General features: G+C 45.9%; 2 long non-coding RNA genes across 2 annotated transcripts; both read right to left on the reverse strand.

The window, feature by feature from the left end:
• Positions 1–22,564: 22,564 nt before the first annotated feature.
• Positions 22,565–30,151, reverse strand: LOC121838285. The gene is made up of 4 exons (XR_006078437.1): positions 30,001–30,151; positions 29,760–29,861; positions 27,075–27,145; positions 22,565–22,620 (listed from the first exon to the last, which is right to left on the reverse strand). It is a non-coding gene; the product is annotated as an uncharacterized LOC121838285 (long non-coding RNA).
• Positions 30,152–52,640: 22,489 nt separating this feature from the next.
• LOC121838286 lies at positions 52,641–60,222 on the reverse strand. Its single transcript, XR_006078438.1, has 5 exons — positions 60,074–60,222; positions 58,312–58,482; positions 56,482–56,603; positions 54,035–54,153; positions 52,641–52,710 (listed from the first exon to the last, which is right to left on the reverse strand). It is a non-coding gene; the product is annotated as an uncharacterized LOC121838286 (long non-coding RNA).
• Positions 60,223–72,089: the final 11,867 nt, after the last annotated feature.

Genomic DNA, 72,089 nt, shown 5'->3' on the forward strand with positions numbered 1-72,089 from the left:
CGTCCACCTCTGTGCATTCAGTTTGTATTTTTTTCCACCTCGTAGCATTTTTACGCAATTTATTATTAGTGAAATTGGTAACAATGGTTATGTGCGCGCCCCTTTTATGGCAAACGCGTTAGCGTCAATGTGGTCATATTTCCGTCTTCATAACATCGAAACCAAACAAATATTCAATTACGTTTGTGCAGATTCTGTGAGTACATGTTATAACGTTAATTCCGGAGAGTTTAAAAGTTTTTTAAGGGTGGCCTTTTGCTTTTAAGTGATTTTCGAAATAATGCATAATTAGTTAAAGAATCCTGTGTGAGCTATTCTTGTAAATTTTTACCGTTTTTCCCAGGACAACATCATTCGATGCACAGATGATCTATATAGAAGGAAACATACCGGCAAAGCTGGAAAAAGTGAGCTTTTATAGATACGGAAAAAAAAAATCTATAATCTAGAGCGGATTGCGCAATATGATGTATTATCGATTTTCTTTCTAAAACTGACGACCCTAATACTCGGTGATCAATACTTTTTTGTGAATCCATCCTGTGCCTAATTTGTCAGTAAATATTTCCAGGCTCGTAGCCAGAACAGTTTTTGTGGTGAAGCCGCCCGAAATTGCCAACTTCGTACGATACGTGAAACGTGCACGCGACAAAGAGGCTGCGTACATTGTTTTGTTTTTTTCAAAAAACAAATTTTTTATAGCAACGATTGGTTTTATTTTTCTGGTCTTGGAGCCAGCAGAGTGTTTTTTTTTTATTAAAATTAAAAATGGTCGCTGAACGTGGCTGTTTGATCTTATTTGAAAACGCCCTACGGAAACTTTAAGCGCTAAAAATCTCTGACATCTTGACTGACTTAATTATCTTTTATATAAGAGCCGAATTCCTTGCGTGTAATTTGGTATTTACACCTTCGTCACTCTTCAAGTCTCGTCGGGAGTGCCTCTGGGGCCGGTTTTGATTTCAATATACAGTCTTTTTCCGCTTACTCTCGCCTCCGACCGCCATGTAGGCATATCCGGTACGGGCGACGAAAATATATTAAAACGTTTCAACCAGCGATTATTAAAAAAATAAAGGGGAGACCAAACGAGAATGTGTGACGGTTACGCTTATATCCTAAATGCATTCTATTGGCGTGGCGACGGCGAAGCAATGTTTTCGCCCATACTGGAAGGGACGACATTTCAAAATGGCAGAGCCCTTGTGAAAAAGGTTATATGAACAAAACGTTAGGCCGCAAACATGCTGGTGAAGGTTTAACAGTTTCGAGAAAAAAAACGCGACTCGGGGGAAAAACGTTCAACACAACACGAAGTCTGTGTGTTGTGCAGTCCTTTTTCCCCCAGTCTCGGGGTTTTGTCTCAAATATTATCTAGTTGGTTTATCTCAACTCAGGCACGAATTGGGGTTGAATTTTTACTTTTGACGAAAAAAATATATGTTTTGCGGAAACCCCTTCTGTGAGAGGGAGTGCAAACCGCAAGTTCGGGCGATTTTTCGTTGTCGAGTTATGGACATTTTAAGCAGCCGAGGTTCAAACTGACCTTTCTTTCGCCTGTCGGAGGTGTCATGTTTCGACCCTTTCTACTTTTTGCCTTTTTTTTTGGGTAGTGAAATGTAAAATTTTTCGGCCAATTTCAGAATAAGGGTTACTTACGGTCAATATTTGATTTCGATTATTTATCTTTACTTTTGTTTTAAACATTGTCAAATCGTGTCCATTTCACTATATTTGTAGAAGCTTGTCCAGCTCTTCCTCGTGACTTATTTGAGATATAGTAACATATTTCATAACTTCGAAAACCTGAGAGTATACCCTTTCCACTGAAAACAAATTTAATGTTGAGTGTAAAAGAAAAAAGGCAGTGTATTTTCGTAAAACAAGAACTTTTTCAAAATATTTGATAATTGGAGGTTGATTTTCTAAAAAAAAGCACCTTTTATTTCGCTAATTTTTTTCTATAGCTAGCCATTGGAGTGCTTTATGAGCTAATATAAAAAGAAAATGTAATATTTTGTTTGTATGGTAGATATCAAAGCTTGAAATATATTTTGTTTGACAGTTCTGTGAGTTTACTAGTCAAAACACAAAAAAAAATTCGAAACTGGCTCCCTTTTTTTTTGTAGATACCTATGAACACAATTACTCTCTGATAAATAATTTTAACGCGATAATTTATATGAAATATAATTTATAAAATTGGCCAGTATAACGTTTTTGGACGATATTCGTCAAAGTTTGCCAACTCTTTCGCTTGACCTATATGATGTATCTTAACTTATTTAGCGTTTTCAGAAAGGTTATTCTATACTCCTTTATATGATAGCAAATTTAATGCTGTGTATAAAAGTGAAAGGGCACTATTTTATCGTAAAGTAAGGACTATTTTTAAAAAAATGTGCAAATTGGAAGTAGATTTTCTGAAGAACCTACCTTTTATTTGGCTAATTGGTTTTCTCTAGCTTTCTATTGCAGTGCCTTATGCAGTAAAACAAAGAGGAAATGTAATATTTTGTTCGTATGGCGCCTCTCAAAGCTTACATCATGGTTTTGGTTCACTTGTTGCCCAATAATACAAGTGATCACAAAAAATACACTAACTCATATTTAACGCCTCTGAATTTTTAGTAGCTACCTGAATATTCGTTTAGTAAAAGAGGATGCAAACCATGAAATATGCTGATAAAGCGTCTAAGTCATAATATCTTTAATGTGTTTTTTATTTTTTAATTGCGTCTCTGCAACAAATTTTGACAAAGTTCAGCAAGCTGCGCTGTGTGACGTAATCAATATACGTTTATGATGTTTACATCACCGTAACGCTCCATTTAAGCTCTTTCTGTTGAGTATAACTTGATTGTTTTGCATTAAACATGACGCGGTACATTTGCCTAAAAAGAAATATTTAGAAAAACTTGCAAGTTTGAGGTCGGTTTCCTAAACGAACCCACCTTTTATTTCTTTCGTATTTCATTCAGAGTTTGGTAATACAGTACTCTATCAGGAACTACCAACAGAAATTGTAATGTGGTGTTTGTATGGCCGCTATTAGGGCTCGAATCTCTTGATATGAGAGTTTTGAAAGGTACTTCGCATAGACTCTCAGCTGAGTGGAAGTTTGAGCTATGTGAGGTTTTGTATTAAATGTTAGTACTTACCTCTGTATCTGAGCGTAAAAACCAGTGAAGCAACAATAATATTCCTAAGAATATTTATTTACTTGGAACTGGGGTGATATGCAAGGCGTGTGAGCTTCGCCCTATGTATTGACGGAGAAGATACTTAACATCTAGACTCCCGGACAAACTTAAGTCAAGTGCAAAAAGTCTAAGTAACCCGGCATGAATCACTCAAAACAGAAATGAAACCTAAATACACGACTAAAACATTCGAAGCCTTACACGCTACTGAATGCTCGTTATTTTACGAAAAAGTTCGTATGTGCACAAAACAAACTGCAATCACTAAGCGCCATATACAAAATCGTACATATGTATATGCACTGCATATCTGTTTGACATAAGAAAATATGACTATTACATATAGAGTTCGGTATTTCAATCTCATGACGAAAGCAAAAGGCCCCAGCGGGATTAGCTAACGATCCGCATCCGCCCGAATCGGGAGAAAGTAAGCGCAGTCCCCGCACTTGTGGATACGGACTTCTTAGTAACTTTTTTTTTAAGTGCACTACTCAGAATTTTAATAATGCATATGGTTGGATTTTGAGGTAACTGCTAACAATAAATAAAAAAAACTTACATAAGCCAAAAGTCTGCTCAGCAGAGCGCCTGCGCGAAGTCCCGTTCAAAAAGCTCATAGCACAAGTTTCGAGTCTTAATAATGGCCACACAAATAATATATTACAATTTATGTTGGTAGTTCCCGATAGACTTCTATATTACCTTACGGTGAATAAAAAGTAAAAGAAATACAAGGTGTTTTTTTACATCGACTCCAAAATTGCTAGTTTTTCGATGTATTCGTTTTTCAGGCAGATCTTGCGCATTATATATTTAGTGCAAAACATTGAAACTATACTCAAAAGAAAGCGATTAATTGAAGCTTTACGGTGACGTAAACATGATAAAAATATGTTCATAATGACACACGCCCAGCTTGCTGAACTTCGTCAAATATCATCGCAGAGTGGAACACTTGGCATTAAATATTGGTCTCACCATGACTGTCTGCAAACATCCACATAATAATTTCCATAAACATATGTATTTCAAGAAGATATTTGGTGCGAGCTGTTTAAAACACCAGAACACTTTTTAACACTAATAGAGTGCCTGTAGTGGGCCACAACTTACACAGTTTTTACTTCATTATGAAGGGCAGTTACACATACGTGAACATTAAAACTAGGCCTGCACTGAACTGCTTTCTTAAGTTGAACGTGCTATGCTCGGTTCACTATATAATCTTTGCAGAGCTGACAATGTGCAAGTTCCTGTTTTTTTTATATTTCACGTCTCCCGACTGCTGGCTGGGGTAGGTACATAAGATTGATGACACCAACGTAACACAATGATTATTTTAAGAATTGGTTTGGGTATAGCACTAGCGAAGCCATCTGCCGGCAGTTATTTCTGTGACTCCGTCGAACCTACATCCGCGGGCTTTAAGTTCCCGTGCTAATCATGTCTGCAGACTCCTTTTTGTAGTTGGAACTCCTTCCAACCCAAGATTTGAATATGTTTTTTGCATTTTAGGCTTAGTAGTGCTTTTGCCGTTCTATTAATAGAAAAGAAGAATGTTTATTTCAAGTGGCATACCTAACACCTAGTGACACGAGGACTCCCCTGTCGTGACGCCGATCGAAAGTCACAGGCAGGGAGATACTGTGATGCTCTTGTTGCTGGGATTACCTCCCCCATGGTCCTGGCTGGGCCACAGAAGAAGATTGAGTCGAAGCTTGTGGCAACTAGGATCTCCAGATCTTCAGGCACCCAAGTAACTGAAAATAAAAACAAATCACAATCAAGTACTTGGCAGAGCTACAATAGAATGGCTAACATATTCTTTCGAGATCAGCACATAGATCCTTTTGTTTTTATACTTTGTACTTGTTCCTATTAAAAAACTGCTCCTTCACAGCCACAGTCATAGTCACACCCTAGGACAAGGCCACACAGGCCTTGAAACGAAGGGTACCGAATTAAGGCGTTTGAGCAAATGCATTCTTTTAACCCTCTTTCACCCCTACCCGAGAGATTTCTGTCAAATATTCACATTTAACTCAAAAGACTATAAAAAAAACTACTACAGCTATGCAGAGCCGTATAGTGGGAGAGTTTAGCCAGTGGGTGTGGTGACGAAGGCGCCGGAGAGGAGGAAAGGAAGGAGAGCGCCGAAGGAGGGAGAGAGAAGGCAGCAAAGAGGAGACGACCGCCATTTTGACGCAACGCTGTCGGCGGGGAGCGCTGTTGAGGCTACGCGTCATCTGCTACTGGCTTATCTATTTTTTTTCTGAATAAAAGTTTCCGTTCAAACATGTAGAAACCTCTTTCTTTAGGTTTTTCAACTAACGAGGAATAACACTGTATCATTATATTGCCAGAGCCTGCCAAATAAAAGGAAAGGCCAGGTGTCTGGACAGAAAGAGTTTAGTTGGCGCACCAAGAGGCTAACTAATAAAAATGGGTACTACTCTGCCCAAAATGCCTAAAAAGCGTGGATCTCGACTTGACACTAACAGCGGCACACAGTATCTATTTTACTGACTAAAGGGTACTAAATCATTATTTTCAGCTAGCTAATCAAACTAAATATTCTTCCTAACTTGCTTTTTACGAAAATCTCTAAATTTACAAGAACTATTAAGACAACGGCTAAGAAAAACCAATGGCAAAACCAACCTGCTCTCGAGTAGCACAACATCTCTAGCAGGCAGACCTGCAGAATGAGCAAGCAGTCTAAGAAACAAGGTACTATGTAATATGTATAGGGTGATTTCAGATAAGATCGACCAAAGGATGGCTAGTCGACATTTTCAAATCAACTGATGTTTTTATATGTTATTGTCTAGTGTCTGGTATGAACGAATCCAAACTTAGTTTTGACTAGAAAAAATACTTGGGGACAGGAAAAATCGTAATGCATGAGGTGGTGGACAGTTGCATTAACGCGCACTGATGGAGGGGGCCCGTTCGAGAGTGAATAACTAAAGCGATAACATTAGGAGAACTCTAATACTTTTTAGGCGCAAACTATAGGTATAGCTTGCTTGTAATATAAAGTAATCATATTTATTTAAAATATATTTATTTTTCTAAAAAATGACAAACATGCCCGCTCGAACGACAAATGGCAAAATTTGGAGGTCTGTATCTCATGAAATAATTTAATCATTATGATATAATTTGCAGATATTATTCTACTAATATATAGCTAATATTTAAAAAATAACTAAGGTATCTGTGTGATAAAATAGTTAGGATATATTTAGCCAAACATGGAAAAAAATCAAACAAAGAAAAATTCCGATGCGAATAAAAAAAAACACCACCCTCGATTTTTCTTACATTTAGGTAACCTGTTATACTCTATTTCGGCATTCATTTCCATTAAAAACATGTCGCATCATTTTATTGAGAAAGAAGATACAACTCCCCAAAGTAGGGTCCTTTTTCAAAGCCTACACTTAGCAGTGTTTTATACAAGAACTGACTCTGAGTTCCAGTTTCATGAAACCAACACACATCTTTTATATATTTTTATTCAGATGAGGCCAATGATTACTAAAGAAATCGTTCACACACTTAAATTAAGGAGAAACTACAGTGTACAAAGAGGTATCATATTACGGACTAGTGATCCGAGGAAAGATCATGCAGCCATCGGCCACTAGGAACTTTGTTTACTTTATTCTCCTGCTACACTATATGCTATTCCCTCTTCCGCTCTACCTTCATCTCTCTCTCTCTCTCTCTATCATATATCCCTGATATATATCCAGAACAAAAACATGTTCAAGCATTCCCTTTCTGCGTGGTAGTGTTCTGTGGCTAGCAAAAATCATTTCCTCGCTAAGCTCACGATTATGGCAAAATAGTTGCCGGAAACCGCAGACGACACTCGTTGCTAGTTCTGGCAAAACGGCCGATACAATCTTTTTTTCGCATTTCCCCGCTCGCTGTCAAGGACATGGGGGTTCGCTTCAACCAGCAAAACCTTGCCGCCGACGCCTGTTTACTGAGCAGTCATGCCTGTCGCCATCTCACTCGCTGGCGTCACGGGCGATAATATCAGGCACAAAGGGGCACACCAACCGGCAGCATTATCCCCAAATACTCGAGCCTCGGCGTAAATACATAGAGTGTAAACGCTGTCGCCATGTTATCGTAGTAAGACCCCCCCCCCCCCCCCCAACGGTTGACTGCAGTACGCGACGGCGTACTAACACAACGGCGACGATATCGACATCGCGCGCTCCGAATTTTCCCATAGTTCTACTCCACGGGCATTTCTCGAAACGCTTGATATTGGGTACGCCCGCCTGGAAGGATTTCAGGCGCGTAGTTAAGATAAGGCGGTTCTCCGCGGCAAAAGAAAGCAATTTCACAAAAGCTTAAAAGCGGCGGCGACGCGTGTGCGGTGAACGCTTGTAGTTTTGGTGTAGACAGGGTATGTGTGTTCTCGTTGTTGACACCAGCCGGCGATAAGGCACTGCAGGCGGTAGCTCAGTACAGCAAGGGCTAATCCGAGTGACCATCAACGTAACCCCACCGCCAACCCCTCGCGAACCGGTCGCCGACATGGCTCAGGCTGTGTCATGAACCACGTGGTAGAAGCTCGTGTGCTTTCATATCAGCGCGTGGAGGGACGACAGTGCGATTCCGGAAAGTCTTTTAGAGCGCAGCTCTTAGGGGCCCGTTCCCGGCTTGAGCGGCGTCGGCGTCGCCGTTGGCGTCGCCGTCGCCGTCGGCGTAACCAAGGTCACCCCAAGGTCACGTGTCCCCTCCCCCAGGGTCACGTGACCCCCCCCGAGGTCACGTGACCACCCCCCAGGGTCACGTGACCTCCCCGATGACATCGTCACTGATGACGTCACCGGCATCCGCATCATCATCGTCATCATCACTGATGACGATGATCCGTGATGATGACGATGACGTCACCGGCATCCGCATCGTCATCGTCATCATCACGGATGACGTCATCAGTGACGTCACTGATGACGTAATCCGTGATGATGACGATGACGATGCGGATGCCGGTGACGTCATCAGTGATGATGACGATGACGATGCGGATGCCGGTGAGGTCATCAGTGACGTCACTGATGACGTCATCAGTGACGATGACGATGCAAACTCCGATGACGTCATCAGCGATGATGACGATGACGATGTGGATGTCGGTGACGTCATCAGTGACGTTATGACATCACTGGCATCGTCACGTGAACCCCCCCCCTCCAGGTCACTTCACCCCCCAGTACCCTTCCCTCCTCCTCCTCAAGAGCTGTGCTCTAATTCGGTGTCACAGGGAGTTGTAAACGGCTTTCACTTTTTTCGAAGGCCGCTGACCACAATTTTTTGTCTGGAGACTTTCCCTCTTTCTTCCTTTGACGTGGATCAAGCTTTGCCGACAGCCTCAGTTGTGACCTCTCTTTTCAAATGTACGTTTGCAGTGAGTGAGCTCCTCAGCCTCGGACTTGTGACTTGTGCACCCAGTAGTTCTTTCACTTGGCAATTATATCCCATCAGTTGGGGTTTAATTTCTATTATTTATGTATACATTATGAAGACGTCCTGGAGCTCCGAACGAGTGTTTTGTGCAGATTCCTTTTGCAAACACAAAAAGACTATACCAAAGCAGCGGAATTTTCGAAGTGTTGGCGAGTTGGACCTAAATCGTTGAAGCAAATTCTTCCGCCTGACTGTTCCACCAAAGTGAGTGCGACGGACTACCTGTGCTACCATTGCTTCATGCACATCACTAAGGAGATCTCGATGCGAAGCTCAGAGCAGTGCCCTGACATATTTGTGCCAGCTGAAGAAGCAATTGAAGATCTAAATTGCAGCATACTACCTACAGATGTGTCGCCGCTGAGACAACCAAGCGGCGTAAGAAGTCGGGACAGGCCTGCCTATGTCAAGAGAAAGCAGACAGAACTGGAGCAGGTTGCTGTCAAGAATATACGCTCAAGGCTACGTATTGCGTACGGCAGGGACGCACCATCGGGGTCGTCCGAACCAACATGCTCCACATGCACTGAGTGGGTGGACAACTTTCGACAGGCCTTTGAAACCGCCACCTCTCTCCGGGAACGTTGTCAACTGCTTACACTCCTGCCGTCAACACTAACGAAGAATGAGGTTCAAAAGATGATTCCACAGGCCTCAATGTACCTCATCAGTAAATCCCGAAAACTCAAGGGAAAGCGTGGCGTGTGGTATGAGCCGGATCCTTACACGAGGTGCAAGGTGAGCCCTGAGAACCTGTCTGCTGCCCTAGAGTACTTCACGGAAGACGAGCTACAATGTTCGCGCCAAAGTCCCAACCAGAAGGACGTCATCTCTGTCATGCTCAACGGAGAGAAAACGTTCGTGCCAAAGCGCTTCATGACACGCTCAATACGAGAGGCCTTCCGTATATACAAAGACAAGCATCCCGATTCCAGCGTTGGGCTAACGAAATTTTATTCGTTGCGCCCTAGATGGGTCCAATGTATTCCACACCAGGTAGTGTGCGTTTGTGTGCGCTGCGCCAATTATTATCTTTGTATTTCCGCTCTAGAGAACGTTACAGGCTCAACATTCAACACTGGTGAAATGAACTCGGCATTTCTGTGCGACCCAGCAACAGAACTGTGTCTTCAAGGAGACTGTGATCACTGCCCAAAAGGTTAGTTTCTTACACTCCAGGAACTTGATATCCCGGAGGATGAAGAGATTGTGCTTGCAACATGGGAGTCCGGCGACCTTGTGAAAAAAACTTTGGAACCTGAGACTTTCCTAAAAGTCATCCAAGTGACGGTTGGAAGTTGGTTACTTCACAACCATATCCGGCAAACGCAAGGTAAAGCGATCTACGATGAAAAACAGTGCATGCAACGCGGGAGCATTGTCTTTCATTTTGACTTTGCTGAAAACTGGACCATCGTGCTTCCTGACGAAGTGCAAGCATATCACTGGAAAAAAAAAACAAGTTTCGATATTTACATGTGTAGTGACGACAAGAAAATCTACAAACAGCTTTGCCATCATCAGTGAGGACCTGTGTCACGACGCCGCTCACGCTTGCTTGGCTCTAGAAAAAGTGAAGGAGTGGGTTGAAGACAACGTTGCGGTATACTCGTACGTGACGTACGTAAGTGACGGCGCCGCTAGTCATTTCAACAATCGCTACCAGCTTCACCAACTTGCAAAGGACGATTGCCCACAAGCCCAGTGGTTATTTTCTGCATCTGGACATGGGAAAAATGCAAGTGACGGAGTTGGCGGACTCGTGAAGCACCAGACCACGCTGAACAACCTGAGAGAACGTTCAGTAAGCGCAATTCAGACGGCCAGGACAATGGTGAGCGTTCTATCAAAGAAACTGAAAGGCGTGCATCTTGTATATCTGGACGAAAATGAGGTTGTTCGGTATCGTGAACAAAAAAAAGAAGAGTGGCTGACGGTGCGCGCCTTCCCTGGCATTCAGTCTTGGCACGCGTGGCGGCTCAGCAAGTCATCAACAGAAGGGACCTGTGACGTATATGTAGCACGGACAGTCGGATCTGCTTGGAAGCAACTTTATTAAATGGGTACAGCGAGGAAAACCTTAGCGTAAAGTGCCGAATTTGATTTCCCAAGCACTGCTCATTTTGAATGCAGGGACATCTTATTTATCACATTTTTCTTCACGGGGTATTTAACCTACTGTTTTTGTTGGTGGTTACTAATAATTTTTATCTGATCACTATAAAAAAAATCCCAAAATGTTATCCTCGAGCAGGATAAAATATATCGGCTTGCCACGATTCATTCATACACCGAGAGCATCGAAGCTGCTCCAGTTAGGCACTATGGCATCCGTCACCTGAAATTGTTTGTAATCGTAAATACACAGCCAACCTAAATATCTTACTATTATATCTTTCTTTTTGTGTGTGGAAGTAAAGTTATTTATTTTACTCTAGATGTAAAATATACCGGAAGGTACAACTTCACACTGCATCATCTTTTCTCAAATCATTAGTCTCTAATATGATACCACTTTGTACGCTTATGTAAAATGCTGTATATAGTTTCTCCTCCCTTTTACTGTGTGACCGATCGCTCTTTTTATCAATGACCTCATCTAAATAAATGTATATAAAAGATTTGTGCAAGTTTCATGAAACTGGAACTCAGAGTCACTTCTTGTATAGGACACTGCTAAGTGTAGGCTTTGAAAAAGGACCCTACTTTGGGGAGTTGTTTCTTCTTTCACAGTGCAATGATGCAACATGTTTTTAATAGAAATGAATGCAGAAATAGAGTATAACAGGGTACCCAAATTTAAAAAAAATCGAAGGTGGTGTTTTTTTTTATTCGCATTGGAATTTTTCTTTGTTTGATTTTTTCCCCATGTTTGCCTAAATATATTGTAACTATTGTGTCACTCAGATACCTTATTTATTTTTTCAATAATAGCCACATATTAGTAAAATAATGTCTGCAAGTTAGGTAATAATGATTAAATGATTTCATGAGATACAGATTTCCAAAGTTTGCCATTTGTCGTTCGAGCAGGCATGTTTGGCAATTTTTAGAAAACTAAATAAATTTTTAATAAATATTATTACTTTATATTACAAGCAAGTTGTACCCGTAGGTTGTTTGTAAAAAGTTTTAAAATTCTCCTAATTTTATTGTTTTAACTATTCACTTTCAAACTTGCCCCCTCCATCAGTGCGCGTTATTGCAACTGTCCACCTCTCCCTGCCTTACGATTTTTCTTGTCTCCAAATTTTTTTCTGGTCAAAAATAAGTGTGGATTCGTTTATACCAGACACTTGACAATGTCATATAAAAACATCAGTTGATTTAAAAATGTCGACCAGCCACCCTTTGGTCGATCTTATCTGAAATCACCCTATAATTTTTTTCATGCTGCAAAGCAAGCGCTGGATAGGTTTCACGACATTAACAAAATTTCGTGCAATCAGTTGAAAACAAGTTAGAGCAGTGAACTTGTCTTTGCCCCTGGCATAACGTTTTAGTGTTGCCCATGGAAACTCAAATAATTTTGTAAATAAAAACAAAAAAGACTAACCTTCATAACAAAATCTAACTTTCGCAAAGAAAAGTTAACTTGAACAACATATGTGGGATACAGTTGTACAGCGTCCATTTGTGTGCTGAACCAATTTTGAGGCAAATCTGCGACAATGAAAAAAAAACGCCCGAGTGCAATTAAGGGAAAGACAGACATGATACATACCTACAACAAAAAAATTTAGAACGACCACGGGCAGGAAACTCTGGTGAGGCTCTCGGAGTGACTCCCTGCAATGGGCCTGCGCAGACCAGAGAACAAGATCGGTCAGAGCTTGCAGCCATAAGGTGCTTCGTACCATGAAGTTCCAAAAGTAGCTGCAAGTGGAAGCAAAGTGCATTTTATTTCTCTGCAGAACGGAGAGTTTAGTAGCTAGAATGCATTCATAAGGTGATACAGTCATGAATGCAGACTTTTCAATGCGGCACTATATCACCAAATTGTTAACCGTGCCGGGCAGCACTAAAAACCGAGAGCCTTATTCCAAACTATCTCTGCTTAAAGTCAACCACGGCAGAAGCTGCTAGCCATGTGACATTCTAGTTGGATGCCATGGTACGTCGAGCTTATAATCGTGTCACACTGCTTTTGCTGCAATGGCTTGTAGTGTCAAAAGTGGCCCAGCGTAAAGAGATGCAAAGTATAGATGTTTATGTGTGGGGCCCTGGCCTAGTCTTCAGCTACATAGCGAGGTAGGACGTTCCAACCGGCACGTTTGCTGCCTGTAACCACACGGCCAGCTTCTGCACAGCGATTGTTCGAGCCGAGCACATGTCCTCGACAGTGCCGTTATTTGACAAGCAGTTTTATGAATGTTAAACATGACTGACTTACAGAGAGACTGCATCACAACGATTAATGACTTGGGATACCTAACTGAATACTGATATATTAACTAAATGCAAAACAATTACCTGGCAGATATTAAATATTTCAACAGCGTGGTTCGACTCTGAAGGAGTCGTTGCCTAATAGGACAATACAAACAAAAATATGCCTTAGAATTCCTTTTGCACCCCCAAAATGGTGTGTCTTTGAAGGTAAGATACACAATGTTCTTGATTCAGAAAGTGCCTCAGCTGTACAAACGCATATGCAGTAAGGGCACTCGCCAAGCCTATTCTCCTCAGCTCTGTCCAGGTTCAGCCGAGTTAGAGTGTTGTAGCACACGCTTACTGAATGAATGAGAAAGGCAGGGAGAAGTCTCGGCTGTTTCGTCACCAGCCCCTCTGCTACCTTCGATGACGTTTCAGCGTCTCATGAGCTTCGAGCGAGCACATCCGTCCACAGCGGGGTGAAAAGCATAAACACGTGCTGGAGGACGCCCAGCCATTCTGTTTTTGTCATCGGCTGTACTACATATTTTTAGTATGACATTTTTTTTAGTAAATGTATTGCAAATATGCAGTCCACCTTTGACCATAATACACAATTCTGATAAGGATAACAACAGTCTATGCGTATAGCCATCGAACATTTTCCAAATGAGTGCTCCCGCCTATCGGAACATTTAGAGATTGATGCGTGAGTGGGTTCAGGACTGAGAGGCTAGAAAACAAAGCGCTCGCAAGGCTTGTCTGGCCCTTTGAACCATGCGGGTACATTTGTCGCGAATCCCTGATTTCTAGCTGAAATTTTTTAGTATGAGAAAATCTTGTCCACGCCCGAGGTAGACCACTGAATCGTAATTCCCCCATATCGTGCGAATCCTCCTTTAAACTGCGGTACAACCTGCAAATGAACTCTGTTGTGCTGCGGCACGCGTCCATGCTGCCTGCTTCAGAGGAAAACCACTGTTTGTGTTGAAGACGACATCCCACAACATCCAGGATACAACGTTGAACGAACCACGATAAAATTTATCTAATTCAATAGACACAGATAGGCTCACAAAGGGACGACACCATGATTGTTGTTTTTTGTTTTACTCTTGCATACAAGCAAAGGTGCTTGGACTGGGGCCAGCTGAACTTAGAGGAGAGATGAAGCGTGAGAAACAGGGACAGAAAAAGACATAGACACTCCGCTGGTGTCTATGTCTTTTTCTGTCCATGTTTCTCACGCTTCATCTCTCCTCTAAGTTCAGCTGGCCCCAGTCCAAGTAACATGCACCAACTGGCTCAACTGAAACCCGTAATTAAGCAAAGGTGACCTGCTCGTTTCGCCAATGAACAGCAAACCGCTTATCTTTGTGGCCCCTATTTGTTCTGAAATCGGTCACAAAGGACATAATCGCGGCAACTGAATTTCTCAAAATTAAAGGCCCGAAAAATTAAAGGGCTCGCCAACATTAAAGGGTTTGCAGTACTTTCGTATGTCACATGATCTTAACATTTCAAGAAGGCAAAAGGTATTGGTTTTTCAAAAAAATTGGCCTATGCAAAAAAAAAAAAAAAACGCCCTTCTGCAGGTTAGGCACGCGAGGTTCTTTTGCACTGCTTATAAGGTGGCAGATTTGTTTCGGCAGAGCTTTTGGTAAAACGCAGTCTTAAAACTAGATATACTTGGCGTCAACTACTTTGTGGTGCATTGTAAAGGCTAAAGTAGCTTCTACAGTGCTTCAGCTCAGCACTTTTGCGAGAACATCTGGTTTAGTGTTGCATTTCATTTGCATAGTCTAGAGACACTAGAGCTGGCAGAGTTGGGAGCATTCCGGAAAAACAAAACGTCAACTACAGAAGCATTGAGAGGTGCGCACATGCGAACTGTGCATTTTTTAAAAGTGGATTCGAGCAAAGGTAAAAACAATATGTGTACTTACGGCGGCCTTACTTGCCATACTTGCCTTCCTTAAACATGATCACTTGTCCCTCGGTAGCACTATCCAGTAAGAAGCACCAGCAACACGCCCATGAGACACCCCCGACTCCTGGATTGAATGACGACCCGCCTCAGGTTTTGGATGGTGATCCGAAATACTCCTTTATGGCAGGTGTACCTGGCGGGGCAGGGGCCAAAAATAGAAATTAACAAATTTATCTGAAGTGATACATTCCTATTGCATAAACTCTAGGAAAGCAGGACTTTTTTAAGTGAGTGATGTATTTTAATTAAACACAGAAACGGTTGGTTTATATGATCAACCAGCAGTCCCCGTTTGCATAACTTACGTCCGATGGAACCCGAAAAAAAAATTTAAGTTACGCCCAACGTAACCTTACGTCAAGCATCCGAGTTACGTCCGACGTAACCCAAAATAAAAATTAAAGTTAGCGCATTTACTCGAAAATAGTTCGGCCTCGAAAGTAGTCGTCCCTATTTACTAAACCCTCAGAAGAGAAAAAAAAAATTCAAATATAGGTCGACCCTTTCTTTTTTTTAGGAACAGTGGAGAGTTAGGGCAAAAGAAAGAAACAAACATTTATTACAGCACTCTCAGCTAAATCACGGGGCGATGCCCAAAGCTTAATCACCGTCAGAACTTCTGAATACGTCATTGTCCTCTAAAGCTTCGTCAGCTTGGTAGACATCCTCGCAAATGGGCAACAATACCTCACTGACACCGTTTTAAAATGACGACAAGAATAAACGGAAGAAGGTGGAGACGGGCCAAGCGACGGAAGACCAAATACAAAGACGCAAGCAACGCCGCGAGTCGATTCGCCATGAGCAACACGCGAGCCGAGCCGCCTCAAGCAACAAACCAAAATAAACAATTTTTTTTTTGAGCGTGTTTGCGAGGATGGAGGGCAAAGTGCATGGCGGATTACGTTCCTCTCCCTCCCCTTCCTCGTTGCCCAGCGGGGGGAACGCTACAGGCGCGATGGCGGAACCCGACGCCCGAGGCCCGGGATGCGCGCGAAATGCGCGGTTACCGCGGGCGGGACCTCGGCTGTGGCTGTTTTCGTGCACCAAAAGCTTTTTGAAAACGGGAAGCGCCGCAGCTCTACGGCAACGCATGCTGACTCGATAGCTCCACGCCCCCGGTAGGGTCGCAAAACTTGGTCGCGAATGGAGGTCGAAATTCTTTGCTCACGATTTCCGAGAAGAAGAAAGAAAAAAAAATGGTCGACTTATATTTGAATAACTACGGTAGTCAGCAGTGCGGCGAGACACACATTGTGAAAGCGATGAGTGCAAGCGACCAAGGCGATGAGTGACGTTTTCTGGAAACCCAAAAACCGAGGGACGCAAACAGTGACAGTGAGAAATCTTCGTCGCTCGTCGCGGGCACTCGTAGCTTCTCGCCGTCGCTCGTCTCGTTGATCGCTATATTGCTTACACGCAGTTCAGAAAGGCGCTCTAAGTGGTTACCATTGCATTGGGAGCAGCCTCGCATCCAACCGTAACCAGTCTTCTTTCTTTTTTTTAAGCCGCCCATGTATAAGTTAACATCGCAGAGACATTGTTTTCAAGCATGGCTTCTCGTTCATCGGCTCGATTTACATTTTTCGTAAATGGCAAACCGTGATGAAGCACAATTATTCTAGCTCAAAATTGTCACGAACACTTGGCACGCATGCTTACACTGAAGCGCACCTTACTTAATTTAAAAGTAGATCGAAAAGGGGACGAGATTCGCTTACACACTTAAAATTTTAACACCCTTATTCGTGTAAATGGCTCGTCCTCTGGCTAACGCTTTTATTCATGTAAGGGTGTTAGCCGCCGGAGGTGAAGAAAATCGTGTAACTGCTAACACCCTAAAAACAATATGGCGGCCAGTATGCGACAGGCGATACGATTAAAAGGCTTGGCGAGCCGTACGCGGATTCTCGCCGGAGCAAGAGCACACGGCTCGCAGGCTCGTTTGGTGTCATCTGTAGGCGCAAAAAACTTACCAAACATCTCTATGTCCAAGCGCCAACACCGCAAGTAATACGAGTAAGGCCGAAACCGCTGGAGACTCAACAGCCGAGATTGCCGCCGAAGTCTCGCTCGTCCTGCTCAATGCCGGTAGCATTTTTATAGCATCAGAAGCGTTTATAAAGAAGGGATAGCTTTACAAAACACTGACAGGCTGGCTTTATTGAACGCAACGCCCACTTTCCGTGGACGACAAGTTGACAACGAGTCGCTCCGACACCCTCTGTCGACAGCGGCTAGGAGGTATCGCACTCGCGCTCCGTGTGGCTCGCGATTAACTATTGCCCGTGCTCACCTCCGTTACGTGCGTTCTCCACTCATGAACGTTTGTGCGTGAGCAGCGGCATTCAGGACCTAGAACACGCGCAGGGAAGCCGCCTAACCTCCTTTTGTTGCAATCAGGCAGCATAACACGGCGACACAGCTACCAGCGGGAATAACCGAATAACTCGGAGCGATCAACACGACGGATGGACTAATGGCATCCAGCCCTCTAATAGTTATAGATCACCAACCACCACACTTTTCAAATTGGGCGGCGACAACCCCCATCTAGCGACAAAAAAAAAAGGGATAAATATTGGAAAAAAAGAAAAGAGCAGTTTTTTCTGCTGCCCGTCGCGCGGCCACATTCACTCATGAGATGGACATGCGTAAAACACTGTACAGTGTGCTCAACTGCTAAACATAACGCGGGAGCGGCGGCCGAAACTGATACCAGAGCTGTCTAGCGATTAAATGGATGATGCGGCAGAGAATAAGCGGGCTATTCCTGGGAGTGTCGCCACTCCCCGATACAATTATGGCACGATCTCCTCGTTCCTTTCTTTATCACCCACGTTTTAAATTTGTGCTTTTTTTTCAGTTTGTTTAGTCACATCTACGCATTTACCATTCCGGGCTACCATAGCTCGATGATCTTGCAGTCTCTCTAATAACGGCCACCTTCTTTAAACAAAAAAAAAAACAAAAAAAAATCAAAAAGCGATTTTTTTTTATCGCCGAGTCACGCATCGGTGATTGCTCCGGAGCTGGGAGTGTAACTCCAGAAAACAGCAGCCGCATAAGCTTCCAGTAGATGGCGAATGCAACTGTTAAACCACCGCTCCCGCGTTATGTTTGACAGTTGAGCACACTGTACAGTCGGGGACAAAAGTCTCCAGGACACGCGAGCTGCAACTGAAACGCATTGCTCTGCCATCTGCCGGCGAGTCGCCTGGTTTCGGGATCACAGAAAAGCGCATGCGCGTCCTATTGCGCCTGCCAACATATGCGTTTTCCCGCTCTTCTGCGGCGCGGCGCCTAACTCGGAATAGGGCGCGTGGTACCGCCTCAGAGGTAGCGCTTACTGACATGGCACCTATAGCTCAACTGAGCGATAAGCTGAACTGGTTTAAAGCGTGGTGCACTGACGCGGCGAAATGCGGCGCAATGACCCAGGCGGTATCTCCAGTTTCGGAATGTGTAGCAGACGCTCGTCAGCCGCCAGCGCTACCTCCGAGGCGGTACCAAGCGCACGATTCCGAGTTAGGCGCTGTGCCACAGAAGAGCGGGAAAACGCACATGACTGCTGGCAGAGTAGGACGCGCATGCGCTTTTGTGTGATCTCGAAACCAGGTGACCCGGCGGCAGATGGCAGAGCAATGTGTTTCAGCCGCAGCTCGCACGTCCCGGGGACTTTTGTCCTTGACTGTACATGCACACACACACGGATACAAGCACTGAACAATTACACAACCCACAAAAAATAGTACAAACATCCTACTTATATAAACCGACAAGTGCCTCGAGCGGTATATATGCCCTCCTATTTCGCGCATCTGTTAGCCCAGTGACCACGCTAGTCTTAATCGAGATATGAAAAGATTACGCCAATTTTATTTTTCAATCATATTTTTCCTGCATTTGTCTTAGGTAGGTACACATATCCCTTAATAACCTATAACAGCATAACCCTACTAAAAAAAAACATATGAATTTTCCATACGGGTCTTCATATAGCGTTATGGGATACGGGTCATACGGTTGGTACGGGTCATATGGTTCGTATGGGTCATATGGTTCATACGGTTGGTACGGGTCATATGGTTCGTACGGGTCATGTGGTTCATACGGTTGGTACGGGTCATATGGTTGATACGGGTTGGTACGGTTTCTATGGTCCATGTGGTTTGTATGGCCTATGGTTGTTATGGACGATATTGTTAATGCAGTTTAAATCGTTGATATGATCTATAGGCCAACGCACTATTTACCAACAAGCTTTCACGGAGTGTGAACAAATTCAGTTTCTACACGAGGTGCAAGCACTGCGTGTGCGCAAGAACGACATTCACGTGACGTTAAGCGTCTGCACATACGCCCTAACAGTAGCAGCGCCACCGTAGCAACGTGACGTCAGAGCCGCGTATTGGTGTATATCGATCGTATTAGCCACATGGTTCACTCATCAGTGAAACATGAAGTTCAGCAGGGAAACACTTTCCTTTTAAAGCCTATGCAAGATAGCAGAAAGTGCATGCACAGAGAAATGCTCGAACTTCGAGAAATTGTGAACATGCATTCCACCCGCAGGCTCGTTTATTTGTCCTCCAGTCTCAGGCTTTGAAGTAGCTCGTGCATGCTAATAAGGCAATTCTTTAAGGTGAGCTGCATCTGCTTTCCCAGTTGGTCACAGGCTGACGCACCTCCGACGGGCATCTGAAAGTAATGTAACCAAAACCGACAGTCACATTACATGTTCTCGTAAAATAGTTTGTACAATATCTATCTAGTCAGTAAACCCTTTTCAAAAGTCTATCAAGCAACAATGGCTGTCATTACTGCTTGCTCACGAAGTGCGTGACTGGATCTGAGTTCTCGCTGAACGCTGACGCAGGGCTCGCTTTCAGTATATGCTCAGAGCATGGAGAATAGAAGGGTAGGAGAGGGCATGACGTCGGCCGCGTAGCCTCCGCAAGCCATGCTCCCTTGACGCCTCGCCTCTTTCTCATTTTCCTCCTTACTCTCCTCACTTACCTTGCCAACGTGACCACATCACGTGACCGTAGCTCGCCTTCGTCTTGCTATGGGGTACTAGAATACACCACAGTCTAGACTTCGATCTGATAAAGCCTACCGGACGGAGCGCGCGCAAGCCTGCGAGGAGTCCTTCTACAATCAACCATCCATCTCACACGTGACATGTCACGCGCACCAATCGCCAGAGAGATCTGTGGTCACACTGGGCACAAAATCGTTTAAACTTTTTATGACTAGGCTTCACCAATATTGCAACGTGCCCCCTCCTAGTACTTCTAACCTCCTTGGCTCAGAGTATGAGAGCAAGCAATGGCGGACAGGCGTTCGCACTGACGTTGGAAAAGGGTCTATTGACTTAAATTTTATGACTGACCTAATATTTAAAATCATCTACCTTCTGCAACTTTCACATTTTGAAAACAATCACAAACATTTATCAAGGCAATACATCACCGCATGACGGAAAATACATAACATACAACTTTCGTCAACTTACATAGCATACAACTTTCGTCACCACGGGACGTCTCTGCAGTCTCCCGGGACGCGGACCTCCGACGTGGTCACACCCCGGTCCAAGCATCCCTCTCGTCCCGTTTCCCAGAGGCAGCTGTCCCGATCATACGCCGAGACCCAAACGTCTCCACTTGTCTCCATCGTTCGTTAGCACCCGGTCCGAAGGCCGAGGAAGCGGGCCTCTGTTTCTCAGCGGGGTGTCAGGGGGGTCAGCTCCCGCTGTGCCAGGTGGCCCGCTCGGCGTCACTCGGAAGCTGCACCCCACCCACGCCGCGTCAGTCAGCATGTTCGGCGGCGCCAGAATGCCGAGCCCGAGACTCTGGTCAGTCGATGGGAGGTCGATGGCGCTGCCAGGAAGCCGAACCTGCTCTCTGGGTGGCCGATCATAACAGAATGCATCCACCCGGTGCACATTGAAAGTCGTTTATTTAGCTTTAAAATTAGTTTTCTTGTGCTTTTCAACGGAAGACTGGTGATTTTGAGGTTAGAGTGCAACATGCAACACATTAAAGCTAGAAAAAAGAGCGCTGAAATTTCGTTTCCCTACACCTTTAATGGAAGTGTAGCCACATAATCTTAGTATAGTATAATTAATAAATTATTCTATGCATGAACAGGAACTTTTAGTTAAGTAAATCATCCCTGCAGTCCATTAAGCACAAAATTTTAGTTTAGACTAGACAAATCTAAGCCAGAAACACTCAAATCCTGGACTTCATAAGGAAATAACTATATTTGTGCTTACTGCAGACTTATTTTTCGCGGGCTCCATATTTCGCAATTAAGGTCGAAGCTGAAGTTTTGAAATAATTCGCGGGTTCTAATTTTCGCGATGCAGTGGGATCTCCATATAGATTCCAATGTGTTTACACTTTACCGGAATTGTTTACGGGACCTACTTTTTCAGCAATTGTAGGCGATTCGTAAAAACGATTAGACAGCAATCTCAACCAAGCGATTCGACAGCGAACTCAACCATGGGGTTGCTGTCACGTGCCTTGCTTCGACGCTCTTATTGGGTCGGGAAGGCCACAGCCTCCACAGCTCGTCAAGTTATCGTGAAACACAGAGTATAGTTGCTGCACTCGGAGTAAGGGTAAAGGATCGCAAACTCAACATGCCCAGCACCTGGAAGAAGGCATAGGACATACATCTCGAGGTTAAAGGGATACTGAACTGAAATTTTGAACTCACAAAACAAGGCTGGACAGATAGGCGGGACGGTGCAAAACCCGAAAACATCACTCATACAGCGATATCTCTAACGGATCGCCATATTTTTAGAAAAGAAGTGCCCGGCCGACGAGGCCGACGAGACAAGGCACGTCACGATTCTTATTCCCTCTCCTCCTCGCTACGTCCCGTGTCAAGCTGGTGAACCGAAGCGAGGAGGAGAGAAGCGAGGCCGCTTCCCCTCATTCTCAAATTCTCCCGGAGGACAGTGATGTCAAAGACCTCACTTGATCGTGCCCTTCTTTTCCAAAAGTGCAGCGATCTGTTTGAGATATTGATGTACGAGTAATGTTTTGGAGTTCGTAGAGTCCTGTTCAACGCTTCTAGAGCCTTATTTCGCGAAATTCAAATTTCGGTTCAGTATCCCTTTAACAAGCCACACGCCAGATAAGGTGCTCCATCTGTGTTTAATGGTTCCAGAAATCTATCGATGCCCTTGCACCAGCGGAGTTGAATCGTTCATTATGAAAAGCAAACCAACAAAACTGCAAGATGTTTGGCAAAAATAGGTTACAGCCCGTGCTTTTGATTTGGAACTTCAGAAAGATGAGCTCAATTCTCTGGAAATTATAAACTATGTATATTCTGAAAGAATTACTGTTCTGCATTTCAAGGTTGTCTCGTTAAAATAAAAAAAATAAATACCAGAAAAAAGTACTAATATGCACCTATGAAGTCTTGTTTTGGCTAGCAGTGACCGGCCCTGGTTAGCAATGACTCCATGTCCCCAGGATTGAAATGATGGTTAAGTAACGTCCACCCCTTATGCACTTTTTGGTAAAACTGGAAGAGACAAAACATCTTGTTAAAAATTACCAATCCTTTTCAATGTGCGAATTTTGCAGTTTCAATGGAAACTGCAAAATTTCCATTGAAATTTTGGAGTTTTTCAGTCATTCAAATTTTTCAGTTTTTCAGTTTTTCAGACAGTTTTTCAGTCAAATTTTGCAATTTTCAGTCATTTCCCACAATAGTGTTAAATTAGAACAATGAGAGCAAAGTTGTTTCAGTAAAGGGCCCCAGAAAAGAAAAACAAATGTTTTTTTTTTTTTTAAATAGACTTGTTGGGACACACGTGTCAAATAATTAATTTTACGCGAAAAAAAAAAATTGGTCAGAGCAATATTGACGGCGCGAGACGCAATTTAGTCGGTAGTCACCTCCTTTCCACCTGTTTCCTCTGGGCACTTCGAGCGAGTAGAGGAGAGGGAGATCAGCTTCGCCTTCGTGTTGAGGTGGCGAGAGCGAATGACCATTCCGGGACGTCATGGACTTTGCGCGCAGAATTTAAAATAAATCTCTTGCCGTGAATATTGCTCTAAAAATTAATTATTTTCGCATAAAATTTATTTTTTTGGCACGAGTGTCCTTATCAGACTGTTCAAAAAACTTTTTTTTTTTCCAGGGCCCTTTAAGAGGTGTTTGCCTGATATGCATCAGTGGAATCAGGTATTGACTAGCAATGACTTACTGCCCCCAGGACTGAAGTGCTCTTTCAGTAAAGTGCCGTTCACACTCTTGTGACCGAGTAAGACCGAGAGAGACCAGACCGGTTTTTAAGCCTTTTGCGAGTTCTTAGGACGGGATGCGCCAGAACGCAGCTGGTCCTAAGGGATTGCAAGTGGCTTGAAAACCGGTCTCGTCTCTCACGGTCGTACTCGGTTGCAAGAGTGTGAACGGGCCTTAATGCTTCCTGCACAAAAAATTCAAATGTAAGAACACAAGCCCCAAAATGTTTGTGCCATTCTCCTCCCCCTACTTTTCTGTGCATTTTTTTTTTATCCCTTGGCAAATCCTAAAGAATTCAAAATGCTTATCCTACATCCTTCCGTTAGACTGAGCGGGTAACCCGGAGAATTCATTGTTTGTGAGAACACTTTTCCATTCACCCCATGCTGTTCTTGAAAGCAGAAACTCCTCTCTCTTAACCACAGTCATTAAGCACTTTTCATAGACCATGCACACAAGGTTGGCAATGCCAGCACAAGCTCATGTCTTCACTTTGAGCATGGATTAAGCATATATAACTAAATCTGAGACACCGGAAGAGGGAAAAAGGAGGACACAAAAAGGAGGACGACACACATAATGTCTCGAACACAGCTGCAGGTTCATACTAAAAGCACACCATTTTATAGGGGTACACCGCAGTCAATGCCAAGAACCCTCACACTAAGTCACACCCCCAGATTGTCAGCAAGGTGGAAAAAGAACTGCCCTCAACGTTCCCACACTTGCCAAAGTCAACCCACCGACTAAGAAGTAAAAAACAAAAATGCAGCTGTGGTTGAGACGTGTTGTGTTTGTCGTTCTCTGTTTCGCGTCCTTCTTTCGGTGTCTCAGGTTTAGTTATGTATGCAATTCACCAGCCTTGCCTGTACTTTTACTCTTCCCTCAATTAAGCATACGCCCGCAATTCGTAATATCTGATCTATGGAAAGTCTTTGTTCCACCAAGCCTTTTCCATTATGAGCAGGCATCATTTATAAAAACCTCCTTTCATTACATTGTTTCAGAGAACAATTGTTCTTTCTTAATTAGGATCAACTGATCATATTAGGATAATTGCCAAATAATGGCAAATTCACACGATACATTGAAATGCAATTTTCATCCGTGCACCATTTGTCAAGTTACCATCATGTAGGCTATTCCTGAGATTTGTCCCTCGTCCGCGGACACCCATACTGAAAGGGCAGGGTGCCTTCTTAATCGCAGATTTTTGGCAAGTGAGTAACTCGAAAAGCGTTTTTATGGTAGAGTAGCAACAGCTCACGAATATTTTTGTTTTCGAATCAAACAAACAAAGAGAGTGGATCATTGCTTTGTCGCGCCACTCTTAAATCTCCACGCGTGAAAGAGGCTGCAAGAACTTTGCCCGGCTGACACGCCACAGGTCCTGGTACTCCTCCGGGTTGGTGTGAAGAAGCTTGTCAAAACTCGCCTAGCATGCTGCAATCTGTCCTGCAGATCCACCCAGTTTTCCATCCAGCAAGACCTTTCTTATGGCTTGTGCAGAAGAGTGGTGCACAAGCGAGCAGTGTGTAAAGTTATTTCCAAATGCCTCTCCGCGACCCCAGGACTTCATCACTATGATGCTGAAGCCTACTGAAGCAGGATCATACTTGTGTCATGTCGTTAGTAAAGTAAGTGACACTTCGCTCTAAGCCTGCCGCTATGTTTTAGCCCACTTGGTATGTAACAGCGGCACACAATGATTCCTTTTCATGATAGCACCGTGATCCTAGTCGCAAACATCACTTCTGCTCTTGGAAAACAGTGCCACCCTGCGATGTAGGCGTTTTGCAAAATTGCAAGGCTGCGAATAGGTAGAGTATGTCCTCGCTGTCGCCTGCTCGTCTCCTTAGTGTGGATGCGCTTGGGGGACTAACGTTCCATGGACGTCTTGTCACGTGATAAACCCATCCGCGGATTAGCACGTCGTGTAAATCAGCCACAGATGGACTGCGGAGTCTGCAATCACTTAACATTTTTGTTGACGTTGCCTGCACGTCATGAAAATGTGTTTCGTATCTAATTAGATATTCTCGAAGAAACAAGGAAACTGCATAATGATGTCGCACAATATTCACCTTAACCACTTAACCGGTTTTTGTTTTACAGTTTTTTATCCTAATTTTTTTTTTCCTTTTTTAAAGCCTGTGCGGCTTGGGCCGCACGTGCCTCCACAATCGGTCGCCATCCTTAAAAACGTGTACAATAAAAATATGCGTGCTGCCATCTCTCAGCTGCACCGCAAAATAAGCTCGGAGCGGGCCTGGGACGTCCAAAACAGCCAAGGGGCAAGGTAGGATGCGTGGACGTGCTACAACGGCTCTTGGTGGAAGAGCTAGGCTTGCTTAAAACAGTTAAAGGACACATGCAAAGAACGCAAACTTTTTTTTTTAAACAGCCGGATTAGGAAAAGGAAGTCATAAAACAAATTTACAACGAAAAAGAAAAATTTTTAGAGCTATATTTACGGCGCTAAACGAATTTGTAGTTGGCGCCCGCGGGCACCGCGGAGAAGTGGCCCTTATTTATCACGTGATTGGCCGCTATTTGTCACATGGTGCCGTAAAATACCGAGCAAGCGCCCACTCAAACTTTAGAGATAATCGTGAAAAAATCGGGGATGGGCCCTTCTTCGCTCATCAATTTTACATATAAATGTACTTTGTGTATTTTCTCAGATCCTACAAATTTGGGAATGGGCGCTTAGTGTGGTGTGGGCGGATGCACAGTATTCTACGGTACTTGCACTCTTTCGGATGGTTCGTATTGTCTCGAAAAGTTACTTATTCATCTTCGTTTGAAGTGCAACAAACAACAAAGATTAATAAGTTACTTTTAGAGCCCAAAGGAAGCTCCTGAAAAAGCGGAAGCAGACGTGATAAACCTGTGCACCGGTAAGATGACGGCGGCGGCACCCCAGAGCACACAAACTTGCACGACGACGGCGGCGCCGCCGTGGAGAAATGCATTGGAGCGGCAGCGCACAGTGCTCAGCATGCGGCGACAGCAGGTCTCCGCGGCTTCGGCGACACAGCGCGGCGGTGCACAGGTCTAACACGTGACCAGCGACGGCTCTCACGAGCGCCAACTACAAATTCGTTTTGCGCCATAAATATAGCTCTAAAAATTGTATTTTTTCGTTGTAAATTTGTTCTAAAGCAATCTTTTTCCATCAAGGCTGTTTTAAAAAAAAAAAATGTTTTTTTTCCTTTGCATGTGTTTTTTAAGGGTTTAAGGAGCTGCAGTACCTTCCATGTCATGGAATCTTATGTAGTAGTATATGATTCTAAGCCACAAGACTAGGTTACAGAAAGTAACAAGAAAGAGGAAGACAGGACGTCATATTGTTTCATATTCTAATTTTTTCATCAGTCCCGTATTAAAAGGTTTTCATAATAAAACTTGCACTTGTATTTTATCTACACTTCTCTTTCTCACAACGTCCTGTCTACCAAATGGACCAGCGAAGTAAACTCCCCCTCCCCTCCCCCCCAAACATACACACAATTCATACACACAATGCACAATTGAAATTTCTGGACACAATATTCCATGAATGTATTGGGCATCTGAACCAAGCTGAAGAAACATTTTTGGTCTGAGGAAATAAAGGGTTAAAAACTGAAAAACATAGCAGTAGCATACTTCTCACTTTAGCACGTGTAGAAGAACCATTCATTTCTATTAGAAAGGTAGAAAAGACAAAGGCTCAGGTTACTCACCGACAGCAACTACCAGGAAAGCAGGGGGGGCATGATTTTGGAGGCAGCTGGTCTCCAATGCTTGTGCCTTTCTGAAAATTGGAAGTAAGACTTTTAAAGCAAAATGACCCCAACTATTGCCACAAAACATTCTTTCATTCCATTTCTCATATCAGAAAAGTTGGTATGAGGAACTTTGCCGGGCTGACACGGTGCAGATTCCGGTATTCATCTGCGTCAAAAAGCTTCTGTCAAATCGTGTCTAGAACGACGGAAGCGCTTTGCATCTCCAATGAACCGTTCAGCCAGCAAGACCTTTCTTGTAGGGGTGTCACAAACCAGCCGACGTTCGAGTTTGACCAGGTTCGACTTTTTCCAACTTCGTGCGAAAAGTTAGAAAAATGTTCGACTGCTCTTCGCACGCGCGACATGCAGGCCAGTTGGCTTCGGATTGGATGGTGATGGCTAAGGGATGTATTAAGGGCAGCACCTATTGGTTATTCCAGTTAATACAGTACAAAAAAGTAAGTTATTAACTTGTTCGGTAGTTAGAGTTAGTGTCTTTTATTTGCAACTGTTTATAAAATTAAAATAACCTTTTGAGTGAAACACAATTTTTGTAGACCTAGACATGCTTGTATCATGGTCTTGCCACGCTGTCCACAAAGTCGAACAAGTCAAATTTGGTTAAAAGTTTCGAAGGTTTGTCGAACCGGTTTGACACAGTCGAACCCCAAATGCTCGACCTAAAAATCCGGTTTGCCAAAAGTTCGCGGCACCCCTACTTTCTTGTGGCTGTGGTGTATTGAAGGCGCAAGCACGGAGTGAGTGAAGGCGTCTCCAAATGCCCCGTGGCGAGCCCAGGACTTCGTCGCTTCTACGCCAAAGTCTCCTCGAGTAGGACTACGCTTGTGTTTTTATCATGACTTTGTTTAGTAAAGCTAATGGTGCTTCGCACTAAGCCTATCATTGTGTTAAGTCTCCCTCTGCACGTAACAGTGGCGCAGAGTTCTTTTTTTAAAGTAGAAAATGTTGATTTCGATTTGTGACAACTGTGTCACAGTGTGATCGCACAATGTTAGAGTTGTCAGCAGTGTGGGGCCGCGAACATGTTTGGTACATCCTGCCTGTCGTTTGTGAGTGTGCTCCTTTGTGTGGATCAGTTCGTCGTATGAATCAGCCATCAATGAAGAGTGCTGTTCATTTTGAACTTGATATAAATTAACTGAGCAGCACCATTTTATAGGATGGCTAACCCGCCTAAAACCCCCTGATGTGTTTTTGTTAGTTTTGGAACTGGCGTGTAAGTGCCAGTGCACGAAGCCCATGCAGCACTTGTAAGCAAATGGCAATATAGCCCTGAAAGGAGAGGTACTTAGAAGTGAATTCTTTGCAGCTCGGCATAAAGCTATCTCGCCTCTGCCTCCTTCATAAAGTCGACTATCATTGCCCCGACCTCAAGAACTCTTTGTTATCACCTCCGGAATGAACATCATCTTGTATTTCCAGTTCCACAAACGCATTCAATCAGTCTTTCCGTTCTCAATCCATCTGCGACTGGAACAGCCTACCATCCACCATCGTAATCCCAGAAGTATTTCTAGCAAGCTTACGGATTCATTTTTCTTGTTAAAGGTATTTTATTGCCACTGTGTATGATTAATGAGCTTCCTTTTCTTGTTTTTCTTTATTTGTATAACAATGGCACGTAAGTGCCAGTGCACGAGTTGCACACTGCACGAATCCTGGCCATGCCCTTAGGGTGAAAATAAATTAAATGAAATGATTGGCAACACAGCACTCACTCGTGGCACGTCTCTCTCGCATTCGCACAATAAAGGCTGAAACGCATGTAAGCGGTTTAGCAAGCAACGAGACGAGCAACTGAGACTTGTCACTGTAGCTCGGTTTTTGGATTTCTAGAAAATGTCGCTCAATTACTTGACTGCTTGCTCCCGTCGCTTTCAAGCGATTACCTTGTCGCGAGACTGACTGAGTGATAGCAAAATGGTTGCCATTGCTTGTCTCTTCGCTCGCTCAATCGCTTACACGTAATTTATACTTTTTGGCTGTTAGTGCTAGCAAAAATGTAAAGCGTGAATTTTATCAAAGGCTTGGTTCTCGCTGACTCTCAGACTGCTGCGAAAACTTTGGGTTCCAGTGAAATAAGACCACGTGATTTCTTACTTTGCTTATGAACTGAGGAGGAAAGCTGAGGAGGCAATAGCTTGAAAATCAGCTCATGGTCTCCTCAAGTTGTTTGGAACACCTTTTTTTCTGTTTTCTTTGGCACTACTCAATGCGCGTTTTTTTTTTCTCCCGACCTTCACAATAAAGTATTGCCAGAGGGTTAGTAAATGAGCGCTACATATACAGCACTTCGTATAAAAAGTCCGTGCCACAGTCGAAAAATAACTCCTTATACTCTTCGCAAGCAACGTCACCAATACAGACGGTACTTCCAAAGGCGCAGGTCACGCAATATTTCGAGTAGTTTCCCAGGACGAAAATCGAACTTGGATCCGACCTCCCACAGTGGAAACAAACGGGGTGCAAATACGAGCGCTAGGACGCAAGCTGGTACCTTCAGCAGTCATGGGTTCCGCAGAACACACCGCCTAGCTAGGTGGTACCAAGCCGCCACTCGATTTGCAGGACTCAAGCCTTGAACACCGATCTAAGAGATAAAGCTCCCCGATCACTCACCAAGCGCCTCGCTCGGCGCCCCACGCTCCCGTGGGACCTTGCCTCTGGGTCCGTTCCCGCCATTTGACTGCTCGCTCAGTGACAGGTCGGTTCCGGTACTTCCTTGGAAAAAGCTTGAGGATCATCCAATGCGCAAAGAATGTGTGCGACAAGGAACCGCACACGTCCGCTTTCACGCTGCCTGCACACACAAGAACACGCCATACACGCTCCGAAAAGAAAGGGCTGGAAAAGTACTCACCAAGTAGACTGAAACCCACAGCTGGCTCTATGGGCACGCCGGCACCTGGGACACTTTGTTTCTTCAAGAACGTTCCTCGATGTTTTTCCGTAAGCCTAAAGGCCTGAAACCGCCCGAAATACGGTGGCCCGAGAGTTTGCAGCTTGGTTTGTTTTTGATTTTGGTGACGATGGTGATGGCGATGCGGCGACGTTCGCTGGTTTGACCACGGTTTGACGACCGGTGTTACGACGAAACTCATTTGACGCAACGTAAATGTTCCTGTTTTAATCGACTTACATTACAAATTTTAAACATAAATAAAAACTGTTTCAACATTTATATATTTATTTGTAATAAAGTATGCGTATACTAAACCAAAGCTTGGCCTGGCTCAGCCTCGTTTTATTTTAACATGGCGGCGACAATCGTCTCTGTTCGTGCTCTGTGCCGTGCTGGACCTATTGGCTGTTCACTGATCGTCCTGTTATCCACCTCTTGCGATCCGCATCAGCCGCAGGTGTGCTGTCTAAGTATTGTGTGCCCGCCGGAAAGAATATCCAGTCTTCTCGGAGGCAAGGCTGCAACTAGGGCTTCTCGGATCGTGGCTCGGACTCCGCGAGCCTCACGTCGTCTGCTTTGTTTCTGCACGTTTCCGGCGTCGGATCCCCCAGCCTTGGCCTCAGCCCTACATGACCTAGCTGGTGAAAGACAATCTACGACAACCCGGCGTCTTTGGAATGCGATTACTACGATTAGTGGCTCTTAAAAACTCGGTAGCCCCCCTTCAGTTGTGAGCTCTTCGATGTGAATGGTGTTACCTTCACAGTGTCCCGACGCTCCCAACGGTCATTCTACAGGTGACGCTGCGAGACGCGAGGCTTCTGTGTTGCTTCAACTCTCAGTGTAATTCTCAAAATGGGCACTTGGTCCCGAATAAGCTGATGCACCTTTACTCACTCTCGAGACTCATCCCACGACGGTTCTAGCGGTACGTAAAACGTGGATGCACGATTCGGTTTATGGCGGTCACCTTGTCGATTGATACAGTGGAGAACACTGCTTACAGAAAGGATCGTTCTAAGAAGTGTAGAGCTGTGCTGGTCCTGGTACCTTTCCGATTACCCTTTTGGCGACGCCGTAACCTGGAGTATGAACCTCCCACAAGCATGGCAAGGTGGTGTTATGCTGCGAGCTCTGCCCCGCCTTTCGTGAAAGCTGAGTCCTACGGCTTGCCCAGCGAGCCACTGGTGCTCATTAACGCGAATTAAATGTGTGCATACTAGAAGTCTTGAAGTTGAGTCGCTCAGAGTGCAGTACATACCATGGAACCATTTCCAGTGGCCCAAGTGCTGGACAGTTCCGTGAGACTCTGTGCCCAGTCCAATTGTTCTCAACATATTTATTAATCACAATAATGCCTCTCTGCAATCGACTCCACTGCTGTTACGGACAACCGGATGTTGGTGCCGCTTATCAGGTGACCCCAGAAACCACGAGGGTTTGCAGAACAACATTGAGAAGGTCTGAAATAAACATTCAGCTACATTTCTTCTCACAGCATGTCAACAATTTTGTCCAAAACGTGTGGAACGCTGAATTTTGTACTTCGCATGCCTAGTAGAACAGGCAATAACACACTTAGGTGCCTTTCACAGCCTTGGTCCTGCAACACCTAGAGTACTGCAGCTTCATACAAAACTCCAATGAGGTTTATCTTGTAAGATCAGTTGAAAGTGTTCAGCAAAGGGCAACTACGTATGTTAAAATTCCTTTACCTTGTATATTGTATATTGTGCTTGTGTCCTGTGTCGTATCTATATGTGGTATACACTGGATGCCATATTTGAGGTGACTGCTCGTAATGCATGCACGGCAGGGGAGGGAGAAATTATCTTCTCAACAGGGCTTTTCTTTTTGTGTTCCAGACTCGCCCAGACGGTCCTATTCTCTTTTTGAAGACTAACCTGTCACTAAAAATTCGTACAAGAGCAGCTTTCCGCTCTCAGTCTTCCGTGGTGGTGCGAAATGGATGATGCGACGTCAGTGCAAGGCCTGTAGGCATGTTGGAAGCTTGCCAATAGTGAATGCTCAGCATTAGCGAGCTCAGCAATGACCGCTAGTGAATAACACATATTGCATATATCAGCATCCCTTCTGTCATTCTTATTAGCCTCGTGCCGTCCGTGAACATGCCGAAGTTCCTATGCACATTGATTTATGCATTGTAGGTGTTCTGGCTTCCAGTAATTGTGTAATATAATAATTAACTAAATATTGAATTTCAAATAAAGTGCATATTTTCATCCACCTTAGACTACTTCTTTTTTTACTAACTCAATTTTGTATATAGGCGCTGATATAGGATTTTTGATTAAGCTTATTTCTCATTTATATTTACATATATATTTTCCGGCCCTCCAGACAGCAACAGATTCCCAATCCTTAGCCAAAACGTTTGGTTGTAGGCCGATGAAAATATCGATGGGTCGTAGCTTGGGTGGGTGACCTTGTTCTGCTTCTCCTTCCTGGTGAAGTGCTTGCTGCATATTTTGGTTTGCTGTAGGTGTCCTTGTTCCATTGTCGCTAGAAAAATTTTATTGTATTATTCGTCAGCAGCTTATAGCAAAACGTGAACTGCAAGGTGAGAAACGCTTCTTAGAATAGAATAGAATAGAATAGTTTATTATAGGTTTCTTTCAAAATACATTTTCGAGAATCGTTGCATTTATGCTCAAATCGCACCCAGCCCCAGGTCGCGCGGCGCTCTGCCGCGTACAGCTTCGAAGAGAAGCTGGGAAATCCATAAAACTTTGTGCCGTGCTAATTTTTGTATCTAGTGTTTCATCTAACCACGCAGCGACTGTTCTGGCTTTTTTAGTGCGGAATAGCCATCTCAGAAACTACACCGCTAACCCACTACTACAGCTGCCGCTGCAGTGTACAACCAACACAGCGACTGCAGAAGCTTCCCGATTAAACCGACCTGTTTGCCGCTAGAGTTCCCTCCGTGGTGGGGGCTTGTACATATTATGTCTGCTCGGTTCCTTATGTATCCTCCATCCCTAATGTGACAATATTCAAACATATTTTTAAACCTAAAAGTACAGGGAGATTCGCCGGTAAAAGTGATTTAAGCGGCGACATTGCTGCAATTTCTCTAATTCGTAACTGACTGCTTTTGTTAAAAATGTTCTGCTGGTTCCCCAGTCTAAACCTTGCCCACGACATGGCATATTGGTGTGATATTGATGTTTTAGATGAATGAAAAACGTGCCCCCAGTAAACTACCAAGATGCTGCTACTGTAGCCAATGTACTATATGGGTCTTATGGTTCTCTATGGTTTTAATATATAGAGTCCTATGGGTAGATAGAGTTCATACCGGTTATAATGCCACGAGTGTCACCGACCAAACGCGCTCATGGCCGAATGGTTATCGTCTTTGGCTCCTATGCAAAGGGCTCAAGGTTCAATGCCTGGAAGTGGACGCGCCTTTTCGTTATATCTGTAAATGTTGAGTTCTGGTAAATTCGAGAACCCTGTTGCTTATTCGAGGTTAGAATGTTCTACGCACCGAACTTTCTATGCCAATTTTCCCAGACCGCAAGACATTCTTCTTCAATTGAGTAATTTCTCTCCGCCTTGGACACTGTCCGACTTGCATAGGCGATGACTCGCTCAGTGCCTCCTTGCACTTAACCCAGTACCGCCCCGAGTCCTGCACTACTAGCTTCTGTGTGAATCTTGGTTTCTGCGTCCTATTCAAAGGGTCTAAGAACAGGAGAAGTCTAGAGTATTCGCTTCAGCCTGCGAATGCCTGCTGTTGCTCCTCGGCCCATTCAAACATCTCGGCATCTTTCGTAAGGTTTGTGAGCGGTGTAGAAATCCTTGCGAAATCCCAAACAAACGTCGAAAGTAGGCACAAAGTCCAAAGAATCTTTGCATGGCCTTTTTGTCTGTCTGCGCTGGAAATCCCGCGGCTGCACGAGTTTTCTTGGTGCCTGGGCAGACGCCAATGTTACTAACCATGTGGCCTATGAACATCAACTCGTCAGAGGCGAAAGAACAGTCTGACGGCTTGACTGCGAGTCCGGCGGACTGCATGGCTTGGAGAACAGCTCGGAGTCGTCGCAAGTGCACGTTGAAGTAACTTGAAAACGCTATGACGTCGTCGAGGTCGACAAGACAGGTCTGCCACTTCAGTCTCGCCAGTACGGTGTCCATGACACGCTGGAAAGTTGCTGGCGCCGTGCATAGTTCGAAGGGCATTACCTTGAACTCCTACAGTTCATCCGGCGTGACGAAGGCTGTCTTCTCTCGGTCCTGTTTGTCAACTTCGATCTGCTAGTAGCTGCTCTTCAAGTCTATCGATGAAAAATACCGAGAGTGACACAGCCGGTCTAGCATTTGGTCGATGCAAGGAAGTAGATAGACATGTCTTCGTCACTGTGTTCAGCTGTCGATAGTCCCCGCAAAACCAAAGCGTTCCGTCTTAACCAGTACTACTGATGAGGCCCACGGATTGCTTGAAGGCTGGATTATATCGTTGTTCCGCATTTTCATGTACTTGCTCCTGAATGACCCCCTTTTCTTTTATGGAGACTTGGTATTGTGACCGATGCACAGGGAGCACGTCATCCTCGGTAATGATGCAATGCTTCTCAACGGTGGTGGTTTTGCTCACCTTCGACGACGTCGCAAAGCAATCCCGGTATTCGGCGAGGAGGTTAATCAACCGCCGTCGTTTCGGGTCCGGAAGCTCGGGTCAATGTCGAGCTGTGCGGGAGACATATTGTCTTGCTGAGGTGACGAGGACTCTTCAGTTCTTGCGGTGATTTCGACTTAGTTCCGGAGTTCCTCGACATGGCCCACAGTGATATCTTTCGAGGGGTGTTGCGTTTCTTGTCGGAAGTTCGTCATGAGGACCGCAGTGCGCCCATCCTGAAGTTCAGTTATTTCTCCTGTGATGCCTATTCGTTTTCCCAGGAGCAATAGAATGTTGCCTTCCAGAACAACTTCTCCGCAGGTAGCTGAATCTGCTACGACGGGTACAACAACATGATTGTGGCGGCAGGTTCACGTGGTCCGCAGATACTCGGACGGTGGCTGACGCTGTTTGGGGTTTTTCTGAAGGCGGAACAGGTGTCTGCTACGTCAATCTGTTCTCTCCAAGGTCGATGACGGCGCCGTATTCACACAAAGTCCATGCCGAGAATGACGTCTCTGGCACAGTCTTGTAGAACGACGAATTTTACAAGACACGTCTCGCCGTGAATTTTGACGCAAGCAGTGCATCTTTTGACAGGCGTGATGTGTCCTCGAGTGGTTCGTATCTGTGACCCATCCCACAGCATCGTCACTTTTTGAAGGCGGTGAGAGAGTCTCCCACTCAAAACTGTGTAGTCTGCTCCGGTGTCCACAAGTGCTGATGCGTCGTGGCCCTCAGTAACGTTTAGGTTGTTGCGCACTGTTGCAGGAGCGTCATTGCGATACGTGGCTTCGGAAGAGTGGATGTCCTCCTGCGTTCTTGGAGCCTCTTGACTTCAATCGTCTTCGGCAACACCACCTCCAGGCGTTGCCGCAGCTAGTTTTCCTGGCTCCGGAAGTAGATTTTGAGTGGGGCGGCTGAAGTCAAGCATTTTGTTTTTGCATATTTTATTATAGGAGACAAGGGCTGCAGCCGAATTTCTGTAATTTTATTTTTACTTACTGTTCATTAAAATATCAAATATTATTTGCATGAAGTTATTTACTTAGCATGTGCAATCACTTTTCCTTCCTGCTTTACAAGAACAATAGGGAGTTTTAATGGCTCATACGCAACACAGTTGTAGGTCAGAAATGCACACGCGTAGAATGCAATACAGTTGAACCTCGATTTAGCGAAGTCGCCGGGACCCCCTAATTATTTCGTTAAATCGGGAACTTCGTAAAGTCGAGAAAGGCATTCTTCGGGATAGGCTGCGCGGGGAATCCGAATTTGCTCGTTAAATCGAGTTTCATTAAATTGAGGTTCAACTGTACTGCTTTTTTGCGCATGCACATTCTGACCCTCAAAACTTTTACGTACGATCCACCAAAACTCACTAATATGGCAATAACACTTACGCACAGTGCTTCAGACAATTTTAAAATTCCTACGGGGATACACAGCATTGCAAAACTGAGTTTGCAGAGAATCACGTTTATTATTCTTGAAATGCTCATTCAAAAAGACATCCACACTATGAAATGAACATGTAAACCAAGATAATTACATATATACAATGACATCTTAATGCATATTTTGAAAATGTGCACAAAAGCGTGCTGAAGGAAACAGATCCACATGTAGGCCCCAAAGCCACGTGCGTTGATCGTCTCGAAGTAGACTAAAGGTCGCCAATCGCTCGGCGGTCCTGGAGACAAATTTTTTGATGATGTCGTCCAGGTTGAGCTCGACACTCTTCCTTTTTGAATGCGCAAAATGAGGAGGCATGTTAGCCTCCCCTGAATCATGCGGCTGCATAGAAGCATTTTAATGCGGCATAAGGCACTAAACGAGCGCTCCCCCGAAGCGACAGATGCAGGCTCAGAATGAAGAAGTTTCATATATTTTACGACTTGGTCCAGGAGGTCACGAATTTCGTCGGATTTTTCCTGTAGTGTCCTCAATATGAAGTCAATTGTGAGGGAATCAAGGTTGCTTAAAAGAGTCGGCAAAAGTAAAAACTGTGCAGAGTCGGGCCAGGTCAAAATCACATGCATGCAGCTCCTAGGGCCTTTTTCAGGTCATCTGTAGTGAACTGTCTTCCCCCATCAGCGTTAAAATGCTCTCTAGTTTTACTAGCCTGCTTCATACCAGGCTATTCAAACCGCCGTTGAGTTTCACTCGGAATGCAGTCTATAGCCTCCAAGTACTCCTTCCGTAACGCTGCCTTGCAATCGAGTACAACTGGTAAAGAAGGTTTGTTGCTCATTTTGAGCCTTTTTGGCGGTTTTGTTGGCTTTGCGCTGCGCAGGTCCTTCAAACTAGCCGCATTGCAGTTGAGCTCGCGCAGTCCCACAACTCTTCAAACGCGACATCAGACCGCAGATGGGACATTGCCTCTGATACCTCCGGCGCAAAACGTTGAACGTTGCAGTACCCTCGCAGGCTCTTCGCATGGACCGAACATAGCTATAGAAATGTTTATTCCTAGCAGTGTTTCAAACATTTTCAGAAGCCTCCCATAACCGTTCAAAATGGCCCTGCTGTTGTCTGCAATCGAATATTCTGTTTGTAGCAACTCGTTCCGTGTCTCCTGAACTAGGTTTTCAGCGAACCTTTTCATTGACTTCATTCCGACAGTCCACCTTGTTGGGCAAAGCGGAAGAAGGTTATTTGGCGTTGATCCGGCCTCTTCTGCCGCCTCGCTGACTGGAGTAATTACAACAGATGAATAAACAGCTTTGCGTTTCTTCGAAGTCGGAGGGGGGGCCTCATCCCCGTCCTGAGAAATCTTGGGGGGAATCTGGACCCCCCCTGCCCCCCCCCCCCCCCCCGTTCTGGAGTCCCTCGGATACAGGCTCTGTCGTCGGGGTCGTGGCACTGGACACGCTGAACGTCTTGGTGATGGTGAGCGGGATTCATAACAGAGAGGCGGTGGATTCACAACAGAGAGAGGTGAGGATGGCTAACATCGGAGGTACTCTTCGATGTTGTGAGGGTGTTCGCCGTACCTCGGGCGTGGTCGTCCAGGTCAAACCCACGCAGCCCAAGTCGGCAGTAGGAGCATCCACGATAGATGTGGTTGGCTTCCTTGCAGATGTAGCAGAGCGGGCGTCGGTCGGCTGTTCGCCACAGGTCAGTCTTTCTTGACAAAGCTTGTTCTCGGCGGACGTGCGCCCAATCTTCCTGGTGTCGGGGATACTGCGTGGCGAGGGAGCTTCATGTCGGGGGGCTGCCTTGTACGGACGCGGAGGTGGTGGTGTTCGGCGGACCACTGCGGCGTAACTAATTGATCAGTGATCTCCTCCGGTGCTGATACGGTGACAGGAGCCTAAGGCTCGAAGGCTTGGTGAACCTCCTTTCGCACGACTTCGGTGAGTGAGAGAGAGGACGGGCGATCAGCAGCGGTCTTCCCGGACGATGTCGCAGACAATTTCCCGAAGTCTGTCGGCACCGGCACTGGTTAGGTCCAGTCGGAAAAATGTTACGATTGGAGGAGCAGTCACGCCAGCAAGTCGATGGTAATGGCTCGCACAAGACGACAGCGCGCGCTCGATGTTGCTGGCTGCAGTCACAAGACCGTCGACGGCTGTCGGGATTGCGAACGAGGACTTTGAAAATTTCACCCTTCACGCCATCCTTAAGGATGCAAAGTTTCTTTCCTTCAGCTGCCTCTGGATCGGCTCGGGTACTGAGGCCCATGACATCTTCAAGAAAGCTGGTCATGGTATCGTTGAGGCCCTGCACCCTTCTATTTGGAGAAAGTCCTCCGTTCACTGTCGATGGTGGTGGTTGATGAACGTTTGCTTCAATTCGGTGGGCAGGACTTCCATGTAGTGAAAGAGGCTTCGTGGTTATCAAACCAGTGCCTCGCAGTGCCTTCAAGCAAGATGTAGAGGTTGTGGAGGCACTGCTCAGTCGTCCATTCGTTGTGGCGGGCTGTGCTTTCATAGTGTTGCAGCCACTCATTGATGTCCTCTTGGACCTCACCGAAGAAAGGCGTTGGAGTCCGGGGTGCGATAGGCACGTATACGACGGCGGGGCAACCGGGGTTTGTTGTCCATCGTCGGCCTCATTGGTTGCGTGTTCTTGAGTGGCAAAAGTCAGAATTCCGGGGTTAGGCCTTGGGTGCAGCGGCTTCCTTGGGTCTTGGTAGTTTGTGCGGATGTTACTCTTGAGTGGGGGACTGGGCTTTGGCTGTGAAGCCTCGGAGGGGTACGCTTCATGGGCTGCGTTAGCCCGCACCTCCACCAGAATTTCACGAATCACGATTGATGAGGCGATGAAAATTGAAGCAAACTAAACGATTAATGGGGCAAACTTGTGCCCAAAACAAAATAGAAAAAGAGTAGCGTCGCTTGCGGCGATGACGGAAGAACCGCAGGATTAAACGCGGGTGGGGCTATTTTGCGGCAGCTGGCACAACAGCCCGGGGAAAAAATGCCAGCAATTTCGGACGGCGCGTGTATCACTGGAGATCGTGTTAACCCCCCGCCTGCGTTCGCGCCGTTTCGCAGCGACAGTCTGCGGCTGCTCATTAGTGGGCGTTCGCTAAAACGTCATTCGATCAAGTGACTGCCTCCCGTCCTCCACTTACCCCACTGTCCTCCACTTACCGTTTGGTTCAGCAAAGTTTCGTAGACAATATTCGTTTTTTTTTGTTTTTTTTTTTCATTGTTAATTGTAGAAAACAAATGTTGTAAATATCGCCAAATGCCTCAGCAAAAAAAAAAAAAAGAAAGAAAGAAAATTAAGCGTTGCAGGGGACTCCAAACCCTGGCCTGCTGGCCAAATCCGGCCCGCGGAGGCTTTCTGACCGGCCCGCGGCTGGCCATGGTGCTCATATTGAGCTCCGGCCCACGGCCCGCTACCAGTAGGCCCGCTGCTACCAGTGCGGGCAGAAGCGCGCGTAAAGACGCGACGGCGCGACGAGCACCTAACACACCGGAAAGAGAGAACACCTCATCGTATTTCTCGCTCGACGCCGAAGCGAAAAAGGCATTTTGAATGCTCGGTTCACACGAAAACCGACAGTGCGGTGGAAGCTGCGTGTTCGCCGGACCAATCAACTGCATGTCTCTTATCGCCAGATCTCGCTCTCCACTCGTGAATAATATGCAGAGAGGGTGTGATCACGTGGCAAAAGACCAGGAGTTGACTGGTTTAGCGGGTATGCAGCTTTCAGTGCACTGTCAGCTTAGGGGAGGACGGAGGATAGAAGAATCTCGAACGCGGCTCCAGCCGCGCAAGCGGTGCGTTGGGGGGGGGGGGGGGGGGCTGTACGATTCTTCAGCAGGCACTCTATGGGAGATATGTGGACATGCCGTGTGTTTTAAAAGCTGTGGTTTCAGCCGTGAATTACATAAGGTCGCATGGGCTTAATCATAGCCAGTTTCGTGAATTCCTAAAAGATGGTGAATCGGAGTTTGTAGACGTTTGGCGTGCGACGGCTGAGTTGCGGTAAACTGCTTTCGCGTTTTTTCAACCTTAGAGAAGAAATAAGGAAATTTTTCGCAGACAAGAAGCGGCCCAAACCGCTGCTTTCGAACAGTAAGTGGCTTAATTTGGAAATTGTCGTTCTGTGTAGACCTGACGGAGCACGTGAATAAGCTGAATGTGAGATTGCAAGGCGAGACACGTCTTATTCATGACGTATCCATGGATATTAAAGGATTCAGGGTGAAATTACAGCTCTTCGAAAGGCAAGTGTGAAACCAGACCTGGGATCACTTCCCCTATTGAGCATACCTCCGTACAGAGACTGATGTGGAATTCCCCTCATTCTTCGCAATGGAAATCCTCAGATACCTTCAGAGGCAATTTTTCGAACGGTTTTCTGACTTCGATAGGAGAGTTAGTTTGTAGTTTGACTTACTGTTTGTAGTTTATTCGGAATGGTAGTTTGACTTACAGTCAAACTAAATTCTGAAGGAAAACTACAAGGTAGGAAATTTTATACAGTTTTACAAATCCTTGGGCTCTGAGCAATTTCCAAACCTGAAATAAACTGCTTTTTTGCGCTACATACCTTTGTGAGCAGACATTTTCAAGGATGAAGTACGTAAAATCCAAATACAGAGCTAACGTGTCTGTTGAACACTTGAAGTCCCTCCTAATTATTGGCTCATCAAGCTTGAAGCCGCAGTTCAGCGAAATAATAAAGCCGAAGGAGCAGCTACACCGCTCACATTAGTCCTGCACCTCATGTCCGAGTAAATATGTCGAAATTCTGATGCATTCCGGCTCAAATACTGCTTAGTGTTTTGTGGCATATAGTCGTATGTTGTCATCATCAGGTTCACCGTGCTTAGTCTCCTGTTTCATATCTGTAACTACGTTAAAATTCCCTTGCGTTCTCGTGTATATTGTGATATGAGTCATGTGTGATAGCTATTGCATATTGCCATCATGTTTTACCGTTCTCGTTAGTTTTTTTATCTGTGCGAATATTCCAGAGTTCATATGCGCTTTGATTTGTGCCTGGTGGGTTATCTGGGTCACACTTATCGTATGTCACAATTACCTATATGCTGAATTTCGAAATAAAATATATGTATTAATCCACCCTTGATTGCTTCTCGTTTTTACTCTAACTTGAGTTCCTCTATTTAAATGCTCATCAGGGCTTACAAATATTGTTTTTAATGATTTATAACATGTATTTGTTTTCCGGCCCTCGAGACTGCGAGAGGTCCCCAATCCGGCCCCTTGGCCAAAAAGTTTGGAGACCCCTGCGTTATAGGGATTTGTCACAGAATTCGACTATTATTATTATTATTATTATTATTATTATTATTTATTTATTTTTTGGAGTTCTCGCGAGGAAGCGCATCCGATCGCCGGACGCTCCTTTGCCCCGCGCGTTGAGCGGCAGGGTGGTTCGGGCCTCGTTCGCCTCGCCCGCTTTCTGTTTTATGGCCCCCTGGCCCCTCCCTCGTCCCGAAGACATTTCTCGCGAGGTAGTTGGTAGCGATGGGCGACTCGCTTCCCGGAATGTTGGGAATAGCTTCCAGATGTCGGAGTGGGGGTGCTCTTTATGGTTAGCTGGGGTAGGCTCACTGCGGGGCTTGCCAGTGTGACGTGTTTTTTTTAATGTATTTTGTTGTTACAACTGCAGAAAAACATTTTTTTTTTTGGGGGGGAGGGAAAGTGGGGTCTGTAGCTAGAATTTGGGAAAGTGAGGACCTCGGCTTGATTCCGAGCCGAGTCAAGGGAGTGTGCGCGAAGACTTGGCCGGGTTGTGAACGCAACGCGAAGTTTGGGCGGGACTGCGGTAGCGACGGAAGGCTGAGCGCGGGAGGTGTTTGGGCTCCCTGGTCCAAGCGCTGCTTTGGGCGCCCAAGTGTGTGTGCGTTCGTAGGTGAGTGCCTGCGCCCAAGCGCACATCGACCTCCCGAGTTCGGTCGACATCGCAAGAGGCCGCGTCACCCCCATATCACTCACCGGACTCAGGTTCGCGCCACTCACCCCCATATTACTTTGTATAGTTTATCCCCCTTTTAATTGTTTTTTTTTCTTCCTTTGAGTTTGCAGAAAATGTTCTTTGAACGAGCGCCGTGTTTCCATGATAAGTCGCGCCTGAGCGCTTTCTCTGTGGGGCGGTCCGCTGTGCCTCGCTGTAGGGAGTTTTGTTTGTTTTGTTTTATGTCTATCGGACTTTCAGTAAACCATCCTGTGGTTGGAAAGAAAGGAGTCTGTGTTGTTCCTTCTTACCTCACTGTGAGTCCGTCACCAGGGCGTAGACCTATCGTCCGGTTAGTGGTCCTATCAAAATTATAAATTTGTTTGCATAGGATATCCTTTTTTTTTCACCGAACCTGTAACAGGATTGAACCAGTGTCGCCAGTGTTCTACTGATTATGAAACAGACATCTTACCACTGCGCCACTTTACAACTTCGAATTGCTGTTTTCACAATTTGTTTTATACGAGACCGATATGGCACAACGGCCGGCATTTCTTTTCCCTGGTGTGCCAGCTACCAGCAGAATATCCACTTCCAATCAAATGCTGGGGCGAGACAAACCCCGGCTCGCAACACGGAGCTCCTTATGTACACAAGTGGGCTCCTGAAAAAATAAGCGTAGGAGGTTCGGCCCATAGAACATTCAAACAACAAATAAGCAACAGGGTTCTCGAATTTACCTGAACTCAAAATTTACAGAAATAACAAGAAGGCGCGCCCGCTCCCAGGCATCAAACCTCGAGCCCCTTGCGTAGGATTTAAAGATGATAAACATTCGGCCACGAGCGCTTGGTCGGCGACGCGCGTGACAATAAGGTGGAATTGCTTGCAGTCATATGAACGTAAACGGTTGAGTATATGGTACTGGTGCGACCATATGAATGAATATAGTTTTGTATGGGCTAGACTATACAACCATACGGAACCACATGTGTATGGTATGGCTCCGTATGGTTCAGTCATATCCAACTATACGGAACCATATGTGTATGGTATGGCTCCGTATAGTTCAGCCATATCCAACTATAAGGAACCATATGTGTATGGTATGGCTTCGTATGGTTCAGCCATATCCAACTATACGGAACCATATGTGTATGGTATGGCTCGGTATGGTTCAGCCATATGGAACCGTATGAATCCATACCATGCCATACGGTTGGCCATATGGAACCATATAGATCCATACTATTCCATATGGTTTGCCGTATGGGTTCATATAGTTTTTTTCAGTAGGGAATGTACTATAATGATACGCGCCTACATTCTAGTAACTCAACGTGAGTGACGAGAAAAAAAAAATTGTGTGAATTCTGTCTGGCAAAAACACTCGCGGCGTGGTTGCTATGGCGACGCTGTCGGTACGCGCGCCGGCAGCCGTCCAGCTGGTTCGGCCTCTCGGCTGCAGCCGAGTGCGCGAATCCACGGTGAACGCCGCGAACGCAATCGAGAAAACAAAGCGTCGACTGCTGAAGCTGTACGTAATCGAGTTTCCGCCCGTTCGCTGCCGAATTCTACATAGTCTTCTTCCGCCCTTTCGAAAGGGAACAGCCTACCAGTCCAGTTACCGCCCTGGCTTCAGTGGCTTCTTCTTCGGAGGGAACTGTCAACTGAATTAGTTCCAAAACGCGCGTGCGTCAGGCAGCGCAACGTGGCGCGGTCCAAGCACAAAGTCCGAAAGTCAACAAAACACTCAATGACGTTCCATTCTTTTTTTGTTTTAATTTATAGGGGCGCGCGGTGTTTCTGGGTGGCTCAAGGCATGAGAAACCAACCGGAAAAACCGGCGCCTGATCGACCAGGGGGGAAAATTTCAAGGCGTATCGTATGCAAACGACAGCGTATGCCGGCGGAAGACTCCGTCGTCCGTGGCGAACGCATTTTTAGTATTTTTAAGGCTGTTCTAGCTGCAAAAGAAAGTAGCGCCTTAAAATTTCACAAGGTAAAATACACTGTTGAGGAAACGACGCCAATTAGCGTGCAGGCGCCGATTTTCCCGGCAGAGTTTAGCGCGCTGTGAAATGCAGTGTGCACTTAGGGAGAGTTTTGGCATAATATATTGTTGCTCATTGGAAATAAAAAAATAAAAAGAAATGCTGCCATCATATCTTTACACGCAGTTAGTCATTTTTGGAATCTTAAGTACGCTTTTTTACGGCAGGTATTGGACATTAGCACATTTACGTAGGAACGAAGAGTGGATTCCGGCCAATTCCCTTCCACATAAACAACAAATGAGTTCTGTGAAAGCAAAGAAGAAAGTGAGCGTGAAACAGTTCTTGCAGTAGTAAGTGCCAGAAACAAGAAAAGTGCCCCGCAGTGGAAAATATACTCCCTTGAAAAGGATCCAAAAGAAATAGAGGTCATCAGGTATATAGAGAGACCGCCGAGCATCACAGACCTGGACACTCCATTTCAGCTTTTTTAAATGCCCATGCCCTGATGAGGTGTTTACAGCGATATTTGAGGGGACCATCCTGTATTCAACTCAATGCCACCTTGAACACCATTTTCGGGTTCTGGTCGCACCTCCACGCAGGATGTCCTGCTCCAGATCAAGGAAGATATCCTTGACAGAATCTCCTGTACGACAACGCGGGCGGTCCTGGCCCTGGATATAAAGGGCGCCTTTGACAACGTCAGTCACAAGCTGGTGTTCGAGAACTTTTCCTCGACTGGGTGCAGGCCCCGGACGTATGATTATGTGCGGGACTTCCTGAGCAACTGGATGGCCACCATCGGAGTCGAGTCCACCCGCACAAGCATCATCCCGATCCCGAGCAAGGGCAACCGGCAAGGCTCGGTCCTGTTACCCACCTTGTTACCTGGCGATGTACAAGCCGCCTCTTCTACTGGAACGGATTCCCCGGATGAAGCATACACTCCATGCTACTCTATGTGGACGACCTGACGATTTGGGCCACGTCGGGATCGGACAGCGGGAGGCAAGACTTCCTCGAAGAAGTCATCGAGACCTTGCAGAACTACCTCGAGGCCGGCAACCTCCAGAGCGCCCCCGATAAGTCTCAGCTGTTGCTCGTCCGCGCGGGCAAGCCAATTCCCGAAAAACAAGAAGGCGGACATACGCCTTCTTGTTCTTCAAGCACTCGTCGTGAGCCACATCGCCTGCGCAAATCCGAACCTCAACCCGGCTGTCGAGAGGTAAGGGCAAGGGCATTGGGGGTGCCGCCGTACGCATCGAACGCCAAGCTCCGGCGGCCAAATGTAAACAACACCTTACAGGAACTCATCCACATGCACCTAGCCAGGCAGTGGGAGCACCTGGCCCTCACCCTGAGTGGGCGGCATGCCCCGAGCTCGCTCGGCATCCCCATCCCCGCATCGCAATGCGAGGCTATCCAGCTGCTGCTGGCCCTTTGGGACAAGATCCAGGTGGCACCAATCCCGTGGAAGCTGAACCCATCCCTGCATCCATGTCGCTGGATGGCTCCCGGTCCCTTGATTCCGCTTGGTCCCGTCGTGTAGCATAAGGACCCTGGTGGCAATTTGTTGCTAGCCCAGCATTTAAGCATACTAGAGCCTTTTTGTATGTAAAGCAAAACAATTACTGCAACTGAATACTTCTTAACTGACAATAATTGAAGTTTGCACTGCTCAATGCCCTTCTCTTTTCTCTAAAGTATCGCAACTAAGTGCTCCGATTTCCGGTCGGAGCACTGCGGTGCAGGTGAAGTTTCTGCTTATAAAAAAATGTCTGCCCAAAAGCTTGCTTCGGTACCACGAGCTGAAACAGGAAGCCCGATGCAGAGGCTTTAAGAGCAAGCTCCATGCTTTGAATGTTCCTAAGCATGGGCACTTGTGCAGTGCAACTGTCTTTCAGGACAACGTGCTCGTTCTTGGCATTTCAGTTTTACTTGCACTTAAAGGGATGTTGAACCGAAATCTGGATTCCATAAAACACGGTGACAAAAGCGTATAACAAGATGCTACAAACACCAAAGCATCACTCATACAGCGATATTTCGAATGGATGACCTTATTCTTAAAAAAAAAAAGTAAGCGCATTTGACAGATTTGTTTGTCTTGTTTCTCCGAGAAGGAGAGGGAACGACCTCGCGTCTTTTCCGCCTCGGCGCCTTGAGGGGGCGAAGCGGAGAGAGGAGGAAACGAGATATCTCGACGTCACGCGCCTCATCGGCCTCGTTCAATCTGAACCTCTTTCTCCAAAAATACGGCCGTCCATTCGAGATATCGCCTTGTGACTACGAGTAGTGTTTTAGGGATTGTAGCGTCCCGTCTACGGCTTCTGCATCGTTTTCTGAAATCCGAATTTCGGTTCACCAGCCCTTTAAAGGGAAACGGAGTGTGGCAGTGATGGGATGATTTCTTGTGTCAGCCGAAGTTGCCTACCATTACCACTGCAGGGCAGCAAAGGCTACAGGCATGCAAAAGCGACTTTGCGAAGCGCTTTCGCAGAACAAGAGCTTGCGATAGAGCGTGTACTAGCCCGCACTTGTCGCATTCAACCGCGCTGTCACCCTGGCAAGCCTTTGGCAACACCTTCAGAATGCCCGCATTTCTCAAGAAAGCCACAATGTTATGAATATACCACAACAATGCCTGGCTTTTATTTTTTTCTAAAAAAGAGCATTTCTGAAACTTTGAAAATGCAGCAGTGCACGCTCATTACCTTCGGTACTGCTTAGTACGTGCTCACTCACGCTCACTTTATCCAGGCTGAAAAGCTTGTGCTCGGTGGTGCCTTTTGACTGAAGTAATATACAAAGTAGGAACAGGAGTGATAAAGAAACACAACATTTAATGCCGGTCATCTCCAACTTTAGAAAGTATCTCAACGTAAGATTAATTTGACATTTCGTAGTAAGGGTGCTGAATTCCAGACATGGTGACACAAACCGTTTTGATAAAAACGTAAAAACAAAATGTAACTACTCCATGGAGGTGCTTAATAGTTTGATGACTAGGAAACAACACAGAGGACTAGAGAAATGTGATGAATATATACAAATAAAGCTGGTCATGAATTGAAGCATACTTAGGTATCTGAGCCACACAACTTGCAGCTGCCATCTCAAGAAAAACAAAACAAAGCCTTTAGTGATTTCGAAAATAGAAACAATCCTTGGCAGGAGTTTCAGAAACTTTAGCGATCGCACTATGTGATCAGCAATCAGGCTACAGGTGTTTTCTTGATTGTATTAATCACCTTGATTGCAACTGGCCGTAGCTGTGAGTAGATTAGAATAAGACAAAGCCTCTCAAGAAGGCAGCTCGTATTGTACGTCTTCTGGCCATGGGCGAAGCCGAAAAGCCAGTAGGCTGCCATGACCACAGTAAAGCCTTCGAAAAGCCAAGCTGTATCAACGTGTATGTTCATGCTCTCCGCTGCCTCCACATCGTACCCCGAGAAGGCAACGCAGGGTGCCGTCGAAATGGTTCCCTCCTGCATATAAAAGCAGAATTGATTCAGTCAGAGAATAATAAAGACCGCACTGGTGAGAATGATTTTAAGCATGAAATGCTTTTAGCTCCCGGCCGCCAAACCGATGACGTATCTTTTCGGGAACTAACGCCAAAAATCACTTCAAAACATCTCAGGTTTCGAAGTTGACTTTGGCATTGGTTTTCTTATTTGAAACCGGCTTTGAAACCTACTGGGTCTCGAAGTCAGTTTTGGATCAGAAAGGTGTGCACTAGCGGGGCTCAAAAATTGCTGTCAAATGTTTGTTTCCTTGAGACAAGGAAACAGACAGGAACATACACACCACCGTCTCAAAATCAGCACAGCATACAGCTGTCATTTATTTCCACAAGTCTTCTTCCTTGTCATCCTACACGCCGCACATGCTATGGAACCTATTCATATACACGCTATGAAACCTATTATTTCCGAACTACAACTTTAAAAATTATCAAACATTCAAATTACTTTTTTTGTATGACATCTCACTACCGAATTCTAAACCAAGAGCGCATCATTCGTTTCAACCGCTTGAAGCAATCACCTGACGAGGAGCCCGTTGTCGTCACGCTTTGTCGGCACACTTTAGTTCACCTTTCTGCCGTCGTCTTGGGGAGGAAAGGGGGGGGGGGTCTCAGGCATCGTCTACGCGCAAATATTACCACAACCGTTTAATTGATTGGTGCGGCACAAAAACTTCTGTTCGGGCTGGAACTTGGTCAAGAGTGTCTGAGATGAGCCCGACGCCCATTTCAGAAGTCAAATAAAATTTCGAAATTGCTTTTATGGTCTATTTAAGAGTTTCAATGCAGGCGTCTGGAATTCGCAAAATTTAGTGGCCGCGATTATGTCCTCTGTGACCGATTTGCAAAAATAAATGGTTTTACAGTAATGATTCAGATTGTGATTTATTGGGAATTAACCAGTGCTGTTAATAACATGCTCTGTATTGTCCGCTCTGCTGGTGTTTTTTCTGCCGTCATTGCATCCACGCAGCTTGAAAGTGCCCTGCTTTATGCAACATGTGGCATCCACACACCGTGGCACTCGACTTCATAGCGTGGCGTGTGGTGGCAGCAAAATCCTCTGCCAAAAATATGGTAAGCTACTCTCTGCACAGCATTTGTGGTGGCAGAAAACATACAAGGCTATTTATTATCTTGTTCCGGAGAGTATAGTATGTTGCAGGTTAAGACGGTAGGGTGAGGGGAAGAAGCTCCGTCTACAGTCTATCCACTTTAGCAGAAAGGATGCTATAGAGAAAAGAAGGAAACCGCCAATCGTGGCAAGCAAACCCTATTTGGACTGGCGGAAGTGATGGGAGACGCCAGGCAGTGTAAAAAAAGGGAAGGGGGGGGGTAGACTGCAAACGTGTTTACCAAGAATAAAAAAGGGGGAAGAGTGAAAAGATGTATTCTTCTGTAGATTCTTTTTTCTCCCGGAGCTGTGAATGTGCCATGGCCGGACTGGGCTCAACTCAATGCCAGAAATCATATTTAAAAAAAAAATTATTGCCGGCAGAGTTTTGCGGACTCCTAAAATGCCTTTACGGAGTGGTTCCACAGACCTTAATTCCAGAACCGTTGGCCGAGATTGCGGGCATGGGCATCTGCCGTACGTTTTGCAGGAAAAGGAGAGGGAGGGGGGCAAACCTCGTTTTCTTTCAAAGTTATGGGTTTGAAAGCTACACCCCCCAGAATAATCCTCCCCCCCCCTTTTCCGCCACTTTGCTGACGCCCATGATTGTGGGCACCTCATCACTTACAAAATGTTTCCTAGGACCCGTGTAGAAAGTAGGAGCCACCATTCAAGCGCCTGTCATGACTACAGTGCAGACACATCACAATAGCAGGGAAGAACAATACATAATAATGGACAGTCTGACCGAAAACATTGGTGCAGTTTCAGACTCACTTTCAGACTCACTGCCAGCTGAGCCAGGCGAGAAAAACGAAACTGGCAAAGTGAATGAGCTGCGAGTATAAAGATGCAACAACCAAACCCCACTGGAGTTCTTAGAAAATGTTGGGGCCTTCTTGTAAATGGAGAAGGCACTCAGTAATAAAATCCAGTACTCGAAGCTTAGGCTTCATGAGACTGCAGTTGGCACCTTCCACTGAGATCACGGTGATGCGCTCCGGCAGCTCCTTGTTGCATCTCAAAATCTTCCTGGAGGCAAGGCTGATGATGGATGCCACTCCTTCCGGCATTACCTTCATTAGCTCGATCTTTGTCTGTCGCTTTTAGTCCTTTCGGAACTGAAAGTAGAGCATGCATACATATTTGCATGACTGTCACAGAAGTGAAACATGACAGAACCAAATTTCCAAGAATACTTCTCCTAATTCCAGCCTACAATAAATAATTTAAAAAATTAGCTTCATCTTTCTCTTTTAAATCTATTTATACTTGCAAACATATAGGCACTTTCACAGACACAGAAAACTAGCGCCAAAACAGAAAGTATAAAATGTTCTTGCGGCCCGATTTTGGTCCTCGTTGAGATTGCGATCAAGATCTCACTAGGTCCGCACTGTGATTGGACACGGTGTCACAGACGGGCGCTCTTGACCAAAGAGAAATCTTTTCGCTGTCGACAAGGCAATTTTTTGGTGAGAACCTGTCACCTTCTTTCGGATAGTGAGATTGATATCGTGGTAAGGTGGGTGCTTGTCCCAAGCTCTTGTTTTAGCACCAGTGGGTGTCAAGTTACACACGGCCAGAAAACAAATGAACATAGCCAAACGAAGCACAGGACAACAATTGCATCCGTAAAATAGCCGATGTTCCATATTTCAGTTGGTTTCTGATCTCACTCTGCGCGGCACACAATTCGTAGCAGACGATTGTCCCTTTTTGGCTCTGTTCGCAGATGACTTGCCAGTCTGTTCGTCGTTCTGTTTCTGTAAGAGAATGATGCCTAGTAGCAAACAAACTCATTATTATTCCCTCATGTTAGCAGACGATCCGTCTGGTAGCGGTATTTTATAGCGAGTTCGTTTCACACGCACTGGCACCGTTCGAGTTTTCTCCCAGAATGCATTGCACTCGCAGACTGTTGCACGGAGAACTGGACTCAAACGAATGCGCCAAATGCACCAAGTGCGGAAGACTGATGCTGCCGCCATCTATGTTGTAGAAAGAATACCAACCTCAAACCGAAACTGGCGCCTTGCTGTTCGGAGTGTTGGGTGGGAATGCGAGAGTACAGTCGCTACCAACGTTTATCTACAAACGTTTGTCGCTGCAGCCTGTAGTTTACAGTTGTGATGGCTTCAAGCAACTCGGCTGTCATAGAGATAGTTACAGACGGCGTAAATCTCCGCAACCAGCTGTCTACAAAGCAGCTCGTTGCGATCTTTCAATTCTCATAACCGTTTACACTGAAGAAAACGGATGATGCTGTCCGAGCAGAAGCTTGATCCGTTTGAGCATGGCATTATGCGTGGACCACTGAAAGGGTGCGGCTTAAAACTAGTCTGCTGGAATATCCAGCAAAAAGTTTCGTGGGACTTTCGATTTCGATCGTTATTACAGGTGGATCAGATATTAGTTTTGGAGAGGGCGTCGAGAACGAGAGCTTTCTCGAACAAAACATGACGGGGCAAGTTAGCTGACGTAAGTAAATGTTAAACATGATGATGTTGCCCAAGCCTCGGGTAAAATCACTATGTTTAGCTTTCTCTGATGCTTATTGGGCAGTAAAAGGGTTCTGCTGGGAGAGTTTTGTCAAACATGTTCAATTTTTCACCCGCAGACGTTGGTGATAAACATCTTGGGGGCCGCTGATGCGTTTGTTCTGAGCATTTCTTTACACACTGGTATATTTCAGCGTTTTCGCGGCAACAGAGCGACTTAAAACCTCCAAATAAAGCACGGTTTGTCAACTGCTTCCTTCATGAAATAGGAGACGCTCACAGTTCAATCTCGCGTTTTATTCCGTTGCCCGCGGGACGCAATTTCTATCAGAAAATCTACTTTTTTTCCTTTCAGTTCTGCGACACATCGTAGCAGACGAACTTTCGTCGTCTGCTCCCGCTCCTCGCCAGCCTCGCCGGAGCGAGGCATGACGGGATTGCATTTTGGCGCACTCTCGATGTTCTCGGTGCAGCGAGTGCATGCACGCGAGTGGTGTCAGCGATGAAGCGAACTCGGAGAGTGGAACCACTCGTGGAGTGCTGGCTGAAATGAACCCGCTCCACGCTGCGAGTGGGCACGCGTGGGCACGAGTGCCGTGAAACGAACTCGCTAATACTTCTTCAGTGCAATCCGGTTGAGACATCGATGACCTAAATCGGGCTCCCGGTGAGATGGAATGGCAAACTGAGAATGATTTCATGACCAGGGGCCAAACAAATGCCACGTGCATTGTATGCACTGTAAAAAATGGGCCGTCAAAATTACGGTAAGTTGACTGGCATTCTGGCTGCCAGCAACTTCTCGTAATTTATACGGCAGACCGTAAATTCAAATTTACTGCCCGACCGTAATCTCCCAGTAAATTAAACGGTCGCAGTAAAAAAAGATACCGTTAATTTTACGGGGCGATGCTGAACAGACCGTAAACGAGATTTACTGACTGCCGCTAAGATCACGGCATGGTGGCAGTTTATTTGCCGGTCAACTGACTGCTAATTTAATGGTCACCGTAAAAATGTTGACCGTTTAATTCACTGCCAGTTGGCCATCGTAAGAAGTAAATTGAAGGTGCAAAATGCTGGCACAATGAAGCGCTAGCACTTCGTACAACACGTCAGAAAGTATGCAAAATTCGACATAAGTAAGCATTGTCGAATTCTATCATCTTCCCACCGCATTGTGCGACATGCTTAGCATTTCACCGCACATGTTTTGCTGCTTCGATCTACTTCCTACTACTGGTCAACAGACAATGAATCAAACAATGGGTCATGAAGTCTCCTTAGGTTATCCATTTTGTGCCTGTAATATATGTGGCATGCTGTTTATTGTAATTGTAGCGTGGTCTTCATGTCTGCAATGCGATCGTTGTGTATGTACATGCAAATGCAATTAAGCCAGAACACAGCATAAATTATGTGTAGGATAGAAATAAAAACAGAACATTTATTTACTTGGATGATGAGGACCCAGGTCCATATACCCTCTGATCTGGACAAGAAAGAAACCAGTCATCAATATAACATATATAAATGTGCCAAAATAGAAGCAATTTAACAGATATGTTGTATAATGTTAGCCACGCTTTATTCACTGTGCAAAGAAACTAATGATGCTGATATTGCTTACAATGTTTGAAAGAAGCTTTATGTGACAACTGAACCCCCCCATCCTCTAGCTTAGCTTCTCCTAATCAAGTCAAACTTCATTATATCTCAGTAGCTATATATTAGCCATGTAGTACATGTATTCTGGTTTTCTCGAATACCATATCAGTATCCCAGCACAGCCCCTATATACCTGGGCAAATGAATGAGAGGATATGCACAAAGTTTGGCAGAGAATGCTGCACAAAAATACAGCTATTTTATGGGAAAGCCTACTATTCACTTACTAGACAGAGATTTGTCAACTTAAGAGCTGAGTGAGTTTGTTTTCAAAATCAGGGGTTGACATTAATTAAGCAGCACACATAGAAATTTACTCCTCCTCTTCATCTAGTTAAGCTGGTTGACTGTTGTTGGCACTAACGTAGAACTAGTCTTTCCCCACCCCCAGAGACTGCAATTCTCTTGCCACCGTGCACAAATGAAAAGGCACCATTAATCTTTCTCTGACATGTTCACACCATAAGAGATATGAATAGTTGTGGCCGGTTGCATCAGGGCGAGCTGCGAAAGTCAGGCTTAGCTGGCAGTAGAATCCCTGTGCACTGTGCCTAGTGTCACTTCAGATAAACAAATAGTTAAAGCAGTGTGCTCAGCACTTCAATTTGAGATGATATCCAAAATAAACATGGACAGCTTGTGATGCAGCTGCCACTTACATGCTTCTCATTTTATCGACCTATATTTGCCATGTATAAGATGCACTATAAGATGCATGAAATGATGCACAGCAATGGCATCATTTCTCTTAAAATATATGACTGCATGCTAATCATGTCTCATTTCTAGCATCACATAGACATTTTTTCATGTAATTATAGGCAGCGTAGTAAAGCTATGCTTGAGTTAAGTGAGGCTAGGTAAGTTATGTTTCAACCCAATAGTGTTAATGCAGCAAAAGAACCGGCGTCCAGCGTCGGCATGTCAAGAAAACCCCTCGATGTTTTGCGCCACGATCCCTTGTGCATGCAAGGGATCATAGGATTCCCCCTCCCCACTGCTGCCCTCCCTGCCCTTGCCCCCACCTCCCCTCTCCTCCTCCACTTCCTGCCCTCCCGCTATCGTGTCACACATTAAGGCCGAGCATAAGTGTCCCCCCATTTTTTTTTCACACAAGCAGCTGGGTGCTCGATCATTATCATACTCACCAAATTTAGACCCAAGTGCCATTGTTTATGGCTGCTGAAATCTTCCTGGTGCCAAGACCTTGTGTTGAATGAGCTCGAGCTCCATGTTGCATGCCTCGTTCCCACATAGGATGACCAACCTTCAACAGACATATTCAAACAGAACAGAATGAGTAGAAAACCACAGACTGAAAAAATCAAGGAAAGTAACTCCAAGCTAGTGCTGATGTGATGTAAACGGTCAGAGTAATTTCGGAGCACCTTCTGGGCCAGCCAAAAATATATTTTCAAGCAACAAAAGGAAGTTTTGGATTTCGAAAGCACACTTTCTATTCATTCTGTTGTGAATACTACATTAAGATACATCTGTTTGCCTGTCAAAACTAGAAGACAATGCCTGCTTTCCTTTCCCACCCCTGTGTTACCACTAGTGTCAAGTTTAGGGACAAAAATTCTGTAATATAGTTATTCACAACAATTGCATTTAACAAAGATTTTTATGTTTATTCTAACATGTAAATTTAACTAGTAATATATCCGTTCAAGGAATATTACTACTTGATATGTCCACACTGCGATCAACAATACTAACATCTCCATCATTTAATCCATGCACTAAATAATATACATGTTCAAATTTGTGGGCCATGTTAGTGCGTGAACTTTTTAGGAGACCCTGTACTAGCAAACAACTTGGTTTTTGAAATCTTACACCAACTTAGAATTTTCAGATTATCATTTCTCAACGTCCCTGTCTATTCAAAGACATGTGGACCCTATGTTTAAATGACAACTTTCCTTCCCAAGCATGAGCCTCTGCTACAGTGAGACGAGATATGCAGAATCAGTGTGAAACCTGTGGGTACCACCTCTTTGTGGTGCACAAGTGTATGGTTAAGAGTGCGCCCAACGGTGGTGGCTAACTAGATTGGACAGACCACACATAATGCCGAAAATTCCCAAACTTGAAAGCACAGTATCAATTTTACAAAAGTAAAATTTAATAGTATATTGCCCAGAGCAGCAATAAATTTTGATTATTTACTCAAGCCCACTCTGATGGTTCAGCCATGAAGCAGGGTCTTATTCACTGCTTTCTATAATAATGGGCTGAAGTAATGTGTGGTGAAATGTAGGCATGAGCAGTATCACAACAATGTAAGAAAAAATTTAGGGAAGCTTGATTATGCTCACAAAAGCTATGAAAGGTCAGAATGTGTTGGGCTCATTCAGATGCATGCTGTGTGTGGTTATGTGACCGTCTGACTATGAACGATTCACTATTTGCAGTATGGACAGGTGACCACACACAGATGATGGTTATGTGATCCCATTATTCCCAGAATGGTGACAAGCTGGGTGGGACTCCGCGAACAATTATGCACAAAATCAGCGCAAAAGACGAACACAGAAAGAATGAGACAGGACAGAGCACTACTTACAACTGACATTTTATGAGAGGAAAGAGGAAGACAAAGACAACATTGACGCTAATATAACAGGAAGAGAAAAAAAATACAATAAAGAAAAAAGTAAAATCACAAAAAATATATCACAAAAAGATAATAAAAAATAATAAGGAAAAGTCTTAAGTGATAAACTAATAAAAATAAAAATAAAATTAAAAATTAAGGAGTCTTTTGCACTAGTTTGGTGTTCTATGTTTATTAACTAGGCCATCAAATTATTTTGGAACAATGGCGACTAGATGCCATGGATCATGGCTAAGTGACCACCATTTATTCACTATTTGCATCTGTCAGTGTGACATGTCAGTCTGTCCAGAGTGTTAGTCACTGGCCTTTGCCATGAAACTCGACAGGCAAAACACATTATTTGTTAAAACCTGACATCCCCTTTTCACAGCATTAAAGAATGCATGCAACTTTACCCAAACGTTTCATAAATTATACTCATTCGCCAGAATCAATGAAGAACCATTATTGTAAACTACCTCATCACATCCCCTCCCAGACGGGTAACAGTTGCAAGATTGCTTTCAATATTTCACGAACTAACCTTTCAAGGTACCTCTCTACAGCCGGAAATTTTGCTCTAAAATAAGCTGTGTGATATCATTGTTTTGCTATCCAGCAGAGATAATTTGATAAAGGTGCCGACTCACGAGAAGTACTAATCAAGCGCCGAATTCAATTTTTCTTTTTTTGCAAAAAAACAAAGTGAAAACATTTTTTTTGTAAATCCATCACTGGCAGACAAACACAATATACCAGTGAGTAAGGCTTGTAGTTTGCTAAGACAGTGGTCTGTTACAAAACCTTCAGATACCCTTCGTTAGTGGTAAATGTATCCCTGCATCTATCTATCTCTGAAAATTATTCTTCCTCTCTAGTGACAGTGGACTCTTACGCTCATTGAATTGTTTCACCTTCTTTTGCTTCTCTTCAAAATGAGTCTCATGTCCACTTCCCATTTATTAAGTGAACACTGTAGTGAATCATACTTACAGCCTCACACATTCCACTCCAGCTCTGCTATTTTCTTGACCAGGTTAAGTACTTTCTTGCTCACTTCTGACTTGGAGCGCTTGGCCCTGGTGCCACGGTCGGGGTTCATGCTCAGGAAACCTCTGCAATAAGCATCAGTGCCATAAAAGAAACATTTCATCCAAGTTGGTAACCTGAAAAGTTAGTCAATTTAGTCATATGTGTCACATATGTATACATGACCGAAGGGAGAGACTAGAAGAAAGTAAACTATTTAGTAAAGAGAATATCAGGTGGGTCCAAACTGCGGCTCGTGAGCCGCATGAATCTCTTCATGCCTCCCTATTGCAGCTCTCCTAACCTGAGGACCCACAAGTTATAACAGGTGGGACCAAACACTAAGCTTGTATACAAAAACGTTACAGTGAGAAGCGGGAGCATATCAAAATATGCAATATTGCTGGAGTTGTTTCGTTGTATATGGGCACAATAAAATGACATGTAATGGTCAGAAGGGGCAAATCAGTCTGAAAGATAAGCTCTATTTTTTTATTTTCTTGTTTATTTCACCTTTACAAGCCAGGTTGAGGCAGTGCTAGCTTTGTGCTTAAATGTTTCCCTAAAATTGATTTCTGAGCTTTGTTATTATACAATCCAGTCCAGCTGCCTGATGAAACACCAAGACCACTGGCCTATGCATACATGCAATTGAAGCTGTTTGATTGACTGTGAGAGCAGATAAGGGTTTTTATTCACCTTGCATCTTGCATGTGCAGTGCCTTGCGGCGAAATGCATGCACTCGATCTGTGGACTCTGCTCGGGTGCAATTTCAATGTAAAGTACAGCATTGGTGCAGGATGTGGGAGCTATAGTTGTTTGAAGCTGGCGGAAACAATTAGGACAGCTCTCCAATCAGCGAGATATGTGCTCTTCTATTTAACAAATGAGAAGGAAGGTACCAACCAGGGCCGTAACTAAGGGGGGGGGGGTTAGGGGGTTGTGACCCCCCCCCCCCCCCCCCCCGACATTTTTTTTCTGAGTACGGCCCTGATGTACCAAACCCCGCAAAGCACTCAAGATATGCGCAGATTTCGTGTTTGTGCCCTCAACCTAAGTACGAATAGAATGGATACGAATTGCAACTGGGGTTTAAAACTTCACGAGAGCGATTGCTCTGAACGTGAAAAATTATTTCGCTGGCAGTCGGTGGTAGGTCGGAGGTCCTCTAGGCTTGGTGGTAGTGGCATGGCGAAGGCAACTAGCGACTTCTCATAAAACACAGGGTCGTCCAGGTGAATCGGCAAAAGTTATGCACCAACTTCTATTCCTTTCCATTACCAGGAAATTCCTGACAGTTTCTTTTCTTTAGGTTACAAGCGATTTGAAAGTATCCTTTTATTACCTTTTTAGCAAAGCGGAGGACCAGCCCCGGTACAGTGCTGGTACATGGTCGGTGCACTTGCAGCCATCCAATTTTAATCTCCACCTCTGCGCACGCGCACTGGCGCCGGTCGGCTACTGGGTACCAAACCGGGACCGGTTCTCCGGTTTGCTAGAACTCTCCATTATATGCCACCGATGTACATGATTCATAGGCGAAAATAGGACAATAGACATTTTCAAAATGGCCGCCGTTGTCCCCGAACCCCCCCCGCCCCCCCCCCCCGAAATTTCTTTCTGGGTACGGCCCTGGTACCAACTGTGGGTCCATGTCTTTTATGACACTAAATGTGCAAGGTGTTTGCTTTATTTCAATAGGAACAATAAGCCTGGAAATTATATAGATAAAAAGTATGGAGTCCTACTAGGCATCCACATACATATACCAAAATCACAGAACAGGAAATTACCTCTGAAGGAACTCAAGGGTCGATGACAGGCCTTCAGCGTAGCAGATGTTAAAGCAATAGTGACTCGCAAAGAGTGTGCAGCCTATGCCGTAGGGACGTCTGGTATCTTCTGAACCATGAGCCTGCCATCAATGCTGAGTGCGTACTCGTGGGCAGTCCACAGATCATCCCCTACAAAAGTTTAAAAAATGAGAAAATAGCAAACATTCAGATAAGTAGAGTTGCTGACAAGGCATTGAAACAATGGGGCTGGGCTGCACCTCCAGATCGTGGACATTTCAATTAATTGTAAAAACAAAAAGGGAAAAGGGAAGGGGCCCAGCTTCGTCCCTCCCACCCTCACTGCCAGTCTCCCCCCCACATTTCAAACACTTCTAACATTACTTGTTGCCGACAGGAGATGAGATCCTTGGCTCGATTTGCCTTCCCTCCACTATGAGTGAGCTTGTTTGAGTGTAGGCCAGTCAGAATTCTACTCCAGAAAGGGAGAGGATGGGCCGTGAAGGCACCTAGGCAAATGTTCCCTGGTTAGTGGAGGGGAGACATGTGCCACCAAAACTGAACAGGAACCTCGAAGACCCTCTCTCTCCCCAGTTGCACAGGACCACCGCATTCGCATGGATACACGCTGTATCGTTACATCAAAGCACATACTTCTATTGGCTGCAAAGAAATCAAATGATTTGTCACTTCTAGCAACTTCGGAAATGTGTGTTGTCGCTATGGGCTATACGTAGGCATTGTAGATTTCATGAATTGTCTGACAGACATGTGAAACACTTCAAATGATTTGTATTTGATTTAAACTCTGAGACCTGCTTTATATTTAGATATCAGTGTTTTTCGGTTTTTATTGTTCTAGGATTTGACATACTTCTTTTGGCTTTTATTTGGAAATCTATTTATTTATTCGTTTGAAATACTGTGGCCCTGTCGTTCTACACAGGAGGGGAAAAAACAACACACAGAAATAACTCAATCATGCACTCACCGTGTGAGGCGAGCGCAGGTAGGTTGCAGCAACCCACGCATGCTCAAAAAATAAACATTTCCACATACAAAATTTAACCAAACAATTCATTCAGCTGTGCTTCAAATAATTGAGGATTATAACAATTGACAACTTGCTCAGGCAGGGTGTTCCACTAAATAATAGTCCGACAAAAGAAAGAGTATTTAAATACATCATTTCTGTACTGGTAGGGTGCAATTGCTTTAGTATTGCTTGTTCTTTTGGAGCGTGAATGTTAAGTTTACGTCACCCGTTAAATCGAGCCGAGGTCCACTCGCGCGCAGTTGACCTTTATGAAACCGTAAGATGTGACATCTGAGCCCTACATAAGTAGTGAACTGCAAACAACAAGTTGCGTGCATACATGGAATCTGCCGCGCTCCGAACTCGTGGCTGTCATAATGACGCACATATTCGACCAACGTGGTTGACCCCTTTGAACAAACACGGCAAACAAACATGGTTGTTAAAACCGTCGCCTCACTAAAGCGAGAAAAGAGCTAAGACCGACAAATCGCGAAAATGCGCAGTATTAATCTGAAGCTATCTATGGCTGGCTCTCAATCGCTTGTGCTCCCTTCCCGAAAAGGAGCGCGAACGACGATCGACAGCCGGCCAGCGATGCACTCCGTCAACGCACGTGCTGCCGGTTTGTCGGTGTCGGCTCATTCTCGATCTTGCCGGCAACGGGCATTAATTTTCTCAGAATCAGATCGCGCTTGCCACATTCATATTCAAAATGATACTCACGTTATGTTCGTTTACTATTGGGGCCGCCAAACGCCTCGGGTACTGCGCCGTCAGCCGTCTTGGTAGCCACGGTCGTACTCCCTACCGCAAACTTTCCTCGCTTTGTTTTCTTCCTTCGGGAAATAAAAGATGGCGACCCGACGGGGGGAACGGCGCTAACGGCGTGAAAGCAGACAAGGCGGCGAAGGGTGCTGAAGCAAGGCAGCGCGATGGCGAGGGCTGTGGGCGAGGGTCAAGGCGCGAGCCGCGAACTGGAGAGCAGCCCGACGACGCAGGCGCAGAAGGCCCTCAACACATCACGTGCGTGCCGTGCGTGTGTCTGGAGCGTGGTGCGGAGTGTGTAGCGCGCCTCGCTTGGGGCGTTCCGCTTCTTTCCTCCCGTCGCCGTGCCTTCTCTCGTTCCACTTCTTTCCTCCCGTCGCCGTACCCTTTTCACTCGAAAAACATTGTCAACATACCGTATTTTTTTTTACGGTGGGCGCCCCGTGACGTTTACGGTCAGGTGACTGTTTATTTCACGGTCATTTTTTACAGTGTGGTGAGAGTATTAGCACCGAGAAGTTTGGGTGGCGACCCCTTATGGCGTGCCGGGGTGATGTCATGCTGAGGACAAAATTTATCCCCTCACTCGCCCTGCAAAGGCCGAGACGGCGTTAGCTGTGGGCATACTAGTTTCTCTTTTCTTTTTTTTTTTGCGCAATTTACGTAGGAAATGTGAATTATTATATGCGGCCTTATTGAGGTATGGTCTGTATCTGCAGGCGAAACTTCAACCAACATTCTGAGCATGGTTTCCAGGGCAGACAGCGCATGAATCACAGCTGGTATATGAAAAGGAAGAAATGCTACCACACTTGCAAGAGCATTGCAATATATTTACATCTCGCGCAATCAACGCTGCTGATGATTTGAATAAATTAAGAGGTTTTTTTCAACTTTGATTCTAAACAAAAACGTCTCAGCAAAAAAGCTGCACTCTGCTCGAGCAACATGTTAAATATATTCTTGGCCATGGAGAGAAAATGACAAGTGAGACCGCCCAAAGGCCTTTGACTTGAATGCCATTTGTGTGCCCGCAAAGCGGGGTCTGATGTTCTCCTAAAGCGCGAGACACAGGGACGGCAGAATCGTCCGATCCGACGTCCGATCCGACAGTCCGAACGCCGCTCCAAATTGAGACACACGCTTCCGAGCTTGCAAGCGACACGACGATCCGTTCGGCTCCGCCCAGGAGATCCAACTTGGATCTCCTGGGCGGAGATCCAAGTTCATAGATATCTGGTCCCAAATTGACGGTTTAGCTCGCACGAGTGAAGCTAGGAGCTCGTTCTCGTTAGGGCGTGCATTCTTTGCCGGGGCCATTTTCTCGAATGGATCAGCGGGATCCACGCGTCCGGCTTCCCGTCGCCCGTCCCGTTTTATTATTCGCCCAGACAGACCCAGTACGTCATCATGACGTTCGCACTAGCTGTGCTGTCATTGGCTGGACGCATCCGACAATCCGTCCGCCGTACGAAACTATCTGGCGCGTTGGACGCATGTCGGTTCGCCGATCCGACGCCTGAAGCGACCAAATTTTTCGGATCAGGCAGTCGTACTGCCGGATCGGACGTCGGATCGGATGGATTTTTCGCGCATGTGTCTCGCGCTTAACTCATGAAAATGCAAAAATAGAATTTTAGTGTCTGAAACACTTACATCGCCGCTTCCACAACCCCTTGCACAACCGCCTTATATCGTGTGGAGGAGGCGGGGGGGTTTATCAACGGAATTGCCTCCACCGATAGCTTTCCATACTTATAACCCAATTATAAAGGTAAACGTGACAAACATGGTTGGAAAAGCTATGATAATTCTGTCGGCATAAGTCTCACCCAGCGCCTTGTACACTGGGTAAACAAAGCCGGCTTCTCAACGTGCTTACAGCTCAAAACGGCCGATGTTGACGGTGCCTTCCCCATCCTTTGTATGACTGTCCAAGCTCTCTTTAATCTCGAAGTTGTCGAGGGGTAGAATATGATACCGGCTTCTTTTTGGAAATTGCATTGCAGCGCTGAACAGTAAGTCAGCATGATCACAATCCTCCGATCGAGAGGAAACGGGCGCAGGGAAGCCAGCCAGATGCCAGAAAGCGAAGCGGAGTCCGTCACCAGACTTTACGGTACACCTCATCCAATCAAGACGTGGCGACCGCAGCGACACTTGTGTTTGCTCTGAAGACTAATAGTACGCCGTGCAAGCAATACCATTGATCTCCATGACAATTCATGACAGCTCAGGTGCGGCCACCGGATGGCCACCTTGGGACAAAGATTATCAGGCAACCTTTTGGAGCGTTGCGGAGGCTGGGCGGCAGCAAGCTGAAGACATGTTTTCTGCCCGTTCGTTGTCATTTACCGAAGAAGTTTGTTAAAACCCGGAATGGTGAGAATTGCGTTTGAGAACACGTGGAAATTTTTACAAAAGCTCGGCACCGCAAGAAAAAGGGGCAACTCGTCTAACGCAAGTCTCGCCGTTCTAGCGGCATGATCAAAGCTTTCTTGGCATGCCAAAGTGCTGCATCTTTGTCTACGCACGCTTGAATACCGATCAAGAATTAACACCGTGTAGATTTGTTCCGTGAGTCCAACGTGCATGAAGATGCATGTGCCTCTGGAGCAGCATTTTACTTTACTCTTACGACTGTATTTGTAACTTGCAGCACTTGCAGTCGAGAAACGGGCATGATCCAGTGGTGACAAAGGAGGGGTAGGAGGCTATGGCGACGGCGACAGATTGCACACAACCATATGGACGGGCCACGTTTGAAAAACTTTCGATCTCGCCACTTCATACTTTTGCCTTCGAAAACCTACCTTCCTCCAGAGCATTGCTCTATTTCTGCTGTCATGTGATCCATTTGAGTAGATTTTGAACAGAGCCATGGTTAATACATAATAGCAACCACCGATTTCGTTTCCTATTGATAGCAACTCGCAGGAACAGCTGGGTGATAGAGAAGACGTCTACGTGCGACATACATTCAAAGCTCTGTCATGTCGTCAATTCTTGATAAGTATCCAAGCGTGAAAAGGCATAGAGACGCAGCAGTTTGGCGGGCAAAGGATGCTTTGATCACGCCGCATGACCGGCGAGACTCGCGCAGGAAAACGTTGTGACTTTTTCCGGTGGTGCCGCGCGTTTGCAAACAATTTCAAGTGTTTTCAAAGGAAATTCTTATTGTTTACACATACCGAGCGTTTGGCGTTTCACTAAACAGGCGGAAGCGCCGCCGAAGACTGACACTCGAGCGCGCTCTTCGTGCTCCGAGCATTTCTTGGAGCACAAGTGACTTCTTCGCGCTCCGTGATGTCACGTCCACAAACAAGAAGACTGTGCTATTGTTGAGATTGTTGAAACGAAAGGCGTAGCCGGACAGCTGCTCCTTTTCAGTTCATTAGTGCTTAATCCATCGGGTAAAAACAATTTGATTTGAAAGCGAAGACAGTAATTAGCATTCCGGAAAAGGTTTGTTCATGCGTCTTGCCTGAAAACAAAGTGATCTATCGAACGAGCGTGCTGATAGCTCGGCGACAAAAAAGTTGCCGAGAAGACAGTGGGACGGCTGCCCTTTTTTAAATGCTTAGTCCAGCTGCAGCGGATAAAGATACTTAGATTGGAAAGCCGAAGCATCAGTTAGCAAGGCGTGAAAGGTTTGTTCATGCATCTTGCCTGAAAACGAATTCATCTATTGAACGGTAGCTTACCGACAGCACAGCGACACAAAAGTTGTTGAGATGAGAAGACAGTCGGACCGCTGCCCTTTCTGGGATGCTTTGTCCAGAGAATCAAGATACTTCAAATGGAAAGCCGAAACATCATGTTCATCCCTAGTAAAAAAAATCATTTGTATGAGAAATTTCTTGTGTCCAATAAACACATATGAATCATACAAGATATATAAGAACATACAAGAACATATAAGAACCATATAAGAATTATATGAGAACTATATAAGAACTATATAAGAATTATATAAGATATATAAGAACCCCATAAGAAACTTATAAGAAAGTTCCCATTAGTTTCTTATATGGTGCTTTTGTGTTCTCATATATCTTATATAGTTCTTATAAAGTTCTTATATGGTTCTTATACGGTTCTTATATGTTCTTATATATCTTGTATGATTCATATGTGTTTATTGGACACAAGAAATTTCTCATACAAATGAGAATTTTCAGTAGGGATGTCTCGCCTGAAACGAATTGACGTGCTATCTATTGAACGACAGTGCTCCGGTATCGGCATAGCACATCAACAGCTTCCGTCCCATTTCGTCTCGCTGCAATACGGAACCACGAAATATCTGGCAAGTGTGAGGATTTCGTGCGTCGACAAACAGGTTCAAGAATGTTGTCTTTAAATTAAATATAAACAGCTTGCATGGTCAATAAATAGATTGGCCAAGGTACCTTTCCACGTATGTGCTCGAAGCGAGTCTCCAAACCTCTCAGAAATATTTAAATGTTCGCAGAAACTTCATAACTTCGCCGTCTCTTTTACTTTATACCCTGCCGCTCTGCACTGGCTTTAATTAATTTAGCACCGAAATAATTTTGGCTTCTCCCACCCCTATCCACGGGAGGCCAGGTTCGTCATAACCGTGAGGTCGGAAGGAGCATGTGCGTCTCGTCGATAGATTCGGTGTGTCGGGCTCCTGTACGCGATGCGCCTTTCAGTTGCTGTGCCTGGAGTATGAAACTCGGAGTGTCAGAGTGGGAGTAAAGGAGCGTGGACTTAAAGGGGCCATGCAATCATATTTAAGCGTCTACCCCTTTTGCGGTTTCCACGTCTCTTGGGGTTCGGGCAAGCCAGCGGGCACGGAGAGAATAACTCAATATCAGTGAGTCATATTTTAACCGGACGACGCGGAAACCTCCTCCACCTAGGAGGACGACCCGTGTTGCCGAAAGCGCGCAACATGTGACGTCTTTGGTCCTGGACTTACATTTGGTCAGAGCCGCTAAAAGCTTTTTTTTTAGTTGATACAAAATATAGGTGTCGCGAACCGTTTCAATTATGTATGAAAGTAGTTTTTGTTCAGTTTTTTAGATCAGAAAAGAAACAAATGAAGCTTATAAAGTACGGAAACAAGAAAAGACCCGTCGACAAACCCGCCACCAAGCGGCGAAAAAAACGGCGCATACTAGAAAGGCCTAGTGGGATGAGGCTCCGAGGAACGGCGGGCGTAGAAAGGTCCCGGATGTACGCGGTGGCCCTGCGGTCGTATACCGGCTCGAGGATCCGACCAGTTCCGAGCGTTCCCAAGGCTTTCGGCGCGGGCTTGGCTGGCGATTTGGCCCTTTGGCGGTATGGCAGCGCGAAGTGGCTCCGTTCTGAACTAATCTTTACCCCGTGTTTGCTGTCGTTTGTGGCCAATGAAGTGTTATGCCGAATTAGTCTTTAATCGCGCGGCAAATGCAATGCGAGCCGCCCTGGCCGCCCGCTTCATTCAGCCTAGTCGTCAACACGTGCTTTAGTGGCGAAATTTCGAGCCGTCGACACTGAGTGGGGCAGCCGTGAGCGCTCGATGAGCTCACTACTTCACGGCCACTCAAGCCAGGACCTACGACGTCATGAAGGAGGTTATTTTTCGCTTGTTTTTGTAAGTCTAACTTGCCTATAACTTTGAAAATAAAGCGAAATTTAAGGAAAGAAACGTTTCTTTAAATTACTACGTTCAGTGCGCTCAGGTTCGGTCCAAATTAAAAACCACTCAAAAAGTTATTGCAGGGCCCCTTTAACGCGCCCAACGACGACAAACGAGCAGAAAACATGTCTTCAGCACGCTGCCGGCCAGCCTCTGCAACGCTCTAAAAGGTTAATGTTCCGTGTACCAAGATGGCCGTCCGGTAGCCGCAATCACGGAGCGGGGAAGCGCAATTTAGCAAATGTCGTAGAGATCAGTAAAAAAAAAAATATGGAATGCATACCCTCCTAGCATCCATCAGGTTGGGATAAGCATTCTGTGCAGTCTATATGCCCATCAATGTCAACGCATGTAGCCGTTTGCAGGCAGCCGCATCTATTCGAAGATCAATCTGGCCTTCGTCATGCACCAGCTTTCGCTCTCAGCACACAGCCACTGTTGGTGGGCTTCGAGGCTGCTCGCATCTTCACCCACCCCAGGCGGGGCAACCCTGGTTTGTAAACGTAGAATATGAATATGGGAGGTATTATTTGATAACACTTTATGTTTTGGCCGTGTAAACCCTGTTGGAAAATCTCGATGATGGAAAGATGATGTAAAAGGCTCATACAAGCGTAACCGTAATATGGGACATCCTATACAATCGAAAAGGCGGCTCCAGTATAGTTGATTAAGCCGGAACGATACAGTAGTGGCGGAACCATACAAGCGTGTCGTATTATGGGACATCCCATACCAGCGTAGTGGATTATGGCAGAACCATCTAGGCAGACGAAACCATACATATATAACGTAATATGGGACATCCTATACCAGCGAATAGGCGATACCAGCATGTTGGAGCCATATGGCTCCAGTATGCTGGTATCGCCTTTTCACTGTTGTACAGGGCGATTTAGTTTTAAGCTTTACATATGTGTTTAGAAAGGTCGTGAAACTTAATTAATGCGGTTTGTGCAGGCGAGTTGTACGGCCAGGCGTACGTAGTATAGGGACCTAATCGTAGCGATCAGTCGGATAATTAAATGCAATTTGTTAATAAACTTTTTAATTAGTGAAAATGAACATATGGCTTCAATTAGCAACTTGATGAGTCATTGAAACCACACAATTAACTATTTTTAGAAGGATATAATGCAGGGGTAGCATTTTACGCGTTTGATAAAAACGCTTGGTTTGGATGAGTTTCTAGGTTTCAGATTCTTATCGGACGCCTTAAAATGCTGTTCTTGTCTTATATCTATCTTCACAAAGAAAGTTGATTTTGTGGTTTTTTATGATACTTAGCAAGTTTCTAAAGGAAACCATGGATCTATATTCACAAATTAAAATTTTAAGAAACATATTATACTTAAAGGGAAGCTGAAGCGGTTTTGCATTTGAGGAAACACGTTAAAATATTCCTTTTGACCTCCAGGATATCAAATATCAAAATTATTTCTCAATTTGGTTAATCGAGGCTGCATTGAATCATTTTTAAAGTACTGCTGGAGGCACTTCCCTGGAGAGCGACGTCACAAAAGCAGCTTTCGAAATCTTTGCTCACGCATCTTCAGCGCCCATCAAAGCTATGCACGCACATGCTATTTTTTTAAAAGGGCAGAAAGATATGTTACGACTGGTGCCAGTGCGGGAGAATATACCTAGAAAACTTGCGATTGGACGCGCGGCCCTTAAGCGACACATGCTTGGCGGCTGTTGGGAACGCGTGGTCGTCCGGGCACTTTGGGTACGGCGGGGAACCGAGCCAGGGCACGAACTCATGTGGCTGCCGGTCTCGGGAAGGACCAGGGAGCAGGAGGGGTGTCTCTTAAGTAATATAGCTCTTTATATATACATATGGACAGGTTACAGCATCTCAAGAACACTTGAGAGCACTGTCCAAAACGCAAAAGAACACACAGTAGCAGCCGCTGGCTGCTACTTTTATAACATCGCTTTTCCCCACACCCCTAGTAGTGAATCCCTATCGTTCATTGTTCGTAATGTCCAAGCACGCCATCTCCCTCTCCTAGGCACTGCCACACGCGACTCACGCACGGAAGGGCCAGACATCCTTGGCCGCCGTGTCGCCGGTCAATGTCGGCGGACAATGGTGCCATCGAAGTCGAGGAAGGCGGAAGACATTCATAATTGTTGGCGTCCTGGCTTCCGTGTGTTAGGGGATAATCCCATGGTCGATCTAAGCTGGGGAAATTGAGTAAAACTCCCTCCTTTGTCGAGGACGTCCCAAGGCTGTCGTGGCGCCGTGCGTCGAGGTCAGGCAGGAGAAGCAAAGAGGGGCCGGACGGCAAAGACGACCAGATGACACTGGCATGGGTCAACCCGATGGTCCCTCGGAGAAGGTCACGTCTTCCCCGCTAACCAAGGTGCCTTGGCGACTCAAAGGCGCCTCTCGCTCTGTCTCCGGGCGCAGCTGACCGTAGCCACCTGGCGACGATGCTCCAGGGCGTTCACCTGTGCCGGTCGGTACGAAACGGCAAGGTCGTCTCCGGGGGCCTTTCGCAACAGCTCCTCCGCCGCCAGGAAGAGTGTCTTGTGGAGGAGCGGTCCACACTGGTCCCTTGAAAGACGCGTTCTCACGGCTGGGCTGGCGACTGAGGTCCAGGCTGGAGTCCAAACTGGGAAGTGGCAATACCAAAATACACAACACCGAAACACACACTCCGCGCAGGCAAGCACCCAGCAACCAATCTCTCCAATCCGCCAGACCAAAATCGAACAACAAAATAAAATGCCTCGCGAAAGTTCCTTACTATATTCTATCAACGCAAAACATGCACAAAGAAACTTATTTTCCTCCGACAGGCTGCTCTAGCGAAAGAAGCTTTTGCAGACTAATAAAAGTCCTCTAACGCTCAACCAAAAATAAAACGGACTCCCGTGAAAACAAAACCATATTACAAACTGCAACGTAACTCCCATAGAGCTTATCCCTACCAAATTCGAGCACGTCCTTCATAATGCAAACTCTACAGAGGAGAAAACCGTTTCAAAGGAACTTTAGCGCCAACACAAGAAGCTAAAGCCGAACGAAGCGCAAAACTCGGACTCCCGAAAAAAGAAAAGCTAATAACCTGGTCGAATAACCTACTCGACTCATTTACACTAAAAAAAAAAAAAAAAACACGGTTAGCCCTCCCTTTTCCCCCGAAAGTCCTTCTTTGCATCTAGCCCACGCCCTCTCTGTTCTTGGCCTCACTCGGACTGTTCAAGCTTTTCTCCTTGGACTTGAGTGCAGGCCGGAAGTTACAGTCCCGGAGATCTCCCCTAAGCCCGGTTCAAACAGACCCGGACTGCGAACCCGGGCGCCGGAACCCGTAGTGACGTCAGCGCTCCCTCCGTACGGGCGGTGACTTAAATACGGCTTCCGGCACCCGGATTGAAGAGTTGAAATTTTTTCAACTTTCTCCTGCTCGGGTCGTGACGTAGGTTTCCGTATTTTCTCCGCGGCCAATCAGCGCGGCGCGCTTCCCTCCTCCGCCCTCCTTGCCACCGGCGTTCACGTTGTTCCGCGCGCGAATGCCTCAGTCGCTCCGTGCTTGCTTGCAAGAAAAGCTCCGGCGATGAACTTGCCGCCCGTCTCCGACGCGAGGAAAGCAGCTCAAGCTGCAAAGAAGAGTGCCGCTGCGTTTGACGTACCCGAGAAAGCCTATGGATTAGTTCAGCGGTACCCCTGGATCTACGACAGGTATCGTAGCGACCACAAGGACCGGGACACGTGAAAGAAGTCGATACTGCTTTCAATAATTTATTGACACGGTTTCGGAGAGACGGGAGGTGGTTGCAACCCGATGAAACGGCATCTTCAATGCAAATATGAGTGGCCGTTTGTAGAGGCAGGCAGTGGTTGGCTTGCTGGCTGCAAAGAGACCGGAAAGGCAGTGGGATGTTGTTAATAAGCAAATGTGCTAAGCTTCCAGCTTTGAGGGCATGCTTGTTCACTACAAGTGTAATGAAACAACTCATTTGTTCATTTTATTTTTTTTTATTTTTTTATACACAATGTCTTACCAGCCTCGGGCACTCTGCGACCGACAAAATCTCCTCCCCCCGAAACAAAATCCTGGTTACGTGCCTAGCTGTAACCATTGTGCGTGCGAGCTACATCCGACACTTAAAAAGGTAAGAAGGTCCACGACACTGGTACGCGCTGTAGACCAGTTTTTAGGCAGTACTATACGACCGCTAGCCTAGGGTCTTTAACACCCGTCACGCAGTAGTGAAACACGAGCGTCTGCTGGTACGATGCTCATCCAGATCGAAACGAGCAGGGGTGGGGATGGAACCCAAGATCTTTGGGTTCTGCAGCGCGAGATTTCGTGCAGAATTCACTCATAAGCAGTTTGTAAGCACACATCCTAGCTAGCACAAAGGACAAGGAAGCACAACGGGCTTCCGTCATACATGCACTCAAAGGAGCACAACACCGTGACCAGATTTAGTGGACCGAAAGAGTGTGTCGTACGAGCTGCACATGTGCATGCCATTGCTATTGTTTTTATAGCACAGACGCAGTAAAATTTGACAAGCATGTGACTGTTACGAAAGCTGCTCTTGTGATCCTGCCGCGTTAAAAATGATGTAACCGTGCTTTCACTGCGGGAGCGCACGCTCCAGGTGAGTATTCCTGCGAGCGACGCACGGCCCATGTGGAACGCCACTTGATATATAACATGAAAATAATCCAAAATAAAAAGCAGCACACCCTACCTGGCTCGTGACATTCAGAAGCACTCAAAGAATTCCCGGCCGTCGGGGTCTTCGAACATCTGTCTCACAACACTGTAGTCTCACGATGGTGGCACACTGGTCGAGCATTTTTCGAGGCTTCAGGAGCTCGCGGACGGCCTTTCGCTTCTTCTTTTTCTTCACGCTCCGTAGGTACTGCTCACACGCAGCCGCGAAAGTAGTCAGCCGACGCCAGGTGATAGTTCTTGCACTTGTGACGCACCTCACTACACAAAGGTTCATAAGTGAGGCAATTCGAGCTTCGTAGCCGGGATCCTGCCGAGACGACGCCATCAAGAAACAAAGCGAGAGACAGAGCGCGCTGCGCGTCCGGGCTGCCCGGGCCCCCGGGCTGCCCGGGCGGCGACCCGGCTTGACGACAGCCGCTGATTGGCTGCCTGGGGAGCCGCCGTGACGTCACTCCCGTATACGGAGACCCGCGCCGCGCGCCGTTCAAACCAAACCGTGACGTCAGCGCCCGTAAACGGGAGCCGCAAGTGATTACGTCAGTACGGGTTCCGGCTCCCGGGTCCCGTATTCCGGGTCTGTTTGAACCGCCCTTTAGTCTCCGCGTCCGACGTGACGCCAGGCTGAACCACAGGCGATGAACTGCGTCTGGAACCTCGTTGAGTCGTTCCAGGCTGGTTGTTGCCTCCTCCAGGCTCCTTGCTCGTACTTGAGCTGTCGGTCCGTGGCTGGTTGTGGTGGGGGTCCTGGAGTTTTCCCCCTCCTAGCCACGAAGACCGCTCGCTCTTCTTGAAGTGGCGCTCGTCGTGGTTGCCCTGACGCTCTCTGCAGGAAGCGATGCTGCCAGAACGTACAACGCTGAACCGGCGCTGCCTTTTCCTCTTTCGTCTCGGTCGCTGGTTCGCGACGGCATCCAAGTTCTCGGTCTCGGATCCCCCATGCCGCGAGCACGACGACGTCTTTAGGTGCACTTGTGTCGGGTCTGTTTAGTCCCGCCCGGGCTCCATCGTGGCTCCGGAGGGTCCCTGTCCCGCGACGCCGCCGCCGGTTGCAGGTCCCTCGGGATAGCCAACTTGGGGTCTCCCGTCCTCCAACCTCGATGACGACTCGCTTCCGGACGCGTACTGGTCGACGTCCACCTTGCGCCTGGACTCCGTGAATGGTCTGGAGTCCGGGCTCCGCAACCGCACCAGGCAGGTGTGGTTGATCTGGTCGAAGGAAATCTCAACCACCTCCCTCCTGGTGGGCCGCTTGGACTCCCGTGACGGCGCCGTCGGCTTGGTCCCAAAGCCGCACGGGTGCCGATCCGAGCGGTCAGGATCCGGGCTTGATTGCTGGGCCGCTCCCCCTTGCATCTTGGTGCTGCTCTCCATGAGCTGGCTCGACCTCCCCGGCGTCGTCTTGGCGTCGCCTTCGTCCTCCGGGAGGTCGCCACTGGATGCCCGAAGAGCCTTCTCTTCTTTCTCCCGCAGCTCGGGCGTTGGGTAGGTCTTGCGCGGAACGGTGTCGGTCTTGCGTGGATCAGCGTCGGTCGCGTCGGAAGAAACCCGCTGGTTTCCGGTCACCTCGGTGTCCCCAGCTTCCGTTTTCTTCTTTTCCTGACGCATCAATTCTGTCGCTGCCTCC

The sequence above is a fragment of the Ixodes scapularis genome, unplaced genomic scaffold (assembly GCF_016920785.2).
Source record: "Ixodes scapularis isolate PalLabHiFi unplaced genomic scaffold, ASM1692078v2 PGA_scaffold6__148_contigs__length_123643588, whole genome shotgun sequence".
Lineage (NCBI taxonomy): Eukaryota > Metazoa > Arthropoda > Arachnida > Ixodida > Ixodidae > Ixodes > Ixodes scapularis.